Source organism: Quercus robur, chromosome 10 (genome assembly GCF_932294415.1).
Source record: "Quercus robur chromosome 10, dhQueRobu3.1, whole genome shotgun sequence".
Lineage (NCBI taxonomy): Eukaryota > Viridiplantae > Streptophyta > Magnoliopsida > Fagales > Fagaceae > Quercus > Quercus robur.
This window is the reverse complement of record NC_065543.1, coordinates 35,902,031-35,973,144: the sequence shown is the minus strand read 5'-3', so window position 1 is coordinate 35,973,144 and position 71,114 is coordinate 35,902,031. Positions and strand designations below refer to the sequence as shown.

The 71,114-nt window shown below is 36.0% G+C and overlaps 7 protein-coding genes across 9 annotated transcripts; 3 read left to right on the top strand and 4 right to left on the bottom strand.

Moving 5' to 3' along the window:
- The first annotated feature begins 370 nt into the window (after positions 1-370).
- LOC126701557 (protein Dr1 homolog) lies at positions 371-4,483 on the top strand. 2 transcript variants are annotated; one of them, XM_050399728.1, is made up of 6 exons: positions 371-562; positions 653-714; positions 1,091-1,180; positions 2,925-3,019; positions 3,712-3,780; positions 4,064-4,483. In XM_050399728.1, the coding sequence occupies exons 2-6, from the start codon at positions 660-662 to the stop codon at positions 4,220-4,222; spliced, it is 468 nt and encodes a 155-aa protein (XP_050255685.1). In that variant the 5' UTR covers positions 371-562; positions 653-659; the 3' UTR covers positions 4,223-4,483. The 2 variants fall into 2 exon arrangements, with proteins under 2 accessions (XP_050255685.1, XP_050255684.1); XM_050399727.1 differs by having other exon boundaries at positions 4,061-4,483.
- An 839-nt stretch (positions 4,484-5,322) lies between these two features.
- Positions 5,323-6,710, top strand: LOC126701556 (protein MIZU-KUSSEI 1). Its single transcript, XM_050399726.1, has one exon. The coding sequence runs from the start codon at positions 5,565-5,567 to the stop codon at positions 6,363-6,365; it is 801 nt and encodes a 266-aa protein (XP_050255683.1). The 5' UTR covers positions 5,323-5,564; the 3' UTR covers positions 6,366-6,710.
- Positions 6,711-17,642: 10,932 nt separating this feature from the next.
- LOC126702717 (kinesin-like protein KIN-8A) lies at positions 17,643-22,593 on the bottom strand. Of its 2 annotated transcripts, none has more exons than XM_050401537.1 (7): positions 21,413-22,593; positions 20,468-20,741; positions 20,065-20,115; positions 19,882-19,974; positions 19,423-19,788; positions 18,366-19,049; positions 17,643-18,015 (listed from the first exon to the last, which is right to left on the bottom strand). In XM_050401537.1, the coding sequence occupies exons 1-7, from the start codon at positions 22,219-22,221 to the stop codon at positions 17,911-17,913; spliced, it is 2,382 nt and encodes a 793-aa protein (XP_050257494.1). In that variant the 5' UTR covers positions 22,222-22,593; the 3' UTR covers positions 17,643-17,910. The 2 variants fall into 2 exon arrangements, with proteins under 2 accessions (XP_050257494.1, XP_050257495.1); XM_050401538.1 differs by having other exon boundaries at positions 17,643-17,949; positions 21,413-22,589.
- Positions 22,594-30,571: 7,978 nt separating this feature from the next.
- LOC126703329 (mavicyanin-like) lies at positions 30,572-31,426 on the bottom strand. The gene is made up of 2 exons (XM_050402297.1): positions 31,228-31,426; positions 30,572-30,915 (listed from the first exon to the last, which is right to left on the bottom strand). Exons 1-2 carry the CDS (start codon positions 31,424-31,426, stop codon positions 30,572-30,574), a joined length of 543 nt encoding a protein of 180 aa, XP_050258254.1.
- A 1,505-nt stretch (positions 31,427-32,931) lies between these two features.
- Positions 32,932-35,634, bottom strand: LOC126703328 (piriformospora indica-insensitive protein 2-like). The gene is made up of 2 exons (XM_050402296.1): positions 35,030-35,634; positions 32,932-34,231 (listed from the first exon to the last, which is right to left on the bottom strand). Exons 1-2 carry the CDS (start codon positions 35,231-35,233, stop codon positions 33,164-33,166), a joined length of 1,272 nt encoding a protein of 423 aa, XP_050258253.1. The 5' UTR covers positions 35,234-35,634; the 3' UTR covers positions 32,932-33,163.
- Positions 35,635-52,414: 16,780 nt separating this feature from the next.
- On the top strand, positions 52,415-59,827 carry LOC126701380 (uncharacterized). Its single transcript, XM_050399434.1, has 7 exons — positions 52,415-52,666; positions 53,537-53,759; positions 55,448-55,571; positions 55,685-56,025; positions 56,374-57,589; positions 58,771-58,964; positions 59,446-59,827. The coding sequence occupies exons 1-7, from the start codon at positions 52,584-52,586 to the stop codon at positions 59,542-59,544; spliced, it is 2,280 nt and encodes a 759-aa protein (XP_050255391.1). The 5' UTR covers positions 52,415-52,583; the 3' UTR covers positions 59,545-59,827.
- Positions 59,788-61,495, bottom strand: LOC126701381 (peptidyl-prolyl cis-trans isomerase CYP26-2, chloroplastic). Its single transcript, XM_050399435.1, has 2 exons — positions 60,468-61,495; positions 59,788-60,051 (listed from the first exon to the last, which is right to left on the bottom strand). Exons 1-2 carry the CDS (start codon positions 61,352-61,354, stop codon positions 59,949-59,951), a joined length of 990 nt encoding a protein of 329 aa, XP_050255392.1. The 5' UTR covers positions 61,355-61,495; the 3' UTR covers positions 59,788-59,948.
- Between the last annotated feature and the right edge of the window lie 9,619 nt (positions 61,496-71,114).

Sequence of the window (71,114 nt, the reverse complement as noted above, 5' to 3'; positions counted from 1 at the left end):
GAGACATCGGCCCAACCCAGGGTCAGTCTTAATTGAAGAGACACTGATGTCTCTCTGAGCAACTTCTTCGAAGTACTGAATTAGCTTAAGCCCAAAAAAAAAAAAAAAAAAAAAAAAAGTCCGAATCCAAAAATAGAAAAAAAAGCTAGTACGTCAAAAGGCAGAGAGAGCACGCGCCGTTGAATGACGTGCTAAAACAACCTGATCCAAAATTAACAACCCGAGAGTCGCGAGTGAACGCACGCACGCGCTAAAGCGAGTGGTTGGCATCGCGTGAGAGAGAGAGAGAGAGAGTAATCGTGTGCGAGCGAGAACAGGCAGCGTTATGGTGAGAAGCCCCAAAAAGAAAAGAAAGTCGCACCAAGTCCAAATCCCCCTCTCTCTATCTATCTTCCGATAAATCAATATAATCATCAACCAACAACAACAACAACCATCATGCCTCTCCTTCTCCTCCACCTCCTTATTTTCTTGCAACTCGGATCTTCAATCGGCTGACTCGCTCCTCCTCCTCCTCCTCCATATCGCTTCTCTTCTCCCTTCCCCCCAACTCAGTAACTCGGTCAGTCTCTTTCTCATATCTCTACCTCTCTCTCAGATCTATAATTTTTTATGTATTCATGTGTTCTAGGGTTTGATTTTGGTTTTGAAGGTTTAAGATGGAGCCCATGGATATCGTCGGCAAGTCCAAAGAGGACGCTTCGCTTCCTAAAGGTATCAATTTTACTTTTTTTTTTTTCTTCAATTTTTGAAGAATTATTAGGGTTTTGTATGAATTAATAGTTAAATTTTTTTGGGGGAAAATTGCTGAATATGATGTAAGCATTGTTGTTCTTCTAAGTTATTTGTATTCAGTGAAATATATGAAATTCTAACACTGTTGCTATCGGCTGTAATCAAATTTTATATTATTGGATTGTATAGTAAGCCTTTTGAACTTTTAAATGTTCGGTCTTCTGGGGCGTTTAATTGTGCAAAACTTAAGAGATTAGGAGCAGTACTTGTAGAGAGAATAGGCGTTCGCGTATAAATTTGATGTGTACTGATTAGTTAGTTGATGCAAATAATGTTTTACTATTTTTTTTTTCAGCAACTATGACCAAAATTATTAAGGAGATGTTACCCCCGGATGTACGTGTCGCAAGAGATGCTCAAGACCTTTTAATTGAGTGTTGTGTAGGTGAGGAATAATGTTCTTTTTTTCCTGCTTTTATATGGCATTAATCTCTTTTGATAGGTAAATACGGTTTGCGTGCCTTGGCGAATTAAAAATTCTATCCCTTGTTTATGGAAGAGGAGTTTCCATTATTGATATGTGTCGCGGAAAGGTGTTTTATTTTTATTGGGTTGTAAAGTGAGGTTTCTCTCTTAAGAGGGTTGCTAATAAAGAACCGTTGCTTGTCAATGAATAGAGCTTGATATGATTTCTGATTTATTTATTTAAAATTTATTGTTATTCCATTTTCATTTTTTTTAGAGTAGTTGTGGATTTTGGTTGAGATTTGAACTTCAACATCGTTGAGTTCGGGCTTTCGGTTCAATTCTGTTGCAAAAAAAGTAGGGTTTATGAAACTTGCATCTCAGAAACTTTGAACCCTACAGAGAATTGTAAAGTTATGGTTCGATTCTTACTTCCTTGTTCTTCTTGAAGCATTTACCATCTACTTCATGATTTAGAATCGAACTTAAGGCAAAAGTATACCCTGCTTTGATGCATTACCACAAGGTTACCCTATTGGAACCTATTTCTCTAATAATGCATGCAAAATCAGTATAGTGTTCTGCACTTTGAACAAAGCCAAGTTCTTTGTTACTTCCAAGAACCACTAGATGTGTCACTTGTATTTATTACATGATGAATTTTGATGCAGTAATGTGACCTACCACAATTTATTTTTTGGACTAGGTTTATCTTATAAACCTTCTTATTAAGCTGTATTTTACATGATAAAATTATTTGTGTTTTCATTACTTTCACCCTTTTTTTTTGCAATTCTGAGACTTTCTTGTGCATGATGTATAATGTTGATGTAAAATAAAGAACCCTCAACTTTTCACTTACAGTGCAGTATTAGAGAAACAAAAATCTATATCTGATTAACTTCATTTTGAAATCTCTGTGCCTGCCCTCCTTGTTTAAACCAAACCATCTGATAGTCCTACTGAGACTGCCTTTGAGATGAGCCTGCTTTAAGTCTTTGTAATAGGAATATATGGAAAGGGTTGATGTTCATGATGTCTGCCTGCCCATCATTTTGATGCATTGAATAAATTGCCGTTTGTTGTTTGCTCTTCAACAATGACACTTGTTTTCAGGACAAGTTTGTATAGGCTCCAAAGCTGAACAGAAGCTGTTTGTTCAAACTTTAGCTAGGTTAAAACTAGAAGTGACTTAAACTTTTTCAAATTGTTGCCAATGAGCTATAACTTAATTGGCACTTCCTTCAATAATAAATTGGCTAATTCAAACCCTTCAGGTAAATAAGAACAGCCCGATTGGGTCGCAAGTCTCAACTATTGGTAAAGTAGTCATACTTCACCCAAACGAGAATATAATTGGTTGGAGGGTGAGGTTGTGGGTTCAAGACCCATTTGGTGTGTGTAACTTATCAATCCAAAAAATTTATTCAAATTGTATATTGGCGACTTACTAAGATTTACTGGATCAATTAAACATTGTTTGCAAGTGACAGACCTTTTAGTGGAAATTTTGCACTCCTTTTATTGTTGTTCCTATTTGCTGCTGAATCTAATGTATTTCCTGACAGTTTTGATACTATCTGCTGTAAATTAGGTTAGATTTATTATTTCATTCTATGCTATGCTTTTTTACTCTCAATTGCTTTCTAGTTTTTATTGTAGATGTTCAATCAATTTTTTCTTTTACTGAAGGGAGGTTTGTCCTTTATTTTATGCTCTTGCAGAGTTTATAAACCTCATCTCATCAGAGTCTAATGAAGTTTGTGGCAGAGAGGAGAAAAGAACGATTGCACCCGAGCATGTGCTCAAGGCGTTACAGGTTTTTGACCCATACTATATACCTTCTCTTCATATTTGTGTGATATATATTTGCTTACCTGTTTTCTGTCCGTGATGCCTCTCCACCTTCATGTTTTAGTTTCCCAGTACTTTTATGTGTACATTTTGTCTTTCCTACTTGTAGGCATTATTTGAGTTTAGATTCATGCACTTGATTATGTAATTTATTCTTTACATCACTCAGTTTTGGTACCTCCCTGTGCTATCTAAAGCTACATCCTGGCAGGCTATGTATGCTTTGACAGTCAATTTGTGCTTGTCCTATATGCTTTTAGGTTTATTGAGGTTCTTATCACTGTGTTGTCTCCTCATTTCCAGACAGGGCTTTACTAATTTATAGGGAACTATTAGAGCCAAATATTTAGTTGGCTTTTGTTCCAAGATTTACTTGGTAACTTAACATACAATAATATATATTATGTCTTTTACCCCATAATATATTGCTACAAGAAATTGCTCTGGTTAACAACTAGTTGTGCTTGCTTCACATGGAATCAGTCCCAATGTCAAAATTTGCAATATGCTTCTATTCTGCCTGCATGTTATTTATTTATAAAACTGTGAGCAGTTGTTTTATAGTCCTTCTGGTATGAAAGATTATAACTTTGTTTATAATGATTTATATCTATAAAATGTTTGCATGATAACTGATGTATTTAATTTTATTATCAGGTTCTTGGGTTTGGTGAATACATTGATGAAGTTTATGCAGCTTATGAACAACACAAGCTTGAGACCATGGTAATTGTTCATTATTTTTGCTCCTTATGGATTCACTTGTTGCGAGGCTTATCTTTAGAGAACTGGACTGTTAGCCTTTGGTGGAGCTGGTTCAAACATTTTCCTTACCGAATTCCTCATTTTTTTGACAGCACAAAATTCTTTTAAAATGTCCTTTATTTTTATATGTTACACTCAGTTAGTTGAATTGCGCTATAGAACTGGGATCTTGACAGCTTCTGCTACATGGTCTACTCGGTCAAGAGTTATTTTACTGATGATGTTAGGGAATGTTTTCCAGCAGGACTCTCTAAAAGGTGGCAAGTGGAGCAATGGAGCCGAGATGACTGAGGAAGAAGCATTGGCTGAGCAACAGAGAATGTTTGCAGAGGCCCGTGCAAGAATGAATGGCGGGGCTGCTCCCCCCAAGGAACCGGATTCTGACCAAACTTTAGACAGCTAACTCTAGAATATTTGTTTTTGAGCCTTAGGCAAGCACACTTGACACTTCCATCGGTGCTTTTAGTATCTCTTATGTTATGTACAAAAAATTGACAAGTTTGCTGGTCTACTGTATAAGCACACGCTTCAATTTGTATTCTATCTATGGATCCATGTCTATAAGTTAATGTAATTAGTGAGAGTTTGTCGTAGTCATTACCTCTTTCTGAACCATATGTAATTATTTTGTTTTTAGTTATATCTTTGGAAAGGGTGGGTTCAATTTTTGGTGCTATTTTTGTGTAATTGAGAATGCATTAGCATGAAATCATCCAGCAACCCAGGGGGTTGACCATGATGGTACCCCATTACTCTTTAAAAAGCTAAAGAAGAAGTATTTAAAAATGATTTAAGATGCTTAAGAAAAGAGGCCATTTTCACTATTTGTCCATTGTACTTTCCTGAACACCCAGCGAAGCTTTAATCATGACCTGATGGAAAGCTTGTCGTAATAAAATTGAAAGAGTTGGTTTATTTATAAATTTTTTTTCAGAAAAGAAAGACATTATTTTCATTGAGAACACAAAAATTGATGTGTCAAGGCCACATTGACAGAAAAATAAAGAAACCTAACTTATTCCTGGTGTTCATCTAGGCAGCTGCCAATTATGGTTCACCTGGATGACGCATGGTGGGATCGACAGCATGGTGGATCTCACAAAGAGAAAATGATGTTTCAATCTTTTGGTGTACCAATAAAAGAGAGGGTTTTTTTGGTGGGGGTCCTCAGAGGACCCCACAAAGCAATGAGGTGTCAGCTCGCAGGTAGGTAAATTGTATACTCTGCGCCCAACATTGGCCCTGAGAAATGAGAAGCCCTTGGAACCCCAGCAACATCACCTTGGTGTAATTTTCACTACAAGACATTGGATTTGGAAGTCTGCTAAGCCTGAGAAATGTCTAGGTGTGAATAGTGTTGGGTCTGGTTTGTTGCTATTCCTTCACTGTTTTTGGATTCAAGTCAAAAGAGTCAGTCAAGCAAAATAACTCTCTCCCTGCCCCACTAGAAAGTGAAATTACACACATATTGTCTCCTTAGATTCCTTTCTTTTCTATTTCAATGACTCTCTCTCTCTCTCTCATTTCCTAAAATCAGTTGGTGGGACAGCCTATGTTTCTTTTGTCAGGATTCTCTTGCGCCACAACAAAGAACTAGAAACAAAGAATTAATGAAAGCCCCACATATCTTATATCGATAAAAAGAGAAGTGACCATAATCTCTCTCTCTAACACACACTCACACTCACAGTCTCTCTTCACATTATCTTTAAGGAGCTGCTTCTCCCTTTGATTTCCTTTCTCATATGAAGACAGTCATGGCTAATAATTCTCAAGATTTTTCTTCCAAGAGGCACTTCCACTGGACAAAGAAGGTTGGAAATGAAGATGATGAAGTTTCAAGCTTCAAATCCTCCTCAAAATCCCTTGAGGAAAACATAAAAGAAGATGATGAGTTTGCTGCTACACCAGAACCTGTAGCTGAAGCAGCACCACCACCAAAGAGGAAACTGCAAGCTATAGCAATTTCAAGGCTTCGTTCAGTTCTTACAGCGTTTGGTAAGAACCGTTCCAACTTGCCACAGGGTCTTGGTAACCGAGTGGTAGGCACACTCTTTGGGAATAGGCGTGGCCATGTTCACTTTGCTTTCCAAAGAGATCCCAATTCTCAACCTGCCTTCTTGATTGAGCTTGCTACACCTATTAGTGGCTTGGTTAAAGAAATGGCATCTGGGTTGGTTCGAATTGCATTGGAGTGTGATAAAGAGAAAGAAAAAGAAGAAGAAAAGAAAGGGGTGAGGCTACTTGAAGAGCCAGTTTGGAGGACTTATTGCAATGGGAAAAAGTGTGGTTTTGCAACAAGGAGAGAATGTGGGCCTAAAGAGTGGAAGGTGTTGAAGGCTGTAGAGCCAATTTCTATGGGTGCTGGTGTTTTGCCTGCTGCAGGGAATGAAGCTGAAGCTGAATCTGGGTCAGATGGTGAAGTCATGTACATGAGAGCCAAGTTTGAGAGAATTGTGGGGTCTAGAGATTCTGAGGCTTTCTACATGATGAACCCTGATAGCAATGGAGCTCCTGAGCTTAGTGTCTACTTGCTTAGAGTCTAAGCAGCAACTCAAGGTCTTAGTTTTTATTTCCCTTTTGTGCTTTCAGGTTATGAAAGAGTAGCTAATGATACTTTGTTTATCTTCAATCATGAAGATGGAGGTCTGGTCCTCTCTAATTAAGTACTTTTCCTTTTTTTTTTTTTTTTTTTTTTTTTTACTCTGTTTTCTTTGGAGAAGATGAAGAGGTGGGTGGTTTGTATTTTGTTATAGTTTAGGTGGGGGGGGCAATACATTACAAAATGATGGTAGGGTGGGGTCATGAAGGTGTATATGTATAGTTTTTCTTTTTAATCCTTTATTAAGTGATGAGACAAGGAGGCTAATGCAATCATGATGTCTTCGTTATTGGATTAATTTCATTTTCTTTGCCTTAGTACTCAAGCTATTATAGAATTTCTTTTGCAACAAGTTGGAAAAAAAAGTGCTCTAGTAATATCCCACTATGGCTTAGCAGGCAGGCTGAGTATATGTTATGACAACTTTGAAAATTCACTGTAGTAGTGGAATTTCCTTTTTCTCTTCCGGCCATATACCAGCAATTACATGAAAGTAGGGCTATGCCATTCTGTTTGCATAGCAATCATTCTCTTCAGATGATTGGTTACTTTTTGTACACTTTTTTTGTTTGTTAATGAGACTTCAATTTAGGTTAATTGGTATGCAGCAAACAATGATATTTACTCTGACAATTTCATTTATTTGGAGTTTTGGACTGTGTTTTGTTTATTGATTGGTACACCTAATAAAACAGATTTGGATCCTGCAGATTCCTGCAATTGTCTATAAAAAAATAGAGGAACATGATAATGAACATTCTATTCCTTTTTTGGAGAGAAACAGGCTTGGAGATGCCAGTGGATTCGCCACTCCCTCTCTCACAAATAGATAAACAAGGGATTAAGGGATTAAGGAATTAAGAATTAGGATACACTAGATTTGTGGTCTCTTTTGTTTTCTTTTTTAAAGATTACTTCTTTCCCTGTTTAGCTAGGATCCTTTGGCAACCTGTAGTATATACATGTAAAATTTCAGCACTTGGTCTAAAAGTGTAAGATGGTTCCAATCATTGCTTTTGGTGCTCAAGTTAGTGTGTGAAATGATCCCAAGAATTTTTATTAAAGCCTAATCATAGAAGTCATCAAAAGCAAAATACAAAAAGAAAATCTATATCCAATTCCTGACATAGAATTAGCTTTTCCTCTTGTTGACTGCTTTCCACCATGACATTTGATTCTCCGCGGATTTAAAAATCTTTACTGCTACATTCTCCTCATTTTGTGACTTTTTTTTGGTAAACAAAGTATAGCCCACAAATTTTTTTTATTTTTAAATTCATCTGCAAGTTCCCAAATGACATCTTCAACCCCAAGAAAAAATTACAAATGACAACTTTTACATGGGTTGTTTTGTCATATTAAAAAAGAGTAGCTCTAGTTTGTGCCACCATGCTTGTTTTTTTTTCAAAGGTTTTCAAGTTTCAAGTAAGGGTATTCTTTTTCTCTGTCTGCAAAAAAGAAAGAAAAGAATTGAGGAAGATGAGGAGCACTTCAACGGGGTTTGGATTACAGCTGGGACAAAAAATCAACATGTTAAGATTAGCGGCACAAAAACCAATGCATGTTGTTCTGATCATCTACTCATCATTCTTCAATGGATTCAAAAGTTGCTGCAGCTGTAGATAAAGTTAAAACGTTATAGTAGGCAACTTCTTTATACCATTATTACTCCAATAAATGCAACTGAGCTTTCTATAGTCTACAACTCAAAAAATTAAAGATTAAAACACAAACAATCACACACAAAATGTGCACCTTTTATTGTGTTATAAGAACATAGCGCCTAACTTGTACTTTTTATTAAAGGTGCTCCAATAATACATATCTACTGGGGCATGTAGTACTGCTACTTGTCTAAGGCTATATATTCTGTGTATCATGTTTTCTAGATTAAAATATGTGCAGTAGGTAAACTAGTCTGAACATTAAAGCTCTAAAGCTATATGTATTATTACTACTATTTAGGTCTGCTAACTTAGGACTTCTTTGTGTGGAGTACGGAATCAAGAAGTTGGACGAAAGTTGAAAAAGTAAATTTAAAAGAGTAAAAAAGATTCCAGTTAGAATAAGTGTATTGTCCTTGTCTCCACCAATGCATAGAAGTGAATGGAGAAAAGCCGAACCCAACTTGAAAAATGGGAAAAATCTAGTGATGCATTATAGATTGGGTGAAGCTGCGGCTGTGTTTAGTTTGATAAAAATTGAATTTCGGAAAATTTTTCCTGCATTTACGGGTGTTTGGGATGATGGATAATGTTGTTCAATAGGAAATTGTTTTCCAGTTGACCGTAAAATAAAGACACTTATGACGGAAATTGATTTATACTTTCATCTTCTATAAACCATTTTTCACCTCACCAAAAACTTATCAACTGAACTTTTATTTCCCACTTCCCACTGTCTACTACCTAACTACCACCCTACTAACGTCCCTGGTCTTTGGTAATAGGTAACTGTAGTCGCGTCGACACTATCGGTCCCTGATCATGATTTTTATTCTAAAATTTTTATTTTATTTTATTATATATGTGCTTGGAGATGAGAAAATATGAGAAAGTAGTGAAAAATATATTTTCCATAACATTTTCAGGAACGCAACCAAATATTGGAAAATAATTTTTGGAGTATTTTCAAGAATATAGCCAAATATTTGAAAATAATTTTTTTTTTGGGAGAATATTTTTATTTGAAAAATATTTTCCGTTGAACCAAACACAACCTAACTAGTGTTTGTTTGAGAAAGTTAAATTATTTATTTATTTTATCTTAGTTTAAAACTTTTTGTTAAACATTTAGCATAAAAACTACCAAAAATGATATCTTTTGATAAATATTATAGAAATAAGCTCTAGGAAACTACAGATAGAAATTTGCATTAAAGCTGGGTATTCTAGGATAAAAATTTGCAATATAATGTAAGATTATTTTTATTTTGATTGATAACAAAAATCAAGAAAGACGATTACTTATTATAATTATTATGTTCTAAAGTGGGGTTACATGATGCAGTATAACATCAGAATTCAGAACAATAGTAGAAGTATGCCTAGGGGACCACTACTATGGGTATGAAAAACGACGATCAATATTAGGTTTCATGATCGTCATTTTTTCCCACTATTTGGTGGTGTGACTTAACTTTCAAGATTGTTGGCTGTGGTTTTCATGATTGTGGTCCTTAATGGAATTGTAAAATGATACTTATTTTAGCAATTTAAATTATTTAACTATTTTGGCCCCCAAGTAGAACGATGTCACGAACAAGTGAAGTGACATCATGAGGTTCAAGCGTTAGATTAGTGGTACTGACATCTTCTATGATGTTTGATGGGGTTTGAGTGTTAGATTAGTGGTACTGATATCTTCTGTGATATTTGATGTCTGGGCTTGAATCCCTTCTCCTTTCCCTACTATTTACCTAGGAATAAAAAGAAAGTGACAATGCGTTAAGGCCAAGATCCAAAAAGAGATGCTTAAAACATAGGGAGTTACAGATCACTTGCTAAAACTGCACCAAAGAGGAATGTAATCTTGAGAAGTCAATTGAGAGAGAGAGAGAGAGAGAGAGAGAGAGTAGTTGATGAAGTTACAAGTGATTAGCAGCACTGACTTTTGATATGCTATAGAGTAGGCAAAAGAAAAAGGAATCCAGACGTCATGATACAAGAAAGGTAAATGAAAATAAAGAATAGGAAAAACAAAATGAAAAAACAATGCCAAATGTCGAGAAGTCATGACATTTCCAATACGTTTTGTTTCTGAAAAGTAGTATAAGCAGTAAGCAAATTGCTTGCTACTAATGCTAAAGTTGTGTCCACAGATTTTTCTCGTTTATTTTTAATAAATCTAGATGCACACCAAAATTGATAACAAATTTTACACATGTATAAGATGATAATTAAGTTGTCAATTGTGAATAAAAAGATAGTATTGATGGTGAGCCTGAATAGGAATAAATAATAATTTGTAGCTAACTCAACATATGTGTAATTTGTTGCTTTTGAAGCATTGATCTTTTATTTTTAACAAAAGCAGAAAGAAACACGGGTATGATTGTCAGTTAATGTTGGGGAATATTTACATTTTCAAACTGGTTTCAGAGACTCTGGAAAAGTAGTACTATTGCAGTGTTAAAGGGAAAATTAGGTCGGTAAAATGGTTTCCCTAGAACAGTAGAATTGTTACTATATTCCATGACATAGAATGGGCAACAGTACAATCATTTTGAAAATTTTAAAAATTATGCAAATATTGCAGTATTTACAGAGACAAGTGTGTTGCTTCTTTATTGTGAAAAGCTGATTGTTCAGACAAATTATACTAAAATTATTGTAAAATATCATGATAACTTTAACAGTTTCAGAAACTCTGGAACATGCATTATCAATTTGGAGTGATTATGATAGTGATTTCTAAAAAAATTTAATTTTTTTTTTGATTTTGATACCTAACATTTGAGACCATTTGTAATTCTATCATTCTGTCCATTTCCTTGATGACACAGCCGTTAAATGTCAAATAAGCTCAAAACGATATAATTTTATCATAATATAACTACGTTGTTTTAAATTTAAAGCATGACCCAGTTTAGACAGCATTCAAAGCAAACTGAAATACCCACCATGAATAACATCACTGCGAATTCATCATATTCCAAAATTTCCATGACAGACCAAATCTCTGAAGGCCTGAAGCCCCTATCACCATCGACTTGATTCAGACAAATAGGACAGGACACGCTTGGTAGTAATGCATCCTTGTGATACATAATGTGCCTCAGATATTCTATCTGAACCTGTCCAAAAGAACATTTGGATAGTTTGATAAGCAATTCACGTTCATGAAGAGTTTTAAAGATGACCTCCAGATAGGCCAAAATGATCTTCCCATGTATACAAAGATATCATTAAAGAAAAAAAAGGAAATATTGCCACAAAGAATGGTGTAAAAAATAGTGTTAATCAAACTTGATACTTGTCCAACTATTGGTACTTGATAGTCAACCTCTACCGAAGATGGAGCAATGGACAAAGCCAAAAGGCATGACAAGAAATTCATAGTGCCCCTGCCCCTCTTTGAGTACCAAAAGTCATCTTTGGAATGTCATCTTTCATGCAACTGAACTTGATAATAACTTGACTTGGGATTTAACTTTGAAAAATAAGTTAGATTGTCGGAGGTGAAACTAGCATAGACATGGAAAGATTGTCACATATAGCTTGCATTTTTTTGTACTATGATAACCTAGATTAAGTGGATTGGATTGTATGTTGTGTAGGAACATACTGATTCACACATTGAATATTTATTAGGTCGATTTGGATTATATAAACTATTATGCAGAGCCATAATTACAGCTTAATTAGTTCTTTTAAGGTTTCGACTTTAGTTGTGGTTGCGACCTTTCTTTTAAGTTGTTACTCACGTAAGCAAAAAAATAGATAAAAACTATAGAGATAATTAAATTATTCATTTTTTTTTATATAAAAAAAAAAAACCTATTGAATTAGGTATTTTAAAATATGGGATTTAAGTTCTAGTGATAGCCTAAAGATAATTATATTATTTTTTATGATAATCATGTCTGTGGTTCAAATTTTACCTTTCTCTCGCTTATTATCCACTTTTCTTTTGGTATTAGTTGAGTTACAAAATTCTTGATAAAGTCTATCTTATTACTGTTCTTATAACAAAGATGAATTTCGAGACCATTTATGGAACGCTTAGGTTGGAATCTTGGGCCTACCCTGCTATTCAAGTCTTCAAGAGCCATTTATAAACGCTTTCCCATTTTTCTAATGCTAATGTAAATAACTTGGATCTCACAGTTGCATTTAAACCAGTGTCTTTGCAAGAAAATCCAATGCCTCATGGTGATGTTAAGAATAACTCTTTGAAAGGAAAAAAGATGTTACAGTCCTCAGATTACGCGTGTTTTGCATGGATCTCTTATAAACTATTCATGTACAAGCTAAGGAGACATCAACTTGTGTCAATTAACTTTATTCTGAGTATCAAATGACATGATATCACATCTCTGCTTGCTCTCTTAGAACGTATCTTTTTGATCTGCATATGGATGAGAATATCTAATCATGCGTGAAGTGCAAACATATATACTTTTATATCATAAACTAATACGAATAATTCTAAGACTACATAAAATGACATAATTTGTGCCATAATTGTCCATGTGACAAATTATGAGGGTTAGAGAAAAAATGGTGGGTCCATATAAAAGTGACAAGCAGTCAATCATATATAATTTGACATGCATGATAGTTGTGGTAACAATTATGATAATTTATGTGGCACTAAAACTAATTACTTGGTAGATGTGTGTGTTAATAAATATATATTATATAATAGACTGAATGGCATCTTATGCAATAAAATGTCATCCCAAATAGAGACATATCAGATTGGTCAATTGAAAGGGGAGGGGAAAAACCAAAAAGAGAGTCTAAAAAGTCCTATAACCTCTTAACCTAGGCACGAAAAGCATCTAAGTATAGGCTTTGTTTGGAGTCTGTAATCATTTTTTTTTTTTAATTTTTTTATTTAAAATTTTTGAGAAAGGAGTCATCTAATCGTATGAAAGATAAGCAGGTATTTCAGAAGGTAACCATATCTAAAATAAAGTGATGAGAATGCAAAATGTCATATTTTTCTCCCTTAATGTTTAGTCTTCTACACTCATTTGGTGCCTAAATGTACTCATTATTCTTATATTTTAATTTAGGATGCAAATGGAAGCGTTAAGTGCAAAATGAAGCTAATTGGATGATTTTGGACAGTTTTGACATTGCTTTGTAATCTGAGCATAACTCTCTCATCTGAGCTCCGATTGAGTAGATTCAAGATGCTATGGAATGCCAAGAAAAAGCTCTACAACTTTCGTGTTTTGATTTTTGAGAGATACTGGTTGCATCAAGGTAGAAATCAGGCTTGAAATTGCTACACCTGCATTGTTGACGTTCTAGAACGTTCCTTAGCTTGCAATTCTAATACGCGGGTTTGATGCTGTTTATTTTCGGAAGTTTCCAGATCTGGTGCATGAAAACACCACTTTCCTAGTCATATTAGGACTTTATTTTATTTTTAATATTTTCCTTAATTAGTCAGATTTAGATATTATTAGTTAAAATATTTTTAGGAGATTTTGTAGGCTTTTGAAAGGGGGAACTAACGTGTAAAAGGGGGAGGAAAAATCAGACTTCAGACATGCCTCTCTCTCCCCTCTTCTCTAACTTTGTCCTTCGAGTTTTCATCATTGCTTGGCTTGGTTAAACTTTTATATTTAGTCGAAGGAAACGGAAGCCTCAGAATCAATAAAACTGTGAGATCTGATTTGTTTTTTATTGTTCAATTTATGCTTTGAATATCAGATGTTCTTCTGTGCCTATTTTCATGATTGTCTTGCTTAATTTCTAGGAGGCCTACTATTTTATTATTCGTTGTAATCTACTACTAGGTTAGATATCAAATCCGTAATTGTTTGATCTCTCTAATTTGTGAAGCAACCAAGATTTAATGATTTGTTGCATGAAAAATTATTAGATCTTAGGAAGAGCGCTCTACTAAATTAAATACAACCGGTTGTGCTTGTGTTGTTTAACTTCATCAATCTCTCTAATTTTGAAGGCTGCTACTAGATTAAACCTTTAGCGCTTATCTTTGGTTGTTTAGTAGTTAGGGCTTATTAGATTGCTTGTTTTTTAATTAACTGCGACCAAAGAGAAATAGGAAAATAGTTAAAACGGTGAATATTCAAAGTGTGAATTTATATATACTTGCATCAATGATCGGTTGTAAAATCTCAATGGTGGATGTTGACTTAGAACTTCATTATACTCAACCCCCCCCCCCCCCCCCCCCTCTCCCCAACACTTCCTTGTTCACTTAGCATAAAACTAGGCTAGACACTCTCCGTGGGAATGATTCTTACTCACACCACTTCATGTATTTTTAGGAGTATAGGTTTTATTTTTTGGTTGCCTGCGGTAGCACACCATAAAATAATTAAAAAAAAAAAAGTGATACTATAAATTGAAGTATTTTGTTTGGATAAGGGTTAAGTCTATTGAGATCATAATAATTATTTGATATGTGATCAAATCCCAACAGGTCCAGTACACAAAAGCATTAGGCTCAAGTTGGTTCCATTTCATTTTACATTGATACCTAGGTCCTAAGCATATACAAGAATTGTAGCATGTCCTAGTATATGAAGATTCCACAATAACTCTAGATGTTAATAACCTCCTTAATCAAATCTTCTACTTTTTTTTTTTTTTTAGAGACTTTCAACCTATGGTATCCGCTCCTGATGATAGTTATTTATTATCAAACCAAGATATCAATTGGTTTTTAGTGTAGGTGGGGATTTAATCTCAGATCTCTTATTCAACCAATAGAGACTTTATCAATTGAGCTAACTGGAACCCACAACCAAACAACTTCTTGAATATTCGTTGAGTAGGCTAAATACTGTCTCCATGGTTGATAAAATAAAAGATTGTTTCTTGCTAATCTATGCAATAAAGACAAACCTTGATGATAGACTACGTAGCCCTCTGTTCCTCCAAGAGATCTAACTATCCTCTTGATTACTTTTCAATAAGCAATTCTTAGGTAACTCTAGAATATACTAATCAATTAATCAATCAATATCTATATTATTGTAATTAGCCAATGTCCCGCGTGATACACGGTTTATTTTGATATATATTGTAAGAATTGTAAGAAATTGTCTTATAATTCACGTATATTTAAGAAATCAACTACAATTATTTACATATTATTAGAATGCGAGAACACAAATTTTTAACATTAAAATTATTAAAAATTTAAACTCGGTGCTCGGGTGATTAGACAAATAATTAATTATTTTTCTCTAACTTATGTGTAGATTTATTTTTATTTATTATATTCTTCATTGAGTGTTATTAATTTTTTTTCTCCTTTTCATAAAAAAACAAAAATTGATTTTATCTTTTGTTGGACTTTGTTTCAATTATTTCCAATGCAATTAAATTGAGTAAGAAAATCATATTCCAAATAAGTTGTTTCTTATATAAAACTTAGAAAAATAAAAATAGAAATTAATTTTATATAAATAATTAGTGCACCATAAATAAAAATACATGATATCGGTAGCAACTCTAAGATTTTTTTCTAGGGGGTTGGTAAGAGATGAACCTTGCGATCTATGTGATTTTCTTATAACAAATTTGTTCATAGTACGTACTAATAAGAGAATAAAAGATAAATTATAAGTTCATTTGACATATTGTTTCTTAATATAATGAACATACTACTTATTATTGCTAAGATTAAATCTTGGAATTCATTTATTGTTTCTAAATATAATTAACATATTAATTATTATTGTTAAGTAAACTTTAATTATTACTGCTTAAAATACTTTTATCTAGACTATCTATTAGTCTAGGATAGTTATATGTTTACATTGATAGTGTAATCTAAGAATTTTCTATTAATTTATTTCAAATTTGTTAAAATATAAATGAGTTTTTATTTTTATATATATATATTTTTTTATTCCTAAGGTTTGAGATGAACAAATTTTTATTTTTGTTGTTGGGCTTACTATTTCCACCTCCACCCAACATTTTAGATAAAATTAGTTTGTTGTTGGACCCTTTTTTTTTTTTTTTGTGTGTGTGTTTAAAAAGGCCAAGGTATATTTTTTTTATTTTAATACAAGATAGAAATTCTATTATAGTCTAATCTAAGTGTATATATGTGTGAAGTTTCCTTCTAAAAACTTGAACCCCAGCCCTTACCCCCCCCAAAAAATAACTCACAAACACTTATACTTGTGGAGTAACTATCTCGCCAAGGATGTGCGGTAGTAAAGGTTAGGTATTGTTCAGAGGATTATATTAAAGCTTATTTCAGCAAGGCTTAAAAAAAATTTAGAGTCAAATTGTTCAAAATATTTATTTATATTTTACTAATGACAATGATTCCCAAGATTAGGATTGATCATATTTACAAAGAAGCTAATTGGTGTGCCGAAGCATTAGCTAAACTGGGTTCAAGCCTTCACTATACTATTGTTGTTTTTGATAACCAACTATTTGTGGTGGAGAACTTGTTAGCCCTAAATAGAGTGGCAAATGCTTGTAATAGAAGGGTTTCTATCTAATTATATATTATCCTTTCTACCCAAAAAAAAAAAAAAAAATCAATGCAGAGAAGAGTGCCAATGCTACGCTAATCAAACAGGAATAAACAACTTCTGTTCCACACATGATATGTCTAAATGCTCTCCCCCCTGGAAATAATGTTCAGCTGAAAATCATGTTATCCTTAAACAATTAATAATTCCTGAAGAAAATTGTCCACATTTTTCAAGAGCCTAATATGCCTTTTCTTTTTATTAATGCTCAATCTGGACCAAAAAGTATAAAAGTTTCCCATAGCAACAACAGGATGTAAACTTGTTGATATGATATCGGGAGGCAAGGAAAATGTTTTACATTCCTCTTGGTAAATTCAAACAAAATATAAAGCAAATAGAGCCAGGAGGGAAAATAAAAAGGACAATTTAAGAGCATAGTTTAAAGATGAAGATGAAGCTTTTGCATGTATTGCAAAAGAAGGGAAGGATGTGTAAGGAAAATGACTGTGATTTGCTCTACAATACTTTTTTTTTTTTTTGGGGATAAGTTACTCTACAATGCATTGTTAAAAAAGACTTCCAACTATACACCTCCCAAAACACAACCCTCACCTGAATTAAATAGGAAAATCAGAGAAAAAGAACATTTGTTAAGTTTAAATGTTGAAACTCATTCTTATACCAACACACAAACTAAACCTTTAACCAAACATTGATGGAATACTCTATTACAGTGATGATGTCTTATGGAATGGAATCCACATGAAATGAGAAATTATATAATTTAAATTACCATCATTCCTATGCAATTAAATAAGAATTTTTAAATAGAATTGGGTCATTAGATTATCAGAGAAGCATTGGAATAGAATTTTTTAAATACTAAGCCAACCTCATGTAAATTTTTTTAAATTAATAGCAACCTTGTTTCATATGTTGTGTTAGGCAGAAAAACAACTAAAATAAGATTCTTGAAACGAATTAACATGTATACAAATCATTTTTTAGTGTACTCCAAATATGGCTAAGAACTAGGAATAAATAAGGTGGGAGCATTGTTTGATGAAGAGATTGTAAAAAATGAGCTAATGAGATATGTACGTTCTAGTAACCTTAATTGAATATATCGATTTAGAAAAGAATAACACAATGAGCAACACATTTCCCACTGTGGGCTTGGTTGATAACATGATAAGTAGAGGAAAACACAAATACCACCTACCAAGCAATAATTTTCTTCATGTTGAAACTCCAGCTCGAGCAGAACATGGTAGTCTTCCTGCCTTGTAATCACCTTTTAAGTTGTTTCTTCTCTCATCCAACTTCTCTTCTTCATTTGTTACTTCAATGGCTCGGGCTTTTGACGAGCAAAACCTGGCTGCATGATGTAATTGACAATGTGTGGGCCGAACATGAACACAAACCAGAAACATGGGTATGCAAGCTGCATCAGTTGCAGAAGAAAGGAATACATAAAATATAAAAGAAAATGGGAGGCTCATGACTTTTCTGAGGGAAAGAGAGTTGGTTTCACGAGGAAGTCCAATTAGAGGCATCATTCATTATCTTCAATAGGTCACTCACAATTAGGGGGGCTATGCTCCAATCAAAGCCCATTATAGGAAATGGCACAAATTGTGAGTTGGTGGGGGGTGAACTTCAGAGAGTTTTAAGTCAAATTAGAGGCATCATTCATGCATCTACAGGTACTCACATATAGTGCATGTTTGGCACTTCTGAACTGACCTACACTTTTTAAAGAGAAAACAGCAAGAAGGGAGATAATCACAGTACCTGAAGAAGCATGGAGGGAGCTGCAGCAGGTTCAGAGATTACATGGCTCCTTGTTTTTCTTCCATTTAATGTAGCAATTGATGGGCTGTTAGCTGTTGTTATGTCCCAAAAGCTTCTTTTTTTAGCTGTAGGGACTGGTGACCGGAAACGGTGACTAGGGCTCTTTAAGTCACCAGTGCTTGGCTCCTTTGGCCGCAAGCTAGACCTTGTGACTACCCTCTTCACTCCTTCCACTTTCACTTTTGATGGATTTTCACCCTTGCGCGAGAGGTCATGAATGAGATCATCCTTTTGCTTTAGCTGCAAAGTATGATCTTTTTTCATTTTCTCAATTTCTGCCTCTAAAGCTTTCACAATCTGCCGAAGCTCTCTAGCTTCTTCCTCTGCTCCTTTTTTCTTGGATTCTGGTGTGAAACAATTCCCAGATAAGAAAGAAGGTTTAGATTTTCTTTTTACATTTGGTTGGGCTGTAGCAGTGGGAGGAGTCAATAGAGAGGTAACTGAGGAAGGGGTTGGAGAGGCATGTGCAGCCAAGGATTGGGCTTGGAGGGTAATTAGTTTATGTTGCTGGCGGGCCAGCTGCACTCTCAATTCACGGTTCTCTTTCTGCAATTCGAGTAATAGCTTGGCTTGATCAGTTTCGGATTCAGGCACTTGATGCAATTCTTCATTTACCTCACATGCCTGCAGTGTCAGATGACAGGGAAATTGTTGTTACATATTATTTCAAAGATAAATCAAGAATCAGCTAGCCTTGAAAACTCGGCAGAACATCTATAAATGATTAGATATATTGTATAGAGTGCCAATGGAATTTTATCAATTTTTTAAAAATTTCAAATAAAGAAAGAAAAGAAGCATATAGCCATGCCATTAGGACTGTAACCACTAGATAAATATCTGATTGAATTGTAAACAGTCGAGAGATTATTATCACAAAGAATGTAAACGAATGAAGTATTGTATACTCGAAACACTTCTAAATTGACAGAAAACTTTCACAAAATTGTGATATACAATATTGCAGTTGAAAGTATTAGAGGATTAGAGGATGAACCTTAGTCCGAATCTCCTTGGCTCTATCAGCCCAATGAAGTGTGTTTTGGGTTTCACCAAATGAGAGATTGCTTGGGCTAATATTGGCGATCATTACAGTGTTACAAGCTCCTCCTAACGAGTCCTTGAGAAGTTGGGTGAGCTTTGAATTCCGGTATGGTATGTGTTTCTTGCCCTCCACAAGGGCATTGATACAGCTGCTTAGTGCAAGAAGTGAACGATTTATGTTGGCACCCTCGAGAGATCTAAGTGTTCTCTGATCTGTAGCAAGAGCTCTCTCTGAGCCAGCAAGATCAATCAGTGAGAGCTTGCCTATTCGGTTCACTACATTCATGGAAGCATCTTTAACCCGGTATTCAACCACAACCTGGATATTACATAAGATAGCAAAACAAAAGAATGAATCAACATGATCATAAAGCTTTAGAGAATCAAGAAGGCCATATATCCGGGTAACTACCTGCAGAATGGCGTGGGAACGTGAAGAAGTTTCATTGACACGAGTTGGTTCAGTGGTTCGGTTTAGGTTTCCTTGTTGAAGCAATGCCATCACCTGCAATAACCCAAATAAAAGCAATGAGTAATCTTAATCCCCATTTTATCAGCTATCCTAACTTCCAAATTATCATGAAAAGGAGGTTACTTCATCTGTAGAATAAGCTCTGTATTGTGTAAGGCCTGCTGCCACGATCCCCTGAAAAAATTATTGAACAATCTCCTTTATACCAAATACCATTTTTTGAAATATCCAGAAATCAGTAATAAATCTTGATAAGTTTTGGAGATGTCTACAGTTTAGTAGGGAATTAAATGTGACAATTTATATGATAACAAACATGCAGTTGTGTAACACTGGTTTTTCACATAAATATATGCAATGAACTTTGTTAAGTGTATGTAACCATCAAAAGGTAATTTCCAAATTATGTCAAAAGCTAGAATTCATAACACAAATGAGACATGATTCTTACAAAAAAAATGTAAATTCAGTTCATTTTGTTCTAAATAGTAATAGGGCATGTAGTGGAATATTCTAGAGAGCGGACCTGTTTATCTTCTCTAAGTACCAAAGGCCTTCCAGGGGAGAGTAAGTCCCGGACGGTTTCATTATAGACCTCAAGATAAGAGAGATGAACTGCATGGTTTCCATCAGAGCTCCTTTGCCTTATCTTGGTGAAAAGATCCTTAATTGCCAAAACCATCACTCCAGGATTCTCCACTGTACCTAGCATTGTATATGTTTTCCCAGCTCCAGTTGCACCATAGCAGAATACCGACCCATTCCTTCCCTGAAGAACAGCTTCCACTAGCTCTGCTGTCCTGAAAATAAAAATGGGTACCCTTTTTATTAAGTCTCTTTCACTAATTCAAGGAATATGCTATTGACTTCCACATGAAATCATAAAAGGTAGGAAAAAGAAATTTGATTCCATGTAATATTGAAGTATAGGGAAAAATTAGCAGCAATCTTTGATTTCTTAGCATGAAATGCTCCTTCTGTTTGGTTGCTAAGAAAAAAAAGTAGGAATAGGGAATAACTTATATATGATTCAACACCCAACCCCAGAAAACAAAATCCTCAATTTTACTGAAACTAATAGTACCACTAGCTTAGTTGTGTTGAGGTTTCCAATTCTTACAAACCAATACAACAATAATGAATCACTATAAGACTCAGTTCATTTTCCTTTTCTCTCGACTTCTAAGCAAGCAAACTAATGCTTAGGAAAGAATAACAATACTAATATGAACAAACAAATGGCTTGACAAGCTATTGAAACAAACACAATTACTTTGATTACAGTTTGGAGAGATCAAACACTTTGATTGTGTAGAAGTTTAATCCAACAATCAAAGCAAGATCTAATCTTTTATGGATATAATAACCAGCATTCTCAGCAACTATATAAAATGTTCAACGATTCATAAAATCATTGAGATTCAAATATAGAAAACCAATTAACAGATCTCAAATTTTTTTGCACACTCACGTTGTCAAATAAACATCCTGTTGAGTAGCACTGTCTGGAAACGAAGCATCAAAGGTAAAATGCCGTCCACGAAGCCTCTTTAGCCTCAGATAATCGTTCTCATGCGCGAATTCCGTCAGATAAACATCCCTTCGATTCAAAATCCTGACACAACACCGCGAACCCGCCTCCTTTTCCTTCTTAGCCAAAGGCCTGAGCCTCACAAACACAAGAATACGACTCCTGCCCGTGCCAGGATTCTCCGAAACAGTCTCCAATTCTTGCACATTCTTGCTCACACCCACGCCTTTAACCTCCGGTGGCAGCCCTGATGTCCCCATTGAGAGCTTCCGCGCCACTGTGGTCGAGGCTGCAGCCTTTCTTGGGCACGAAAACCCGACAATTCGATCTGAACCAGCCACCAAATTCTCCTTGGCTTCGTGGATTGGCGGCTGAGGGAGCACAAAAGTTCTTGTAACTGTTGAATTAGGAGGCATTGTGGGCATTGTGTTCTCTCTCATCACAAGGTTTGGCCTTGATTGCTTGTCTTCTTTCTTACAAGAGCCACCAAGGAGATCGATACTCGGGTGGGTCCGAAACCGGTGCTCTTCTTGCCTCAAAGACTGGTTCTTGAGAGCTGCAGAAGCTTGCTTTTGCTGCTCATACAAAAGGGTCAGTGCTCTCATCTTCTCTTTGAGGCCATGATGTGGGTTTCTCAAAGGAACACTCAGATAAATGTCTTCTTGACTTGCTCTAGTCCTTGTTCTCTGTTCTGGGCTTGGCTCATTTTGTCCATGGTTGTTGATCTGAGACCTTGTTGACACTGGCATTCTATAAAACTTTTTTTTTTTCCTCACTATCCAAACATGCCCAGAAAATATTTTCACTCACCCAGTTGATGAAACAGCTCAAAATGCCAGAAAGTTGAAAACTTTTTCCTGGAAGCTAACAAAAGAAGAAACTTTGCAGGGAAAATCAATGAGAAATATAGAGGGATGAAGATGAATTAGCAGCACTGAAAATCTGTGGAAATTGAAAGAGAGGAAAGAGCAAGATTCTGTGTATTTTGGGAATTAAATTTGAGGGATCTGAGCCGTTGGTTTGGATGTGGAAATGGACGGTTAGTAATGAAGCGGGGAAATAGTTTTTGAAGAGAGTTGCTATCAGCACTCCACTTTTTTGCTTCTTCCAGTTCAGCCTTTTACAGTTGGAGGTTTGACTAGTCAGTGTGTTGTTTGAAGAGTGGAGTGGAATAAGTGAAAAGTGGAGTGCTGGTAGAGTTTTGATTTTGAAAAATATTTTGAATGGGTTTGTCTGTAACGGTCAAATCGTTGATTGTCAGTCTCAAACGGTTAACTATTGAAAAATGTGGGACCCATTTGGGAAATATTTTTATGATTAGAAATTATTAAAGAGATATAATCTTTTTCAAAGAAAGCAAAGGAAAGTGTGTAATCTACGGTGAAGGTGCACTGTATCCAATGTCACACAATGTAATGGAGAAGTCACATAAATAGTCAACTAAATGGATGGCCTAGATCAATGATCACTTTTTTTTATTAGTTAGTTACAATATGAGTTGGATTCATCACGTGGATGAATGATGACAAACTATGGTCTATAACTTTCCCTCAAAAGAAGCATCACTGTTTAAACTTTTTTTTTGATAATCACATCACTGTTGAAACTAGTAATTCTTTTTGATTTACCCTAAACATAACTTATTTAAGGTTTTTTTTAACCTTTAAAGCCCCAATACGGCAATACTACAAATGAAATGATTGTGTCATTTGTGAAGTATTTATCTTTCCTCCACCATTAGTACCCAACCCAAAAAAAAAAAAAAAAAAAAAAAAAAAACAACAACAACAACAACATTTTCCTCTACCATTAGATCTAATCATCACAATGTGTGATACTGGATGGCTTTACATTTAAGCGAGGATGATTTGCAAAAAAAAATATATACATATACACTTACCAAAAAAAAAAATTATATACTAAACTATCTTATTGTGACTAAGCTAATAAAAAAAAACTTATATAAAATATGATATAAGCTCTCCTTCTTTTTATTTATTTAATTATAATTTCCTCTTAATTATGCATTATCAAGTTTTGTAACTTACCTAAGAGCTTTGTAATTCAGTTGGGTGACACATTTTAATACCTTCAACACCCAAGTTTTAATCTACCATCCCAACTATCAACTTATAATATTTAAAAAAAAAGTTTTGTGGCTTACTTTAAAACCACTCCAAACTTTATTAAGTGGATCAAGCCTGCGTGCGTGTGTGTATAGTTGGTCAAGTCGCCAACCGTAAACATAGTAGATGGCACCTTTCTTTTTAGTTCTTCTGTTTGTTGGTATTTGACTACATATATATTTGTTAGAATGTGATATAATTATCCTTAGCCACATTGGTCGTCATATGTTTGTGAGTAGTTTATATTATGCCTTGCTTAGCAAAAAGGATAACTTTTATCTTATGCCTTCTAAGGCAGGCCAATAGAGAAACCAAATTATGAGAATTCATGCATGCTTTTGGAGTAAAATGCGTTGTCATGATGTTGTTATCTGTGTTTTTTGTGCGTTTCTTTTACTAAATTGTTGCTATAAAGCCTGTAATGTACCCTTCTCATCATTGGAGTTAATCATGGTGTACTGCAACCTATGCAAGAAGCTGATGTTGTTGTATGCTGCCTGGTGTCCACAGCTTTGACGCGTGTCGGCAGACACGAAACTGATGGCTTTGTAATAGGCCATTTTAGGATTTAGGCATCATTACTTGGCGGTATTAAAAGCCTCGCAACTATCTGCATTTCAACTTATTTGCATTGCAGTGTTGCGATGATGATCGAGTTCTATATATTGGCTCCACGTTTGGGCCGAAAGCCATTTTACATGGTTTTATAGTGCAATTCAGACTTGATTCACATCATTTGGGCATCAAATGGTTCATATAAGTATTAGATTAACAATTTTAGAGGAAAAAAAAGTATTTGATTAAAGAGACACAACAAAAAAGCTATCTAGGGATTGTGCATTATGCCTTAAACCGCACCCAAGCTTGAATTATTTACATTGTTTTTACTTTTCAATATTTAAGAGATAAAGTTTATTTTTTATATTAATTTATTTATGAAGTTTATATTAAAAAAATACTTGTAATGTTAGTTTGGGTCTTTGGATATTTTGAGTCAAATGTGCAATAACTAAAATGAATGTAGGTTTAAATAATTTAACGAGGGTCCAAATTAATAAATTTTTAGCCCAAAATTATTCACATTGCCATCAAATTCAAATATGTCTAGCTGTTAGTGTATAAGGTTGATCACACTTTAACATGATGTACCCCCTTATGATTTATTTTACCCACAAAGGGTGACTTGTTTTACACTACGGTGAAGGGTTGTAACCAAAGAAGTCAATACTGTTTTGTATTGATCAGTACAGTTGTATTTGCTTGTGAGAGAATAATTACATCAAGAAACACTCAAAATTTTTCTAATAGGAAGATTTTATTAGGTTTTAACCCCACTTTGTGCACTTATATAAACCACATATTAATTGCACAATTTTTAGAGGCAAGAAATAAGGTTGTAAACTGTGGGTGCAAGAGCCCACACCTAGTGTGCAATGTTTGACTCCCCTTGCTGTTCATGATTGTCGTGCTCTAGGGAATACACCTTAGCTGAATGGACTAGAGCCAGAGGGTTCATGGAGTTGTCACCTAGATTAGGTCTAGGAACCATGTATGTGCTCTATCTAGAATCTATGTCAAGTGTTAAGGTACAGAAATGGGAAGGTGTTAGGTACCCAACTCTGCCTGACCTATGGGTTGGCCTTTACTCAATTCTATCAAAAGATCCTCTAATAGGCTATCACACACACACACACACACACACACACACAAATCCTACCCTACATACATCTAATTAATGATAGGGCTTTTCTCAAGCGATGTGGGATTAGGTCTACATGCATTTTTTGTTAAAAACCTTTCATTACATAACTTTCTGAAACTCTACGTGTGTGAGCGTGCTCGAGGGCACACAAGCATGGTTTGTGCATGCATGTGCATACAAGGTTTTTCTCTTCCAAAACATCTTTCAAGATAACAAGTTCCTTTAGCTAGGCCATAGACCAGTCATGGACCATTCTACTGATATTTCCATTGGGGAATGGGGGTTCGAGTCATAAAAGGGTATAAAATGTGGTGTCTACATATACACAAAAACCCTAAGGTATTCAAAGAGAAAAACCCTAGCCTCCAACTATTGAACCTATGAGTTTAAAATGAGAATAAGGTGATTTTTCTACGACTGTTGTGCACCAAGGGTTTTGTACCAAGCATTGTCTTCGGCATTGTATTGAAGACTTAATTTAGTCAAATGACATAAGTTAAAGACAATAAATCTAAAACTTTTGAATTAGAAATTTAAATATTGCTTCGGAAGGAAATAATGATTACAATAATTTCCAAGAATTGTGGGTCAAATATGCTTGTAATTTTTTTTTTAAAATTTTAATTTTATGAATGCTTGTAATTATATGTGGTGTTTGAATAAAATTTCTTTTGGAGGGATAAAAATCCAAAGATAATTTCAGGTTTAATTTTATAAGTAAATAATCTAAAGTCCAAAAATAAAAAATGAACTCAATTCGACACTAGGTACATTAGCCCACTAAACTGAAATTTCAGGCAAGTTTAGGCTTATCGGGGTGTGGGTCGGGTGGTAATTAGCCCTATCCACAACTATAAAATATTAAAAACTTCAAATCCTAGATGCAAAACTTATAACTTTTTCTTATTTTCTCTCTAAAGTTTCATCCAACCAAACCCTAGATCCTCGAATATGAATTGTATTTGACTGGTATGAGTTTAAGTATTAGCGTTTCCATTTCTATGGTTTAATATATTTCTTATCTTTTTTATTACTCACTTTGCATATTTTTATTTCTTTGCAGTGTTTTTTTTCCCCTTCATTTGATTTGTCAAAACCTAGAACCCTAGAATTTGCGAGTTTGTACCTAAAGTCGTCGATAAGTATTTGTTTATCTATCAAAGATACTTTGATCTTTCTTTATTTCATTGCTTGTCCTTGGGGTATCCATTAATGAGCCATTTTAGAAAACTTTTTATAAAAAATTGAAAAAACTGTTAAAAAATTAGTTTTTTTTTTTTTTTTTTTTTTTTTTTTTTTTCAAAAAAATGCCTATTTCCTAAATTAGGAATCTATTATAATTGATTAGTTTTATATCATATGTAAGGACGCAATTTGAGTCCTAAGCCCAAATGGTAAAATGATTTAGGTTCAAAGAGCCCAATACAATGAATTTGTAGAGAGTGGGTTGGAAAAATAAGTTCTAACGAGTTGGGTAGCAATTATAATGGATCTAGATGACAATAAAGTAAAATTAGGCTGACTTTATCTAAAGAAAATCATCCTCAGCCCAGTCCGAGAAAATCAGTTCTTGTATATATTACTTGAAGTTGGTTATAAATATAGTTCTAATTGCTACTGTGTTTCTTTCTCAATTCTCCGGTCTCCTTTTCTCAGGGTATCTCTTCTATTTTATACTATCTTCCCCTTTCATCTCTACCCTTCACGTGCAGATCAGATTGTTGGTGTTGATCCTTATTCCATCAGCACCTTCTTGAAGTCTTTGGGTTGTAGCTGTAAGAATGAAAACTATTGTTTATGTATCATTTCTTCATTAATGCAGCTAGAGAGTTAGTTGCAGAGCATTCAATGCTGTGGTAGCAGCTTTCCCTTAGATATTTCATAGCTTTTCTCTATCTAGTTCCTTCTTGATACTTATTCTCATCCATGGAATGGTCCGGAACGTTGCTCTTGATGACAGACTACACCTTCTGACCTCGGCTTTGCGCAGCCAAGGTAGCATTCCTCCTCAGACCGCCCTCCTGGGCGATCATGATCAGACCTCACCTCTTTACCTACTGACATGGATCCTTATGATAGCGTCTACCCGTCCTCGGGCTACTTACTTTCCTTGGATTGGGCCCCTGACCCAATATATATGTAGATGTGTACTCCTGGGCCTTCCACCCCTACATCATATATCTGTAATTTTTTTTTTTTTATTTCAATGAAGTTCCAAATTTTAACAAACAATAAATGAATATATATATATATAAATAAAAGCAATCCTTCAAGAGTGCATTTGGGTTTTTTTTTTTTGACCTTTTGTCTCAGTATTTTTTTACAAATAACCTAACTGTTTATTTTTTTTTTAAAATAATCTAGTATTTAGCCTTTTGCCATACATTTAATATAGAAGTTATTAAAAACTATATCTATTATAAATACTGTGTAAATAAACTATAAAAAATATATTGTTCCCAAACACATTCTAAGAAGAGTTAAAAAGTAAGACAATACCTCAATCCTAAAATTTTAAACTTTTTACTGTAGTTCTCAAAGGGAGAGGGTTAGATCCAGTTTTTCCTGTGCACTAGACTAGATGGGATGTTGCCACATGGCAGTTTCCTATCGAGTTCGGTTCACAAGAGAATGGACCCAAGTCGAGCCTATTCTCAAATTAGCAAATTCCAAAATGTCTTGTCAAACATTTGAAACGTATCAAGTGACTATTTTACTTTTTGATGTCTTTAGGGCAACTATCAACCCCCCTTTTTTTATATTACTTATTCTAACAAAAGAAAGATTCTTATTAGGTTTTAACCGGATGTGCACCTATATAAACCACATATTGCACAACTTTGAGAGGCAAGAAATAAGGTTGTAAATGCAGAAACCTTAACATATTTAGAGAGAGCATGATTTGCAGACTTAGACTATTCAATAGACTGTGAAAGGAAGAGGTTCAAGGTTTTTAAGGTTAGACTGAGGTCAAACCGAGGTTGAACTGTGATGACATTATAATTAATTTAATAATTATTTAAAATATAAATAAATATATTAAATTAGTACAAATAGAAAAATTAACTAAAATAGCCCAATTAAATATAGAGATCTATCTTTTAAATATATATATTTTTCATATCATATCTTTCACAAGGCAAATAAGAAATATCAATTCCTAAGCAAAGATAGATATAATACTTCTTTAAATATATTTATAATATACATCATAAATTTAATTATTTGGTAAAAGCCCATATAATTTATTATGTATCATCACAAATACAAATTTCAAATTCATATCTAAGCCAACCAATAACATATTTATATAATATAAGACTAGTTAACTTTATAAAAAAAAAAAAAATCAATGAAATATTTCATATTCAACCTCTTCTAGTTCGAATTCTCTATTTTAGTACAAACTTTCAAACTCAACCTTCTTTAGCAGCATCAAAGAATTTCTATCTAAGTGATGACGGTAACGTGGCTCTCTGTTTTTTTTTTTTTTTCCTTGAAAATTTTTAAAAATTTCCAAAATAATTACTGGCCGATATCTGTTTTCCGACCAAGAGAAGGAACTGTGCAAACTGCAAAACCTGCTACAGTTCTCAGAACCATATGGTCTGATCTCGATTTGAGTGGTTCTATGCTTTTTTCTCATAGAGAAGTTTCTAGAGTTAAAAGAACTGCAATTCTGAGACGTTCATGGTAAACCGAGTCGGACCATATGGTCCAATTCGGGTTGGAGAACCTTGAGAAAGAGAACCTTAGTCTCTAGCTATTGAACCTATAGGTTCAGAAAGCGAATAAGGAGATTTTGTTATGATTATTGTGCACCAAAGATTTTGTACCAAGCATCGTCTTTAATTAGCATTAATGTATTGAAGACTTATGAGGTATTCCAAGTGAAGCTGCTACAAAATTAATCTATCGCAATCAAGTTGTTGAAGTCAAACACAAATTGGATATTTGTGCATCGAAGAGATTCATGAAGTAGAAGAGTCTAATTGGGTTGGAGTTGGGTTCAAATAGCGCTCGTAATTTCTATTGTAGGTTGTAATTTTGAGATAAGTCAATTTTTTTTGTTGCAATAGATTACAAAAATCATTAATATCGAGTTATTGCAATGATTTCTTCATTTTAAGTTATTGTAACAAATTTTCTTAATTTATTAAAGTATTAAGACTTCTATTGTGACTGATAATAACGCAATAGAGGCCAACTGATTGACTGACATATATTTTTATCCACCACTAGATATCTTGATGATAATGATATATTTAATACAAAAAAAAAAAAAAAAAAAAAATCCCTACACAAAATGAAACTCAATCGACCAACATAACTGAATCGATCCTGTGAAAATCAACTAACTTTCATCTAGTCAACCTTTCATACTCAATGCAATGTGGTGTAATTTGAAATTTCTACAAACCGACATAGTTGGCTTGGCGTAAAAAACCAGTTCTATAACTGACCCATCGAGCTGATAAACACCCCTGTACATATTATTTAAATAAATGGTAAAATTATTATAAATTTTACAATAAAAGCCTTAAAAGTTGATGTGGTAATAAATGTGATTGATACCAAATCAACAACATAATAAATAAATATTTGAATTATTCCACATCAATTTATAAAGTTTATGTAGTGTCTAGCTTTTCTACTTTAACCACCGCACTCCCTTAGTGTGATGGTCACTCTACAAGTATGTGGGGGGCAAGGGCCGGGGTTCAAGTCTCCAGGAGGGAGTTTCACACACATATACACTTAGATTAGGCTAGAGTAGAATTCTATTTTGAATAAAAAAAAAAAAAAAAAAAAAGCTTTTCTACTTTAACCATATTTCCCTTTTCTTTCTCAAGGTAAGAATCTTTAGTATTTAACGTAAAATATTAAGACTAAATGTTTATTTATTTATTTATATAGAGAAAAGGCCTAAATGTTCTAATTGAGTCTAGTGAACATAAACTTCTAGATTTTCTTTTCTTTAATAAATTAGACAATTAGAATTCCCTTCCTTAAGAGCCGCTAAACTAAAGAACTCAAGGAGTTACAAAAAAACTTACATTAAAAAAAAAACACTTAAAAATCATCACCAGAATAATATAATTATGGATAATATGCCAAATAAAATCCTCTTCCGAAAATAATCAGACTTTCAGAATAAAAACAATCACATAATGGAAAACAAATTCAATCTCATCTAACGTTCCTTCTCTAATCACTAAATCAAAACGATGAAAAAGAAGAAGAAAGGAATACTAAGAAATAGCATTGCATTCAAATGAAAAGGACCCCAAAGAATGACACCATAAACAACAGCACACTGATTGGAGAAGAAATGGCAGCCATCTCCACTGCACCACTCTTATGTGATGATTCTGTTGTGGTGTTCTTTTTGGAGGACAGAGGCGGTGCGGTTTCCGGCTCCAAAACTTTGATGATCATCTTCTGTCCCCTCTCGCAGTGTCCAGCAACCCCACTGATGAAATAGAACAAGCCAGGTTTATCCAATTTGAAGACAGTGGCACCGTTATTGGAGAAGAATACAGGATGAGCCGAGTGACATTTATCGTACTCTTCCGCAGTCACCACCAAAACTGAGTCTTTCTTGTACTTGAAATCTGAATTCATATTACAAAGTCTCAAAATGACATAATTATAATAATTTTTCTTTGTTTCTTTGTCAAGTAATGGTTAAAAATTTTGGTGGGTTACAATTAAGAGTACAGGTTTGAACCTATGATGGTTTCAACATAAATCATTGAGGAGTTTTTTGGACATTAACAAGTCATGCATTATTAGGTTATATTAATGATTCAGTTTACGTTCCTACTTGTTTTAGACACATATTATTGCATGAAGAAGGAAAAATGTTACAAATGCCACACAAAACAAGATTCAAAAAGAAAAGTTGTTTGAAATGTGATACTTACGAACAGTGTCGTCGACCTTGAACCTGTTTTGAGAAGCCCACTGATTGTACATCTCGTGGTTCCTAGACTTGGGAAGAACCCAGCCACCATCGCCGCCAACTTCGAATTCAGTGGATGTTACAAAGAAGAAATGGTTGAAAGAGGAACAAAGAATCATGAGAAGAAATGCTTTGCAGGAGAGAATGAAGAGAGAAGCCATTTTTGGGAGCTCTAGCTAGCTAAGGGAGGAAAATTGATCGTGCAAGTTTTTAACGACTTTGGATAATACTGACCAGTTGGACTTAAAAAGAGTGTTAAATTTGAAGTTTGTTACTGAAGCAGAGAGGGAGGATTATGAGGAGTGAGAAGTGGAGGTGGTGGTGAGATTGTTGGAGCATGGAGATAAGATTGGCGTTAAGCAAGGGCAGGGCTATCTTTGACTTGGTACACCATTAACAACTGCTTTAGTTTTCGGAGAGCTGATTCTGTTGAGAAAAATCAGCAACATGTAGAGTGTAGAGACTTCAGTCAGGGCAGTGTTATCGGAATTTGGAAGTCAACTAATGTCGTTAAGTTTCGTTGTAAAGAGAAGTGCTACATTTTCACTATATTTTCACAATAAATTATAGGTGGTAACTTGTTATTGGTTCTAATTTGAATTCACAACTTATATTACTTTTTTGTTCATCCATAATAATCAATAACAACCTACTATTTAAAATTTATTATTAAAATATTATGAAAATATTGTGGACATAATATTTCTCTTGTAAATAGATGGAATCTTATTGTTATTATCATCAGCATTTTCATCTTAGTATTTAAAAAAAAAAAAAAAAAAAGTTTAAAGAATAGATTCAGGGGGGCCAAGAGAGGCCAGAGGAACCGGCCCATCTTCATTCTCAAAAAAGGCCCAAAGTGAAATGAATAAGATCGGTTGGAGTCTCTAAGTTGAACAAAGAAGCCCAACGGGCCACGTTGTGGATCAGACCATCAGAGGACTTGGGACAAAAAAGAAAAGTAACACTTGAGAAGTGAGAAAATAGATTACAGATATAACATAAATTGTTTAATTTCCTAGAGAAGTACTCTAGTCCTGGGATGTTGATGGAATCAACTGTTTAAGTTGTTTGCAACCTTTCAAAGAGAGACAATCCTAATAAGAGTTGTCTCTCTCTCAAGATTTACAACCCTACCCAAACAATGCAACCATATTATTATGAAACAAATCATATTTTTTTCATAGGCAGAATAATATATACAAGAGTTTACCATGTTATAATAATATGATGTGATCATCCTTACAAATAGGGAGCGAAATTGCTAAAATATATGCAATTTTTTACTAGAGCCCTTAAAATTTTTGTTTTCCTTTCCCACACAATGTCAGATATACACTTCCAACAAAAGATTTTACAAGTTATATATCACTTTTTTATTTACCAATTATTACTCACTACATCCACAATTTGTAATAAAATTTATAACTAATATTTTCCTAATTTTAATATAGCTGGGTGTCCTACTCCTACTTTGAGTAATGTATATTATGACTTAACTCTTGAACAATAAAAAAAACTTTTTACAAAAGAGATTGTATAGGATATGGAAACGGCTTTAGCCCATATGATATATAGTCATGTATTTTTTTTTTTGGATCTAGATTAATTAATTACTACGAGATTCATATATAATTGTAGTTGTTGTATGGTCTTTGGGGCTACATTTGTCAATTTAAAACCTATTCTGTTATTCAGAAGTCAAGAAGACGCACTACAATTAGACCTAGCTACATCAAAGAAGTACAAATATAATTTCATGCACAATAAAAGATAGCTAACCAAAACCCATTACTCCCACAGCTTGAGCCTCCCAAAGAAGCTGCAAAATGGGAATTTTGATTCCAGTTCCCCTCCATTACTCATCTTGGAAATAGTTTGAAACTCTCTCAAGGATTTTAGTCTCTTTCTTGCTTACATGGTTTTACCCCATAAGGTACGTTGCTTGTTGACAACATTAATTCAGTCTGGTAACATATATTCGGATTGTTCCAAGCTCCAAAGCGCTTTCCCATTTTCCTATAAAACCCTTCCGAGAATTCAAGTTTCCCTGCCAAATCGTTTCCATAAAGGTAAAGCGCACTAATACAAGGCAGAGATGCCAGCCTTGGAGACAGACTTCCCGAGAGATTGTTGTTGTTAAGCCCCAAAAATCTCAGCCTTTTCAATTCTGTCATGGACTCTGGAATGTTCCCTGTCAAATTCATGTTAGAAAGATCTAAAAATTCCAAGTTTTGTAGATTTTGCCACTGGATTCCATTGAGATTACCCCCTAGCAAGGGGTTGTTGGACATCACCATCTCTTTTAAGGAAACCATTTCTTGAAGTGACTGAACTAAACCACCAGAAAAGTTGTTTCTCCCAAGGTCCATTAGTGTGAGATTCTTTAGGTTTCCAATTGCACTTGGCAGCTCTTTCTCCAACATATTGTTGCTTAAGTCTAGCTTTAGGAGTGAAGTCAAATTTCCCAAAGTCCAAGGCAATGATCCGGATAGCTTATTCATGCTTAAGTCAAGTATTAAGAGCTCCTTCAAGCCTCCAAAACTTGCTGGAATCTGACCAAATAGCTTGTTTCCACCAAGGACTAGTCTTCTCAAATTCACTAAACTGCCCATTTCCTGTGGTAATTCACCTGTCAATCCATTTTCTAGTAGCACTAGAGATTCGAGGCTTTTAAGGTAACCAAAACTGGTTGGAATTGTTCCAATGAGACCAGGGTTTGATCGAAACTCTAAGGATTCTAAGCTTTCTGTGAACTTTTCCCAGTTTGAAGTGGGGATTCTTACTGGTTTTTGGTGTGGTGAAAAGAAGCAATTGAAGAATGAGAGTTTTCTGAGGTGCTTGAGCATGAATAGGTGATGAGTGAATTCTGCACTTCTAGTACATTGGAGAGAGTTGTCATAAACTGGTCCAATGTTCAGTGCACTGACATACCAAAATCCATTATAAAGATCACAAGACACTCCCTGCAAAAGGTTATCCAAACCCAAATTTCAGAGAAGGAATACGTAGTAATAGTTCAAACGACAAAATTAAAAACAAACGTTGAAATTTCATTTGCATAAATGAGCTAGCACACCAATATATGATTTGATATATAGAATGTAATGATAGGTGACCAATCAAATACATCAATTACACCAACATTATTTGATACATACCGAAAATAATATCATAGAATATTTGGAGAAAAGGTAGTAATCATTTGTGTCATGACAAAAGGTGAACAATGGATTTTTCTAAATATAGTAAAAATCCAGCCGATTGAAGTGATACAAATCCGGAAAGAAGTAAAAAATAGTATATTTTCCATAGGTAGATTTTGTATTTTTCGAAGGCACCGTACTCATCCTATTTCATAGTTGAATGATCCTTTTTGTCCAATAAATAAATAAATAAAAAAGAGAAAGAAAACTAAAAGAAAGCATAATCCAAGAATTTGTTTTGCTAAGGCTTCATACATGCTACAAGATAAGGCGTTCATACATATCAGAATAATTTTCTACTAGACACTGCTCATCTGAGCTTAAAATGTTATGAAATGAACTGGATGAGGTCCCTTCTTAGCAATAGCATGTAACTTTTATTTTCTAAAATTTTGCCAAGATTATGGTTGTGAATGTCCTTCATTTTGTTGCCAGCATGAAAATGTAAAACTTGAAATTAGTTGTAGAATGATTTTAACATCATTATGTTCGAATAATATCTATCATGACTGTTCCTTTGGAGAGAGAGAGTTAATATGTTTGGGATTAATTTTGCACCTGTATTGGCGTCCACCCACAAGGGTCTGGATAGAGATCTGAGCCATTCCAAGACTTCCCTACAAACCCTTGAATAGCAGCATAGAGGGCTTCTTGCTCATTTTTCTCCATTGGACCTATTGAAGTGTCTTCCTGGCCTTCACAGAAAACAAAAAAGCCAACTAGAAGAACCATAAATGTCAAAATGGAATTATTCATGGCCATTCCAAGATAGATGAATAAGAAGTGGAAAAGAAAAATGACTAAATTATAAGCTGGTCAAGAAGTCTTCTTAGGTGCAACACCATAAAAAGAAAGAACTCGGGGCAGTGTTAGAATCAGGGAAAGTAAGGAAAAGAAGGACCGAGACACTGAAAGAAAACATCAAGGGCTTGGAGGGAAACCTTTCTCCAATATAATGCTAATTACTAGTACTATACTCAACAAAGTAGTTAGTAGAGCACAAGGTGAGAAGCCATAAAATAAACAAAGTATAAGAAACTATTCTTGAGGCTGGAGAAAAAGAAATAATTAAGAGCAGTTACAATATTAAGGCCAGACTGTAGGATGAAAGAAGCTGAAGTTGGGAAAGCTCTTAAATGAGATTTCTTAAAACCATAGCCATCTACTCTCTATAGTGGAGAGTGGTCTCTTGTGAGCTTGCATGTTCCTTTTTTTTTTGGTGAAGGATTATCTAAAGGGTATAATCGTGGCTAAAAGTATTAAATAAAGAATTACAAATCATATCTACAATTAAATGAATAAAATTTAGTTACAGTTTCATATTGTGGTAACTTAAAACTTTCAATTAAATTTAAGAAAAATAATCTAACTTTTGCTCTAATTACAAAAGAGTTTTTATTTTTTTTTTAAATCAAGATTATCTAAAATTTTTAGGAAACTCTACCGTATAGAGTAACTCTTTTAATATAGATCTTATACTTTAAAATAAATGGTTCTGATTACACAAATCTTGATCCTTTTCTTTTTAACAGTAAAGTGGTCTCATAAATAATCCTATGATATATATAAGGTGTCTCAATTTTGCAATGGAGGAACTTTAGGGAACATCATTAAATAAATTGCAAACACATGAACTTATTAGTATTTCTTTCTTAGAAATGGCAGTAATTAAGTATATTAAGGATAAATAAGCTGAGTTTTTACTTCCATTTTTTTAATATATAATTCAACAGTTGACGAAATTTAGAGCTTAGTTATCAAAGACATAGAATGTATTAACATTGAGCTATAAGATCCTTAGTTTTATTTTACTTTTTTGAAACTACAAAATGATGACTTTACAAATAGTGAAAAGTTAATAGATATTTTATGAGCATTAGTTTAAGAAATAACTATAAAATCTTTTTATGGAAAAAGAAAAACCTTTTTTTGATGACATTTTATATTTATCATAAAAGTAATGTTAAAACTTATTAAAAATAGTTCAATAACAAATAATCTGGCTTAAAGACACCCGTTAACCAAACTCTAAACTTAAATTGAGCAGAGTTATTCGCAATTACTAATTATAAATAGTAAACCATCAACGTGATCTATATGTATACTATTGCGCTGAAGAAACTGTGAAAACGGCCAATAAAGCAAACTGTGGTAGATGAATATACTAGATTGTTAGGTTAACAAATTTCTGTAAAGCAATAAACTAGCCAGTAAGACATTGTTATCTCTAATTAAAGTCGGCCGACGAAAAGTGCATGGTAGTTGGGCGTTAGTTATTAAGGTTTTTGAGATTTGGAGTGAGAGGATTATTGGAACTAGGGTTTGTAGGGGACCATCTTTAAGGCAAGCCTGAGCATGCACGTTGAAGTAGAGCCTGCACAGACAAATTAAAACCTAGACTTACTGTAATTTTCTGTTGTTTGTTTTTGTCATCACAGAGAGATCAGCTTTTAAGGAGCTAGCATGGTGGACAATTCAATTATTTCCTATAATATATAGCTTCTCAAAAAAACACATTATTTCCTATAACATCATTCCTCATTTGTCAGTACCAAGTACCAACTTTATTCAGCGGCTAGTTTTAGGTGACTTGGGTTCTTAATTTCTTCTCTCTCCATCTTTTATGGGCATGGATATAACTATAGAAGTCAGTAGAGTATTGCTGTATATTAGGGATTCAATAATGCTATTCTTGATGATGGGCTTTACATTAATAATCTTACGTGCAATTGGTGCAATCTATCTTTGGATAGCTACAGTAGAGATGGGCGTAGTCCCATTGAAACAATGAAACATTAAAGCAAAAACTTACCGTTAAAAGGATAACCTAGCTATGCTCAATGTTAGCACAAAGCTACAATCAAAGGATAACCTCTACTAAATGTTAAGAGAAAATAATAGGATAGAAATTTTCACCTAACTATTTGAATTTGAAAGAAAGTTCTTCCAAGTTTCAACCCACTAAATGACAAGTTAAATAAGTGTATATATATGTGTATTTTTAGTTATGTGACCTATTTAATAATTGTTTGACTTTTTAAAATTAATTATTTAATAAATCATATGATTCAACTAATGTAAAAGATTTCACGAACCATCATATTGGAGGAAATTCCTCACCTGCATATACAAAACTTTATTCAAAGTTATGTAGTAAAGCATCTTGTCTTGAATCAATTGATTGGAGAAATCATGTTCGTATAAATTTACCTTATTTAAATTGATTGAAGGGGTAAAAATTGGGATGACGGACCTTCACCATGATGGGCTTGACGGATCTTAGTCCATGGGCCGAGAATGGGTAAGCCCAGGGCATAGCAGGAACCCTAATTTAAAATACTTGTTACACACGCTTGATTGCGGGAGAATCCCAAAGGAAATCGGAATCCTAGTGCAAGGATAATTTCGAAAGATACGCGCGTTAATAAAAAACCCTCTCTACAAGGAAATGTCTTGTCCATCACGTTTGGGATTGCTCAAGAGGATTCCTATAAGGAAAAGACTTCTACATCAAGGAAGAGAGGCCAACCTTCTACTACTATAAAAAGCCCTATACCCTCACAAATCAAGGTATGCATAATTTACCCCTCTCTAGCACTCTAGAGTTGAGAATAGTTTTAACTTGACATTCGGAGGGTATTTGGCTGGCACCACACCGGTGCCCTCTGTTAGATCACTTCTTTCTTCTTGCAGGTCGCTATTTCAAGCATGCGAGGATCGTGTAGCTCACTGGTGATTTTACGGCATCATCAGTTGGCGCCGTTTGTGGGGAAATCGAAGAGTATAGCCAGACTATCGTTTCCCGGACATAAGAGTTGCATGGTACTCACTCGCTCGATGGCTACCACCAACAACATTCAAGGAGACGAGCTGCCAAGATCTACTACATTAGAGAGGTAGGTCCAGACTCTCATGGCAGCAGTAGAATGACTCACAAAACAGAACCATGATCTGGAGGAGCAGATACGCCAAAGGGACGCAAGACATAACGTTCAGGAGGAAAACCAAGAAGGAACCAGTGCCAAACGAAGGGACCAAGAGAAGCCAGAGGACAGCAATGCCCCAAGCAGACCAGAGTGGCAAAACATGAGTCTTCCATCTCTCATGGATTCGGCCCCTCCACATATTATTGCAGAGATGCAGGCGATGAAAAAGCAGATGGAGGTCATGATGAATGCCCTTAAAGGACGAGTGTCCAATGATCTTGATGACCTAGTAAACAGAACTGACTCACCGTTCACTACCTCCGTCAACTCATTCCCCCTGCCACAGAAATTCCGCATGCCCTAGATTGAAAGCTACGACGGGGTCAAGGATCCCCTCGATCATCTAGAGACTTTCAAGACCCTAATGCACCTTCAAGAGATACCAGACGAGATCATGTGTAGGGCATTCCCGACGACGCTGAAGGGCCCTACGAGGGTTTGGTTCAGTAGATTGACACCGAGCTCCATCAGTACTTTCAAGGAGTTGAGCGCCCAGTTCACCTCGCATTTCATTGGGGGACATAGGTACAAAAGGTCCACCGCATGCTTAATAAGCATCAAGCAGCGATAAGACGAGACGCTGCGGTTCTACATAACTTGTTTCAACAAGGAGGCCCTTTCAATTGACGAAACAGACGATAAGATACTTGTAGCTGCATTCATTAACGGGTTACGGAAGGCTAAGTTTTTGTTTTCTTTATACAAGAATGACCCAAAAACCATGTCGGACGTACTCTACAGAGCTACCAAATATATGAACGCAGAAGATGCATTGCTAGCCCGCGAGGAGAAGCCTAGGAAGAGGGAGAGACAGGAGGACACACGACAGGATAGGGGGCGAAAGGTTGCTAGAACCGGAGATCAATGAGATGAAAGGCACCCTAGACCCCCTACTGGAAAGTTCACCAACTTCACCCCATTAACCACCCCGATAGATCAAGTCTTGATGCAGATCAAAAATGAAGGAGCACTGACATTCCTTGGTAAACTAAAGGGAGATCCCAACAAGAGGCCAAAGGACAAGTATTGTCGCTTTCACCGTGACCACGGGCACGACACAGCTAACTGCTACGATTTGAAACAGCAGATTGAGGCCCTTATTAGACAAGGGAAGTTACAGAGGTTCCTTAGTAAGGAAAGAACCTATCCGCCCTAGGAACAGGCCCCACGACGGGAGAACGAGCGCCCTAGACCACCTATAGGGGACATAAGAATGATTGTAGGGGGCACAACCGCAGCTGGATCTTCCAAAAAAGCCCGCAAAACTTACCTCAGAATGGTCCATAGCGTTCAACTTACAGGATTCGTACCTAAGATGCCACGAATAGATAACCCCGTTATCGGATTTTCAGAGGATGATGCTCAGAGGCTTCACCATCCTCATGACGATGCACTTGTAGTCAGCTTACAAATAGGGGATTATAACATGCATCGGGTCCTCGTCGACAACGGCAGCTCAGTGGACATCCTATACTACCCGGCATTCCAACAAATGAGAATTGACAGGGAACGGTTAACCCCCATGAATGCCCCACTCGTGGGATTTGGGGGAACGAAGGTGTTCCCCTTGGGTGCAATAACACTATCTGTGATGGCAGGTGACTATCTTCAGCAGATCACTAAGGAGGTAACGTTTCTTGTAGTCGATTGCTCGTCCGCCTATAATGTCATTCTTGGACGACCCACTCTCAATTCCTGGAAGGCGGTGATTTCAACATACCACTTGATGATTAAATTCCTGACGGAGTATGGGGTGGGAGAATTGCGAGGAAATCAAATAGCAGCACGGGAATGCTATATTGCCATGTTGGAAATGGAGGATCAACAGCAAACGATGTGTATCGGAGAGCAACGAGCACTAGTAGAGCCTGTTGAAAAGTTGGAAGAGGTGAGACTTGATGACACACGGCCAGAACGGACGACCAAAATTGGCACACTAGCTAGTTGGCCGGTGAGCTAAACGCTCACGACTTTCCTCAGAGATAACCAAGACTTGTTCGCCTGGAGTCATGAAGACATGCCAGGAATCGACCCCTCAGTCATGGTCCACAAGTTAAATGTGTCGCCTTCATTCCCTCCAATCCGACAAAAGAAACGAGTCTTCACCCAAGAGCGAGACAATGCCATAATTGAGGAAGTTCGAAAGTTACTAGAGGCAGGTTTCATTTGGGAAGTATATTACCTTGACTGGTTGGCAAACGTCGTCATGATTAAAAAGGCCAACGGAAATAGGAGGATGTGTGTAGATTTCACGGACCTCAACAAGGTTTGCCCTAAAGACAGCTACCCACTCCCACGGATAGATACCTTGGTAGATTCGACTGCGAGACACCAGCTCCTAAGTTTTATGGACGCTTTCTCGGTCTACAACCAGATCAGGATGGACGAATCTGATCAAGAGAAGACCTCATTCGTTACAAGCCAAAGATTATTCTGTTACAAGGTGATGCCTTTCAGACTCAAAAATGCTAGGGCAACATACCAAAGGCTAATGAACAAGATGTTTGCTCACCAGATTGGCAGAAACGTACAGGTTTATGTTGACGACATGTTGGTAAAAAGCCTGCATGAAGTTGATTATCTAGACGACCTCAGGGAGACATTTGACACACTCCGATCATTCAACATGAAGCTGAATCCAAACAAGTGCGCGTTCGGAGTGACGGCCGGGAAATTCTTGGGCTTCATGGTGTCCCAAAGAGGAATAGAGGTCAACCCAGAGAAGGTGCGGGCCATAATGGAGTTAGAGCCACCAAGGACGGTTAAGGAGGTCCAAGGTTTGAACGGAAAGATTGCAGCCATAAACAGGTTCGTCTCAAGAGCGACGGACAAGTGTTTACCCTTCTTCCGCACTTTAAGGAAATCATTCGAGTGGACAGATGAATGCTAGACGGCATTCAACGACTTAAAGACATGTCTCTCATCTCCACCGTTGCTCAGTCCATCCATACCGGAAAAAGAGCTTTACCTATATTTAGCTGTTTCACAAGCTGCTGTAAGCGCAACTTTGGTATGAGAGAAAGATGGATCCCAGAAATCAGTCTACTTTACTAACCGAGCATTCTGAGGGGCAGAAGAGAGGTACCCTTAGATGGAGAAGTTGGCTTTCGCGTTGATAATCGCGGCGCGAAGACTTATGCCATACTTCCAAGTGCATACCATTATTGTCTTAACGGACAAGCCATTGAGAAAAGCCATGAGTAGCCCAGAAGCAGCAGGAAGAATGGCTTTGTGGGTAGTAGAGCTGAGCGAGTTTGACATCTAATACCGCCCGCGGATGGCCATAAAAGGGCAGGTAGTAGCTGACTTCATCGCCGAATTCACTCTCGGAGACGGCTAGGTGGCAGAGGAGAAAAGACAGTGGAATATCTATACAGACGGATCTTCGAATAGACGAGCTGGAGGAGCCGGCGTAGTGATCCAAACCCCAGAGGGAGATAAGATCCAATGTATGATCCGACTGGATTTCCCCACAACCAACAACGAGGCAGAATATGAAGCCTTGGTGGTAGGGCTAGACCTCGCAAAGGCTGCGAGTGCAGAAAACATAGTCGTACACTGCGATTCATAGGTGGTAACGAGTCAGATCAATGGGGACTACGAGTGTAAGAACGATAGAATGAAGAGGTATCTAGAAGAAGTAAAATACTGAATGAGCGACCTCGAGGTCAAATTCGTTCAGATCCTAAGGGAAGAAAACGAATGTGTTGACCATCTAGCAAAAGCTACATCAGCCGAGTTTATGCTTGTCCTCGAACATGTATTATCATTCGTTCAACTCTCCTCACTTATCGATGACAGAATAAGTACGCAGGAAGTAAACTCTGAATGCAATTGGACTACGACATTGATATCCTACCTAAAAATCGGCGTGTTACCGGACGAGAAAGGCGCCGCAAGAAAGTTGAAGGTTCAGGCATCATGGTTTGTGCTGATGAAAGACGTCTTATATAAAAGAGGTTTCTCTCGACCGTACCTGAGGTGTTTAGGCCACGAGGAAGTAAATTATGTAATGAGAGAAATACACGAGGGTATTTGCAGAAACTACTCAGGCGCGCAATCATTAGTACACAAGTTGATCCGAGCAGGATACTATTGGCCTACAATGCTAAAGGACGCGCAAGCTTATGTCAAGTCCTGCGACAAGTGCCAAAGGTTCAGCAATTTCATCAGACAACCGTCTGAAGAACTAACCCCTATGACAGCACCCTGGCTGTTCGCACAATGGGGACTTGATATCATAGGCCTATTCCCGACGGCGATCAGGCAACTAAAATTCCTGGTAGTTGGCATAGACTACTTCACTAAATAGGTAGAAGCGGAAGCCTTAGCCACCATCATGGAGAAGAACATCCGAAATTTTGTCTGGAGGAATATCATATGCAGGTATGGGATACCTAGAGTACTGGTCTCTGACAACGGTAAGCAATTCGACAACAGCGCGTTTAGAGACTTCTGCTTGGAGTTAGGGATCAAGAATCACTACTTGTCGCCCGCACACCCACAGGCAAACGGGTAAGTCGAAATCACGAACCAGTCCTTGCTCAAGATAATCAAGACCTGGCTCGAGGGGGCAAAGAGTATTTGGCCGGACGAACTACCGAGCGTCCTATGGGCATACCGAACCATGGTAAGAACACCCATTGGAGAGACACCATTTCGACTTGCATATGGAACTGAAGCTGTCATTCTCGCAGAAGTGGGGCTCACGAGCTACCGGGTGGAGAGCTACGACGAAGATAAGAACGAAGAGGCCAGTAGAGATAATATGAAAAACAACGATGATCCCCAATTTCCTAGTTTATTTAATTTTAGCTACAATTACTAGTTTTCCTTTAATAATTTTTGCTACAATGTTTTGTGCCTTTTTAAGCCCAAGGGGGCAAGTACTTTTCTTACAAACGCATTTTCTTTTTAAAAGAGGAATTATTCAGACACAACCGTGTTTTTCTACTTAAACTCTAAAAAAAAAAGGACGGATAACCGTGGGTTGCAGATGACTACCAAAGTCCGCAAAGTGGACGGATCACCCACAGAGTGAGAATATTTACAAAGTCCACAAAGTGGACTGATCACCCACAGGGTGAGAATATTTACAAAGTCCACAAAGTGGACGGATCACTCATAGGGTGAGAGTATTTACAAAGCCCACAAAGTGGACGGATCACCCACATGGTGAGAATATTTACAAAGTCCACAAAGTGGATGGATCACCTATAGGGTGAGTATTTACAAAACCCACAAAGTGGACGGATCACCCACATGGTGAGAATATTTACAAAGTTCACAAAGTGGACGGATCACCCATAGGGTGAGAATATTTACAAAGTCCACAAAGTGGACGGATCACCCACAGGGTGAGAATATTTACAAAGTCCACAAATTGGACGGATCACGCATAGGGTGGAAATATTTGTAGTCCACAAACTGGATGGATCACGCATAGGGTGGAAATATTTGTAGTCCACAAAGTAGACGGACCACCCATAAGGCGGATATAATCGCCAAGTCCAAAAAATGGACGGTTCACGAATAGGTTAAATTTATTACTAACCCCAAAAAATGGACGTATAAAAAAAACCCACAAACTAATACGGGTAGTCCCGGGCGAGTGACGACTAGCCTATAAAACGGACGGGTAACAACTAGTTCTAAATGGACAGATACAAGCCCGTCAACTTCACGGATCATCCTACTAGGTGAAAATTTCAAAATCCACAATGAAAGACGGGATAAACTACAAGGACGGTTTGTCCAAAAATTAAAACTATGCAAGTCCATAAAGATGGCCAGTTCTCCGAACAACTTAAGAGGACGAATATTTATGCAACTTTCAAATGATAAAGATTGATAAAGCAGGCATAAAAATTGTGAAATAAAACATTGACGGATAAAACCCTCAGAGGGTAATTGTTTAATACACAAAATGAAGGACAGATTGTTCTAAAAAAAAAAAAAAAGACAATCTACTTTTTAGGATCGGCATCTTGGGCATTCTTTGCTGGAGCTGACTCTTCATTGCCTTGAGCCGCCTCCTCTGCAAATAGGTCGTCTGTGTTCTCTGAGGCGACAGGCAAAGCAGACGTCTGGCCTTGATCTTCAACAACTATCATGGACACATCCAATTCAGGGTAGGCTTTCTTAACTTGACGGAGGGCGTCATCGAAACCTTGCAGGAATGAGTCCCCCAGTTCGGTCAATAAAGCGTCGGAGTCACGGTATTGACGGACCGCTACCTCCTTAGCCTGACGGAGCTTTTCCTTCAGGTCTTAGATCTCATTTTCTTTGACCTCCAAGGCCTTCCCCGCCTCATCCATCTTCTGCTCATGCTCTTTCCTAACCTGCTCAGAAAGCTCAAACTTCTTCTCCATAGTGGACTTCCACTTGTTGAGTTTACTCAGCTCGTCCTCCGTCTGCTCTACCTTTACTCGCACACGTTCCAGGGCCGCTTCACGGTTAAGGCACCGATCCATTAGGCCCTTCATCATGACAAGGGATTGGAACAAACAAGTTAAGGGTGTTAGACAAAAACTAAGTGTAGTGGACGGGCAAAAATCGACAGACAAAAATTACCTGTGCAACAGCAAAGAAGCCCGTCTCCCCCATTGCTTCCGTCGAGTGATTGCCCAAATCCTCGTAGTCCTCAAACGAAATGATAGATGAAAGCTTCTCTAGGGCATACTTGGAGTCGTCACGAAGGAGAGGAGGAGGCTTCTCTTGGCTTGTAGACGGGGCCTTCATTAAACCTTTGCCCGACCCATGCTTTACGGGGGTGACGGTCTTCACACCTTCAGCCATTAACCCTACGACGGGTTCCAGAGAGACCTTCTGCTGCTTAAGTGGACGGTCAGATTTGGACGGAGGCTTTCTTTTTATCGACGGAGCCGTCCCCTTAGGAACCACCTCGCCGGACTTTTTTCTTTTGGCAGCCTGTGATTTTATTAGCGCCCTCCTCTTAGCATCGTCCATCTCTGCAAAGAAGGACAGGTAAAGTTATTAACTGAGTTGAAGCCATTTATGCAAAATAAAGGTTGACAGACTTACATTTGTGAATTCTTTCGTTATATCTGACGGCTTCAGGAGTGGGTTCGGGACCGTCACAATACCAGTGGATGGTGTTTGGAGTTACCAACTTCGCCCAAGTCCTTTCCTCCGGCTTGGTCTTTTGAAAAATCTTCTCAAGGAAACCAAACTCCTCGACACTAACTTAAGGATGCCATCTACCTGCAAAAACGGACTGTCAAAAGGGAAGTCATAATAATTGAGCGAATACAAAAGAGTTTACATATTAGGACGGATGCATACGAGATGGATCTAACACTCCCCAGGTTGTGTCGACGGGCATATATTCCGTCTCCCCTGGACAACCCATCCACCCGTCGCCCTCTAGGAAGAAGTAACGACTCTTCCAGTCTCTATTTAAGTCGGGTGTTTCAAAAATGACCTTCAACAATGGACTCCTACTGGCAAAACTGTACATTCCCCTTGACCTGTCAATTTCATCTGGACGGTAGCAATGAAGAAATTCACGCACCGTCAGCCTCCTGGCATCGTCTGTCATAGCACCATAGAGAATCTCCATTGTTATGAGGCCCTCCAAGCATTCGGGGAAATCTGGGTGACGGACAGACCTAAATACTTTAGAAGTTCTCTATGCAGGGTACTTAAAGGAAACCTAAGTCCCACCTTCAGCATCTGTTCGTACACTCCAACAACGTCTACCCCCTCGTAATAACATTTCTCTGATACGTAGGGTAGATGGATTGAAATGTAGTCTGGAATTTGAAAAATTGCCCTAAATGTGCTGAAGTGTTTCTCCTTGATGACGGATGTGAATTTATGCACCGTCCACTCTGGTAGCATGATGAACTCCCTAAGTCCATCAACACCAATGACGGATCTCAATGGTTGATCATCGCCGTCATCAGAAATATCCTCTAGCTCAGCCATCTCCATATCCTCATTTGTTGAGGTCGAGGAAGAGGCGGACGGACTCCTCTCTTCGCCCGGACTCTCTTGGTCTTTATGACCAGACGGGTATAATTCCTCGTAATCCGCCCCGTCACGAACTACTGACTGATTACTTGACGTACTAGACATTGCCTACAAGTGACGACAAAACCTAAGACTGACAAATCTAGGAGTGTTAACGGGTGTGTATGAAAGTCTAACAAAATGAAAAGCACAAATGAAAGACTTGTAAAAATGATAATAATACTCTCCAAGTCTGAGTAACTGAAGGTCGACGGTTGTATAGATGACGGGTACAGATATTCGACGGAAAGCTCCTGACAAGGTTGACGATGGCGCTCTGACAATATGTTTTAGCTGAAAAATGGAGAAATGAGGGAGGAGAAGTGTAATATATATATGAGAAATGCACGGAAGACGAAGCGACACTTCGATCCGAGACAAAATCCAATCAAAACGTGACACGTGTCGTACCTCATAAATGCTTAACAATCTGTCAACAAATGATCGCAATTCTTGTCGTCCTCCTGGAAAACCGTCTACTCCAAGAACCCTCAACCGTCAAAGAACTTTCAACTGTCAAAGAGCCCTAAACCGTTAAACCCAAAGAATATTGAATATTGAACCGTCACCCTATTAGTTCGTCCACCCAAGCATGACGAACCATAGGGTGAAGGGGGCAGCTAAAGGGGTAAAAATTGGGATGACGGACCTTCACCACAATGGGCTTGACGGATCTTAGCCCATGGGCTGAGAATGGGTAAGCCTAGGGCATAGCATGAACCCTAATTTAAAATACTTGTTACACACGCTTGACTGCGGGAGAATCCCAAAGGAAATCGGAATCCTAGTGCAAGGAGAATTTCGAAAGATATGCGCGTTAATAAAAAACCCTTTGTACAAGGAAATGTCTTGTTCATCACATTTGGGATTGTTCAAGAGGATTCCTATAAGGAAAAGTCTTCTACATCAAGGAATAGAGGCCAACCTTCTATTACTATAAAAGCCCCAATACCCTCACAAATCAAGGTACGCATAATTTACACATTTCTAGCACTCTAGAGTTGAGAATAGTTCTAACTTGACATTCGGAGGGTATTTGGCCAGCACCACATCGGTGCCCTCTGTTAGATCACTTCTTTCTTCTTGCAGGTCGCTATTTCAAGCGTGCGAGGATCGTGTAGTTCACTGGTGATTTTACGGCATCATCATTGATAATTTAGTAATTTCATGTGATATATTCAGATAGAGTAATGATAGTTACACTCTTTATTACATACTTATTGTACACATGCTACTACGACTAATATGGTGCTTTAAAAACAGGATTCAAAAACCAGTATGTACGGATGTAATAGGAACTAGGAAAAATCTAATAAGATTTTTCAGATTCAAGAAAGTAAAATTCGACTCTCAAAAAAAAAAAAGAAAGTAAAATTCTTTACACATGTTAATCAATGAAAAAAAGTAAAATTCGACTCTCAAAAAAAAAAAAGAAAGTAAAATTCTTTATTCATGTTAATCAATGAAATGTAAACTGAACTCAGTTGAGATTGAGGACACGCAAAATATGGTAAAATGTTCTCTTTGCTGTAGGCATTGCTATCCATGCCTTTATATATATTGTCGTCTTTCCTTTTGTTCCGATCAAAAAATTTAAATATATATAAACACTAGAACCAAACTTAATATAACTTAAAATACACTCAAATCAAATGATAACCCAACTTCAACCTTAAAAATTCCATGCAATGGATGATCGAAATCCTAAACAGATTTATTGTTTCAAACCTTTTCCAACTACTTCAGTAACTTCAGCCGATAAACAAGGTTACTGAAACATTATTAATTCCAGAGAAGCTAGAAAACTTAACGAGCATATGAGGTTACAAGAGGAGCACAATGTGTATTGAGTGTTGTGCCATGATGGGTAAAGAGAGCAATTAACTAGAATTGGACCACCCTAAAATGAAGTCTATATATATACATAGATAGCGTCCCACTCTAGCTAGTAAATAGTCCCTGCAGGCCTACTTACTTGGAAGGTCATTTTCTACTTTCTTCATCTTCCTTTGCCCGAGAATCTGCAATCTCTCTCTCTCTCTCTGGGGACTTATGGTTACGGCTCAACAACATTTGGTTTAGTTTACGTGGAAGAAAACATGTGGCTTGAGATAAGTGATTGGGTGTTAATTAATGGCAAGCCCAACTTAAATGACCATTTGGTTTGGATGATCAACTCCTTAGCCCAGTTATTAGATGGAGTAAACTTGGCTGTGTCATGAGTGATTCAATATCGATGGCAAGCCCAGCCCGATTGTACGCTTGGTTTGGATGACTTTTTTGCTTTCCCTCCTTTTGATGAGTGAAAAGTGTGAAACCATTAACTTTTATTTCACGAGGAGTGATTTCAAAGCAGTACTAGCTAGCTCTGCCTTAGAGAAATGGACTAGGGCTTTCCCCTCCTGATTATGTTCTTATTAAGAAGAGCACCAAGAACACAGTCCCATGTTTGGTAGGGCTCAACTTCCAATCTCAAAAAAAAAAAAATTATAGTGATTTCAACACCATAATAGGCTAATAGCATGCATGCCACCCCCTAGCCCATCACCACATCCTTGTACTTATCAATATAGGCAGACCGATCCCAAATCTGGAAAAGCTTTTCTTTTTGGTATTGATAATTTGATAATTATCAATATAGGCAGTAATAGATTTCAACCTCTTGGTTCTCCTCAATCCTAATAAAGAAGAGTAGTCTATACCACTAAGTTACCAGACAATTTTTTTTTTTTTGCTAACCTTACAAGACACTTGAATATGTGTGTATTGTAAATTTGTAAACATACATTGACAAGTTTAGGTGGTATTTAATGGACGCATCAATATTGAGTATGGACAAAATGATTTTTTTCCCAATGCTTCATAATGTTTGGGCCCTCTAGGGTATAAATCCCAAATTTTAAACTTAAGGGGTTAAATTAAAATGGACGTAAACTTTGACTGTGTCACTTACAATTTTTTAGTTAAAAAGAAAAACAAACACGCACTTAATGACACAAATTAGTAAATCAAGACAACATTCATCACATGCCACCTAAACGACCAAAACCATAAACGACGTGTAGTCAAATAATTGAAAATGAATATGCATTTTAGTTTATTTGTTTACATACAACTTTTTATAACTTTTTTTTTCCTTAGTATAATTGTAATTTTACTACATTAGTAAAATAAGCAAATAAGTTTTCAACAAAAAGTTAATCTAAACCACATATATAAACTACTTAAAAAAAGATGCTAAAGAACAAATTAAACCCTCTAATTATATCCAATTTCAATCCAGTCCTGTAATTTTTGATTTATTCATTTCAATCTTTTAACTTTGATTTTTATTCAATATGGTCCTTCAATCCATCTTATTAAGTAAGTTGCTATTGGTTTCTTAAAAAAAAAAAAAAAAAGTAAGTTGTCATTGAGAATGCTCCTAAAATGATGTTGTTTTTGAAATTTGAAAAACTAGCAAAGAAATGTTGTTTTCAAGAAATTTAACTGTACATTGTAATGAAACAGGATGAAAGGATTAATTAGAACACATAAGAAAGTTTATAGGACTAAAAGAAATAAATCAGAAATCACATGTCTAAATTGAATTTTAGGGATAGTTATATGGTGTAATTTGTAATTTGACAAAGTTTGGCTAAAAACTTGGTTTTAGCCTAAAACTACCATTCTCTCTAATAAAATTAACATGACTACATATTTTGAAAACCTAACTGTTGGATCATGTGTCTTTATGTTCTTAACACATGTCAAATTTCGTGCTAACTGGATGTTATTTACTATACAATCTATAAAACTTATTGTTTATACAGAATTTTAAATTACAAAAACTTAAAATATAAACATTTAATAGATGACATAGTTATTAATTTTTGATATTATGAAAATTTTGCAAGTATGGATGATATAAAGAGAACATGTAATCTAATGGTAGACTTGTTTCACATCCAATAAAAAGATATGGACAAAGTTTGGTTACAAACTTGGTTGTAACATAAGATTACAACTCTACTTAATATCTTTTTATTAGATGCGAATTTTAACAATTTCACTATTAGATTCATTTTCTTATATCCTCCACGCTTACTAAATTTCTAGAAAATAAAAAATTAATAGCTACATTATTAATTAAATGTTTAAATTTCAAGTTTTTGTAGTCTAAAATTATGCATAAAAAGTAAATTTATAAATTAAATAGTAAATAATATTCTATTGACAAGAAATTTAACATGTGTGTTATAAATATAAAGAACATTCAATTTAATGGTTGGATTTCAAAATATGTTGCCATGCTAATCCTTTTAGTGAGTAGTACCTTAAGTTACAACTAAGTTTGTAGCCAAAATTTTTCTAAAAGATATTAAGTGGAGTTGTCCTTATACTATAACCAAGTTTGTTGCCAAAATTTTTCTTTTGGAATTTAACCCACTGCAAAAAAAAGAAAAAAAAAAGTCCAATGTCATGCAGCACTTAACAATACGACATGATGTTCAGAAAAAAGAGCGACGACACGCAGTTTTAAAGGACGTTTTGTAATTGTGCCGTGCTGCTCATCCATCCCATTGGAGAAGCTTCGACTTTTGTTTTGAGTTTTTGAGGCATCGAATTCGAAGCTTTTTAGCACACATACACAATACTGAGAGCTTCGTAACATTCCCAAAATTTTTGTTTCCAAAAAAAAAAAAAAAAAAAAAAAAAAAAAAAAGTTGTGCAAGAATCAGAGTCTGGGAGAAGAGATTCCATATGGTTATGGAATGCTATTATTTGTTTTTGTAAAATGTTTTATGATTTTTTTATGAATGATTTTATAGTTAACAGAAAATATTTTACAAGTTTGACCATATTTTATATGCAAACAAACATATGAAAATGGGAAAACATTTTTCGAAAAATATTTTACTTCAAAACAAAGGGTGTTTTTGAATACCGTTTATTTTGCTGAAAACTAAAAACTAAAAATACTGTAACAAAATAATTTTTAAATGTGTGAATAATACTGTGGGACCCATTTTTAATAAAAGTTTCGTTAACAAAAAGGTTTGTAGGTCCTGTGAACAGTGGCACAGGATCCACTGGAAAAGCAAAAAAGGGCCAGTGCACATTCTAAAAAAAAAAAAAAAAAAAAAAAAAAGTAGCCAAAACGCAAACGCTGGGTCTGTTTCAGCTATACCCAAACAGGTACAAAATGAGCGCCTCATATATAAATCATTTAAAAAAAATGCTAAATAACAAATCTAACTATGTTTGAATTCAATTAAGTCTTGTAATCCTTCCATTTAGGGTTTGTTTGAAATTCGTTTATTTTGCTGAAATTAAAATTTATTTGTTGAAAGTATTATAGATAAAGTTAAAAGGTAACTGAAATAATATAGTGAGACTCATGAATAGTACCAGAAAATGCAATAAGACTCATTAATAATAGCAAAAATAAGTTGAATATTAAAAAAAAATTAATTTTTTAAGCAATCCCAAACACACTTATTCTATTAAGAGGTTGTTTGGGATGTGATAAAAAATTCAGTTTATTTAAGATTTTAGTTTCTTTTTTGTACTATTTATGAGTCTCATTGTACTATTTATTTAAATTTTAACTTTTTTTTTTTTACACTTTTAACAAAAAGTTTTAAATTTAAACTAAATAAACTGTCCATAAATGGACCTTAAGTGGGTTGCCATTAATATCCCTAAATTGGCATTTTAATAAAATTTGAAAAAAAAACTAATAAAAGTACACTGAACACAGAAGAAATTTACTGGAACGAAATTAATAACTCAAAAAAATACTAGAATTAATTGAATTCTAGACAAAATTAGAAGGCACAATTTATAATTTAACCAAAAGAAAAAGAAAAAGAAAAAACAACACGACATGACGCTCAGGAAAAGAATTATCAACGACGTGCAGTTTTAAAAAGACCAATTTGTAATTGTGCCGTGGCTGTCTCATCCCATTGGAGAAGAAGCTTCGACTTTTGTCTCGAGTTTTTGAGGCATCGAATTCGAAGCTCTTAAGCACACAAATACAAAATACTGTGAGACTAGCTTTGTAAAAACATTCCCAAAATTTTTTGTTTCCAAAAACAACCAAAAAAATGGTGCAAGATTCAGAGTCGGAGAAGAGATTCCATACGATTATGGACAAGCTTTTTCACGCTCCCAATCCCAAATCCTCCAGGTACTATTTCCAATTTCTATTTCTTCAAACTTCAATTCGTTTGATTCATAGTATTATTTTTCAACTTTGCTAAGACCAGCGCTAGTGATAGTGATAGCGATAGACTCATTTTATATGTTCACAATATTCAATCCAAATCCAAATTTGCTATCTCATACTGCACAATTATATTTATATATAATTTTTTGTTTTTTTTTTTTTTTTTTTTTTTATAATTTTCAAATCCTTTCAATTTTGTATGTTCTTCTCTGTAAGGGTTTTGTACTGTGTCTAACTTTGAATAATTATTATTATTATTTTTTTTTGGTTTCTCTAATTTTTGGTGGCCATGAGTTTGTTTAAATTTGTTGAAATCCAATTTGAATAGTAATATACTAATATCCCAGTTTTCTTGTTCATTTCTGTTGGAGTTTTGCTCTGTATAAATCAAATTCCTCTGTTGAAATTCAAATTGTCCTATATTTATTTATTGAGAGCCCTTGGGCCACTTGTTAATGAATCACTTTAGAAAATGTTTTAATACCACTTTTATAGGGAATATAAAAAGCTATAAAAAAAAATTGAAAGCTTTTTTTTTTTTATTTCCTATAAAAAATTTTTAAAAATATTTTCAAAACCAATGTCCTTAGGACATCCATTAACTTATCAAAAAAAAATTATTTGTTTGTTTGTAACTTTAATGAAGCTTGAACCATTTTTGTTCTCAATTTCTAGGGTTTATGCAAATTTTGGCAGAGCATTTTTAGTAAAATCTAGTGTTTTTATGTGTGCATATGTGCCTGACTGCCTGTGATTCTTTTTTAATAAATATAATTATGTTGTTTTTGCTGTGATATGTTTGGTTTGATTGTGTTTTTTCCAATTTGGTAGTTCGTCTGGGCCTCAATTATCGAGAGGAAGAAAACGTCCAAACCCATCATCAGCGTTAGCACTAGTGGAACCTAGATCGCGAGGGGATATAATTGAGGGATCGCAACATTCATCAGCTTTAGTGGGAACATCTCAAGCACCAATTTGTCGGCCGTGGGACCGTGGAGATCTTATGAGGAGATTAGCCACATTTAAGTCTATGACGTGGTTTGCCAAACCCAAGGTTTAATAATACCACCCTTCTTATATTATCTTATATTTTTATTTAATACTTATTAATTTATAAAATTAGGTTAAAAGTTTTCTTATTAGATTATGAAGACACATCTCTAATTCCGTAATTTGTTTTTTTTTTTTTTTTAATAACAAACTTGTGCCATGTCACAAAGCTTTCTTGTATGTTGGTGGTTTCTTCAATTTCTTGTTTTTACAATAAATGATTGGGTTCTTTGTAGTCTTATTATTACAAAATAATTGAGGCACATTCAGTTGTCTAATGATAATTGATAAGTGCAATACCTCACTTATCATGTACATGTCTTTCAAAGGTGAAAAGGTAGTTGTTGAAAGGGTGAAATTTTAAGTCTGTTTCGATATCAGCTGATTGTACTTGGTCTTCAAGGAAGCAATTAAATTGAGATCAAATTTAGACTTTCCTTTTAATTTTTGGAGGAGTGAATGTGGTGAGGTCACTTACTTTTGGTATAACAAATATAAACATTTGGGACAATTATGTTTGGAATTTATAGGAAATTGGATTTGCTATGAAGACAGAGTGAGGGCTGTGGTTAGTGATGATGAGTGTAATTGAACATGTTGTCACTTTAGAGCATTTATTATAGTTCCCTCCAACCTTCACGGCTTCACCATTAATGTAAGTTTGGAAAAGAGAGTTTGGATGCCTAACTCCAGACAGGGGTTCATTGTTAAATCTGCATGGCGAGCTTTGCAAGAGCCTCTCCCAAATATTCCCTGGTTCAGATTGGTTTTCTGTTCTACAACATTTCAAAATACTCATTTTTGTGCTGGTTGGAAGTGAGGTTAATTTGCAGCCAAAGGTATATTGTTTGGGAAAGGCATTGTTCTAGAGGCGTTTTTATTTTCTTGTTGAATAGCAGGTGATAATCTTAGTCACTTGCATGGGAAAGATTCTCACTGGTGTTAATTTGAGGAGGAAATGTTTTATAATTGTGGAGTGGTGTTATGTGCTGGCATAGCGGAGAGGATGTCGATCACCTGCTGATTCATTGTGAGGGGGCCTATCGGTTATGGAGCTATGCCTTTAGATCTTTTGGGGTCTCTTGGGTCCTAAGAGGGTGGTTGATGTCTTGGCCGGATGAAGTAATTGGTTGGGGAAGCGTTCATTGGGTATTTGGAACTTAGTATCATCATGTGTGATGTGCTAGTAAAAAATTTAAGTTAGCTGGTATAGTAATGACTGGTGTTTCTGCCAGGATCATATTCTTATCAATGAGGTTTGTGATCTGGTCAGTGGGTGATGTATTTTATGCACCTTTTGTCAACATTATTTTGTATTTCAACTGAGGTGGGTCAATTGGGTCACCTTTTTTTTTTTTTTTTTTTTTTTTTTTTTTGCTTTTGTTTTTTAATGTTTTTGGCAGTTCCTTGCCTTGAAGGATTTGTTCATACTTTAGATCTCATTTTGGTTTCTGAATTTGTAATTTATAATGAACTGAAAATATGGGATATATATCCACTTTCAAATGCTGGGTAGACCAAGGTGGAGATATTTAATTTCCTTCAGACAGTTTAAAGATCTTCTAATGCCTTTATCTTTTGGTCCTATTTGGTTATATTCTAGACTTTAGTTACTTGGTTATATCTGTTCAGATGTGATTAAAGATGTCATTTTCTTTTAAGTTGCAAATGAAACTATTTTTATTTTCGCAGGTAGTCAGTGCTGTGAATTGTGCTAGGAGAGGTTGGGTCAATGTAGAAATGGATATAATAGCCTGTGAAGCATGTGGAGCACGTGTCCTCTTTTCTACTCCATCATCTTGGTCTCAGCAGCAAGGCATGTTACTCATCTATTTTACAATATCAAGAACCATCAAACCTAGCTGTAACTGGTGCAGCAACTTTTTGTTATGTTCATAGCTGAAATGAAATTATTCTTTGTTGTTTCAGTTGAGAAGGCAGCCTTGGTATTTAGCTTAAAGCTGGACAGTGGACACAAATTACTCTGCCCATGGATTGACAATGCCTGCGATGAAACACTGGCGCAGTTTCCACCTACAACACCTCCAGCTTTAGTTGATAAATTTAGAGAACGTTGCTCTGTGCTCTTACAACTTTTAGCTCTTCCTGTAATATCATCTTCAGCCATTGAGCACATGAGAAGCCCTCAGCTGGAACAATTTCTTGAACAATCTTCAATTCTGGAATATGGTGATATATCTAATGACAATTATCAAACAGAATACCTGGCCAATGAATGTGAAGCAGAATCTGCCAATTTGTATCATCAGGTATGAACTTTGTTTGCTAGTGTAGTGTATAAATTCTATATAAGCTTGAATTTTTTCTGGAGTGTGTTTCATTGTATTTATTGTCTTTGCATGACTGATTCAAATCCATCTGCTTACAAGTTTTTAGAATTTAAACAATAGTCGACAATGCTATTTCCATGATTACGTGTTTCTATGCCAAATAATGTGATTAATACTAGTCATACTAGCAGTATTGTGACTCTTTTACTGGCATCTCATGTATTATGTATATTTTTTTGATAAGTAACACCTCATGTAATAATTGCTAGTAATTTTTAGTTTCTTTTCCGTTATTGGTGGAAATTGATTTTTTTAAGGCATTTGCAGGCACAAAAGCTCATAAGTTTGTGTGGTTGGGAACCTCGTTCACTACCTTATGTGGTCAGCTCCAAGGATGGATCTAATCAGTCTGCTAAAAATGGAAATACATCAACTCCCTCTTCTTTATTTGCTAATAGACAGTACCCTAGCATCAATCTTAAGTCTGCTAGCATCGACAAAATTACGGAGGCTGATGAAAATTCCAATATTTCTACTGGAGTACAGTCTGATACCCATTCTGTTGTTTTAGATTGTAAGCTTTGTGGAGCCAGTGTTGGATTATGGGCTTTCTCTACAGTTACACGGCCCATGGAGTTATTCAGATTAGTTGGTTACACAGAAGTCAATAGTGAAAATGGTCCTGGAACCCATGATTTAGGGAACATAAATGAGGTTGTTGATGATGGTGGAGGTGTTATCAGTACTACTGCAAGCGGTGCAACATCATTGAAGGAGGGCCCAAAAAATTTAAACTTGACTATTGCAGGGGGTCCTCCACCAACAAAACAGAATTTTAAAGCAACCATTTCTTTGCCTGTTATTGGCCAGAATTTAAGGTCTCGGTTTTCTTATGATTCTGAATTTAGAGATCGTATATATGTTAACGAAGCAGAGATTCGATCTGATTTTCAGAATAAGAATTTATTTCAGGAGAAAAATGACCGCACAAAGAACACTGATATTGAACACTTGGGGCTGTTAAATAGCAATAGACGTGATCATGGATGGTGTAGTTCTACATGCAATGATCAGTCACATTGTTTGAACCATGGCATTACTGAAAAAGATGATGCTCTTAGAAAAGAGAATGACAATGAGATGTTGGAAGGAACAAGTTTCGGTGGGCAAGGAACTTCACCTGAAGTTGGTAGGCACAATTCTATTGAAGAAGGTATGATTGAGGGCACGCAAAATGTGGCACAGAGTTCCAGTCAGAATGGCATTTTGCCTGAAAATGATGAGATTATTATTTCAGATTCTTTACCAGCAGAGGATTCGGGTACTTCTCAGGTTAGAGACCCTTCTATTGTAGCACCAGATTCTGATGTCACAACTAGAAATGGTGAGAGTAGCAAAGATGACTCCCTGGTGGTGGTTGCACCTGCAAACTGCAATTTGCAACAGATTTCAGGAACAGATAAAGTACAATATAAAGAAATTTCTTTAGCTACCAATAGAATGCAGATTCCTGAAAACAATGAATCCATGATCTGCAGTACAGGTAAGACATATTTTCTTAATATTCTCTCTCTCTAACCATGATTGTTAAATCGAATTTGACACCTATTAGTGTCTTTGCTTGTACTCATCTACTGATGTGAATATTTTACGCAACAAGTAGAATATTCACATCAGTAGATGAGTATTCTACGCAACAAGTAGAGAAGTGTTTTGATCAACTGAATCAATCCCAATCAATCTTTTACGCAACTTGATTTCACATTAGGTCAATACTAGATGCACTCATTTGAAACAGCACCCCTGGTAGAATTCTTCTCTTGATGCTTTCATTCCATTGAGGCATAAACTTCACATAAGGTGTTGCTATTATATGCCTTAATAACTGATCTGCGTACATAGGGTAATGATGCATCGCCAACTCTTTCCCATGCCCAAGGTTCTTTACCTGGCAACAATATAAACCTAGGATACTATTTTCTTCAATAATTAATGACTGGGCTAGATCTGATTGAACAGAGAGTTCAAGGATATCACCTGTATATCTGGATGATTGTCTAAAAAGTAAAAACAAGTGAAGGTATTGGCACTCGGTTGCTTATGATACATATGAGGGATGGAAGGTGACATGAATTTGGTGGTGGCAGTTCATAGAGGCTCAAAGCTGAAGTTGCCTCTACATGGAAAGCATGGAACAAAAGTCTGTATTGGAGGACATACAACTAGAAGCATATGAATTATGAAGTTCTCATGTGGACAGCAAAGAACAGAAGTCTGTAATAGGGACTGCATTTTGTACGCCTAACCATTCTTGCATGTTGATGGTATCTTTTCATCATTATCCCTCTTTAGAAAAACAACACAAAGCTACAGTGATGCTTTTTATGCCCAAAACTCTTGCTGAAAATACAATGCTAAGTCAGCTATAGTCATCAAAATTTTTTCTACAAGTTAAATACCTGCATAAATTGCCAGAGTAGTTCATTAAATCTTCCTTTGATACAAACCATCCTTCTCTCTAAATCATGTGTCAAGTTCTCTGGTGAACTTTGAGGGTATTGCCTTTTTGGGTCAGTCCATATATGGATATGCTTTATGCATTTTTCACATTTGCAGTTAACTTTGACATGCTCTTTCTTTTTTTTATTCTTATATTGATGTTTATTGTGTCATTGGATTATAAAAGCAGGTTTTAACAACGTTCCTCTCCCTCATTCCTTTCAGGAAAAGATCTGATGCGGGTAGTTTCAGACAAAGCAATGGAGTTTGACCCAATCAGGCAGCACAGACATTTTTGCCCTTGGATTGCATCAACAGGCAATGGAGCACCTGGGTGGAAACAAACACTCTCTGCTTTACTACGTCAAAAAGGGGTTTCTACTTCACCTGAGAACTCTTCAGCTGCCTCCATAATTAAGGTACTTCTGATACATTCTCAGATGTGGGTGCTCACAATATAATTTTTCTTTGCAAGTAAGACATGGAGGGCCACATGGTGGATTGTGATTGCCTGTGCCACTGATATATCTGTTGCAATTTATTCCATCTTGTTTTTGTGTACTACTAGACTGTGACTATACGATGTAAAAAGCAGCACCCTTATCCTAAGCTGGGTTTGGAACTCCTGACAGTAAAACTATGGTGTAGCAGACCATTCATTATCTGTAAACAGCAACAAAAATGATGTTGCTAATGCTGAGTGCTGACAAAACCCATATGGGTTTCGTAACCTATCTTGTCCCAACTTTACAATTTACAATATGAAAGACAAAAAAAAAATAAATAAATAATAATATGAAAGCTGTGCCAACATGATTAATATTGTGGTTGGGGTTGATTTATATCTGTGAAATTGCCATCCTCAGAGATTAAACATCTTTCTGTTTAACATTTGTACAGGTAGATGATCCCATCACTTCAGTCAGGAGGCTTTTCATGTCTCCATCTGCAAAAAGAATGAAGACAACTCCTCTATCAAGCCACAGCACCAAGCATTAGCCAACTGATTTTGCTGTGCATCCTTGGGTTATCTGAAATTTATGACAGTTGATTTTCTACCATTGATTTGGCAGAAATCGTATGAGCTTGAGGTGATGCATTTGTCTTGGCATGCAATCCATTTTGAATAACTCCTGGAAATGTTGTGTTTATTGTTACTGAGTTCTTGTCACAAATGTGGTTTGCTGCCAAACTACCGGTTGAGAATCAAAACTGTAACTTTTACCTTATTGGAGAGGCAACTTACAATACTAAAAGAATGTATTGAGGCTTTTTTTTTTTTTTTTTTCCGGACAACACTGAATTATACTGTTTTACAAAGAAATGTTCTCTCTTCCAGCTATAATAATAAAAAAAGAAAAAAAAGAAAAGAAGAAACAGGTTGTGGGGTACATCAATTGATGCTACTCTATTAAGCCGCAATTTGTGACAGCCACCTTTGAGTAAGGACGGTTGAAGCCTCTTTCTGCCACGACAGCCCTCTTATCGCCTATCAGCTTGGCCACCCTGTTTACCAGACAGAAGTTGATGGTCAATTACCTCTATGTAACAATGGCTTGTTAATGAAGAGAATGGATACGATTATATAAGAGCAAAATTTACAAAACCATAAACTTTAAGAAATTTCACTAGGCTCTGCAATAAAGTCCTCTCTATGGCATCATGTTAGGTTATGTTTAGATTCACTATTGTAAATTCAAAAAAGTCCCCCATTGGAGGCCAAAGTTTGGATAGCCTCAAATCTAGTAATTTTGCAGTTCAAATCGTTAAAGGCAAGAATGGAACTGATAATATACATATTCAGCATTGCAGTTCTGCAGGGTATAGTGGGTTTTATTCTATCAACAAAATTCTTAAGCATGCTGTTTGTTTGCCTGCTAAGAAAAATTAAGAAACACAAACAGCCAGAGTGGTGAACTCACCTAAAATACGGGGAACTAGTGTTCTCACTCACAGTCTTCACCTGTCCAATCCTCTCCACAACTTCCATTCCTCCCAAAACTTTTCCAACAACTAAAGCTGATGCATCCAGCTCCGGAGAATCCTTGGTGGTAATCGCAAATTCTGTCCCATTCGGGTCTATTCCAACCTCCTCTTGATCAATCTCCAGCTTCCCTTTCCGTGCTACCACCTTCAATTTTGGAGGCGGTTTTAAAGGATTCCTCACAATGATGCTCACAGTTCCAGCCAGGTTCTTTGTCCCTGGACACTTCTCATATGATCTCTGCCATTCATCAATGAGACTTTCAGCTGCCAAATCACTTCCGGTGCTCTTTGCAAGTTCAACATCCACACCATAGGATCTAACTCCACCATGTTGAACATAATTCGGCATGATTTTAATGAACTCTTTTCTTCTGTAGCTTATACCAGCAGCTCCACTGACAAGTTTGCTGAATCTAGCAGCTCCAGCCGGGGCATCATCCCCATATAGCCCGATGATGATGCGACCAACAGGTTCTCCATCAATGGATATATCAAGGAATGCTTTCCTTGTTGGGTTTTTATTAGTGCAATTGGGAGTGGCGTTTGAGTTTTCCTCTTGTCCTTCATTTATGTTGGTGTCTGCTATGTTTTCTTCAGCTTGTGCCCTGGACTGGAGGAATGGCTCAAGATTTTGAGAGCCCAAGAGGAGAAGCAACGAAGAACTGCTTCCAATTGCAAGCTCTCTCCGTGAGAATTTGCAGCATTGTTTGATGATGGGAAAAGGTGTGAGAGTGGGTATGTTTTGAAGTTGTGGAGGATGTGATGGTGGTATTGGCGGATGAAGAAATTGAGAGGATTGCAAGAATTTAGGACTGCGTAACATTTTCTCCTTGGAGAATTTCTCCTGGATTTGTATCTTCACTACAGAGACTGTTTTGTTGGTGTACAAAGTCTGTTTCTCTATTTTTATTCAATGGAGAGATTTCGTGGATAGGAAAAGGTAGAAAGCCAATCCATATGCTTAGGAATGTGTATATGTTTATGGTAGTGAATGCACATCATCGGTTTCAATAGCCCTTATGTGGGCCATTCTTCGATTTGAAAAGAATGCCCAGTGTGCTACTAATGCTAGAGAAACAAAGCAATTTACAAGTATCTTCGCAACTTATTGAAGTGATAAATTTTGATTAATGTAAAGACATTCTCACATGGATTCATTATTTTCACAACTTACTGAACTGATAAATTGTGACTAATGTAAAAATACTATCATATGGATACATCATTAACTACACTTTTATTGTACATCAATCCTATATTCATATCATATTTGTCTCAACTCTCAACGATGGTGAAAAAATTATTGAAGATTTTTGTGTCATTAGACTTTTTACTAAGACGCAACTCAAGGTTTGTGTGATTAAGAAAATATGTCGATGAGCAGTTCGTAACCCAAGATCAGATGAGCAACTCGCAGTTGTCCGTCCTCCCTTACAAAGATCTCCAACCTCAGAAGGTAATTAAGGGCCTGAACGTTGGTATGGCTGAGCTGTGGAGCAACATGGGCTTTATCTGCAAAACAACTGAGAAGGGAATTATGGTTAGGTTGCTAATAGGATATTTTCTACAAAAAGAAGATGAAGTGCCAAGCAAAAGGAATAAAGCTAAAAGGTTAGGTCCCCTTCAGAGGGGATTGATCCTAAAGGTACCACACCTGGATCTGCTGCCTGAGTTGGACAATGAAGACCGTCGCTCCATTCCCTCGAGGCATTCAGGTAGTCATCCTTCATACTCTTATTGGACTTGGGGAGACAGGATATTAGCCTAACGTCCTCGGACCGGGATTTAAGATAGTAACCCGTACTGGCAAGCTTGTGGCACTTGTACATGTGAATCACATCATCCCACGTGAGCCCTAAGCCCATCTGCTTGTTCAGGACATCTATGCAGCCCAAGACCTTAAATAGGTTGGGGGCGCACTAGTAGGGGGTTAACCTATGGTTAATTAAGTAGTCTTAGGTTATCCTACACATGGGGAGCGTCATTCCTCCCTCAATGAAAGCGATCATGGGAATGACAACTTGACCCATATCTCTATCGGTTAGTACTTGGTCTGGGGGGTAATATTCTAAAACCACCCCCTGTGGAATGCAGTACCTAGCTCTAAAACCCTCCATGCTGGATGGTGTGTCTACTAAATGCTTAAATCTACCCATCTAGATGAACTGAGATGCCGAGGAGAAAGGCCGAGAGGAAAAAAGGGTAATATAAAGAAATGAAAACTTACAGGTACTCGTACGACAATCTCTGAAACTTTCAGAGATTTTTCAAAGGAAAACTTCTTACAGGAAGTAACTACAGGAACTCAAGAGTTTGGTGCGTTTATGAAGACAGGACGCTGGAGTTCTCTGGAGTTCTTGAAGATTTGTAAAAAAGAAAGGTAAAAGGGGTTCCTTCAAGGCTTTATATAGAAGCAGAAGATGAAAAGAAGTACTCCCACTCAAAATATTAGGAGAAATGACAACCATTGGATCAGCACTTCACTGTTGGATTCGGGGGACATAAAGCTGCCTGGAGTAATTAATAGCGCCTCATAAATCACGAAGTGTCAGAAGTAATCACTCCCACACGTGTGAATCAAAAATCAGTTGTCCTTATCTCTTAAAAATCAAAACCCCGTTGTTTCTCCTCGGATGGGAGGGAAAAATCAGAATTTTGAGGGGCTATTGTAGGGACTAGGGCCCAAAATAATGTATTGGGCCTTGGGCTTTATCCGAGGACACTAACAAGTCTGAGGAGGAGAAGATAACTATTAAATGACACCCATTAAAAATCTCATTAGTGGGGGATGAAGGGAAGGAGGTTCGAGGAGGAATTCCTCCTCGAACACGACAAATGCGAACCAAGTGTATACTCTAGCAATAAAAAGGCATCCCATGAGCATGTGAGAGGGAAGGAAACTTGAAATATCTAAGGAAAAGTTACTATCACCACATTAAGTGCACTGCATCTACTTTTCTGGCCGCATTAATGTGGAGAGGACCTCTGAATAGTGCCGCCTTGGCTACCACAACTCACAAAATGTTGAAAGGGTGTTTGATGGGATGGGTACTTAAGTGGGGATCCAGATGATCAACAAATGTAAGGTTTGGATGATCAGAAAGGAGTTATATAATGTGAAAGAACCCCCATGAGCTGGGGGTGAAAAAGAGAGAGAAAGAACACTGTAGCACACTAAACTATTTTAATATCCCACTATGATGAATATACGATGAATGTGGCATTCTCGGACTGAAAGTTCATTGAGGTCAATGTTTATTATTTGTGCTTGATTGTCATTCTGGTCCAATACTAGTCGTTGTTCAATTCACTAGGATCTAGTTCTTTGACTCATACTCTACAAATTCATTGTATTGGGCTCATTGGACCAAGACTCATACACTCTTGGGCTTGGGCCTCAAACTGTGACCCTACAATTATTATTATCATTATTATTTTTAATTATGTTTATGTTCATGTTTTTATTTTATGGCCATGTTATGTGCAAAATTAGCGTGTATATATATATATATATATATATTTGATTTATTCTGTTTAGGCTGTTTTGGAGAAAACTGTAGCAGCTTTACAAGATAATCATGAACTCACTATTATTGCTAAATAAATTTAGCAACACGTGTTGGAAACTATTAGGATTGCATTCTTCTTAACTTCATTAATGGTCAATTTCTTATTTATCTTTGTATATTTCTCAGCAAGTTTTCAATAGTTATTTTTGAAAAATCAAGATGAAATGAAAAAAATGACCAAAATATTTAAAAGATATGCTAAAAATAACCAGAGAGAGAGAGAGAGAGAGAGAGAGAGAGAGTTGTAAATGAGATTAGTTTAGGGAATTGAAATGAGGGCTCATAATCTAGTCTAGTGTAAAGGTTTGTGTGCCTTCTATTTCAAAGGTACACATTTTACCATTTAGTAAAATAGTTAAGGATATTCCATTAGTAATGAAAAAAGGAGTTGAAGGGATCTGTATATGTTGTTCAGGATGATCAGAAGGTGTAAAAATAACTAGAATCTATTTTTTTCTTTAATTTCTACGCAATAAATTGGGGGAGGGGGAGCCAATTTAAATCCGTCAGAAAAAGTAAGAATTGCCCTCACATTCAAAGAATATTAATCATTACATTCTTGAACATAACGATTAATTAATATTCGAAATGAAATCTAATTAGATTAGAATCTTATTCTACACATTCTAATCTTCTTACTTCTTATAGGAGTTTTTCATGTTACATTATTTGTCCAAGTCACCACATAAATTCACTGTATGTGATATGTGTCATCATAGCATGTTTTGAGAAAGTAACACGTGTTACCGCTTCATTCATCTTCCAATTTGAGAGTCCAACTTTTATAATATACTAATTGCGGATCCTACAAGTTGTTTTTAGGGTGGTCTCATTAATCAATTAATTTATTTCAATTTGAACTAATTTAATAAATTGTAATGTAATTCATAATCATATTTTCTTTTATTATAAGGACAATCACAAATGCAATATAGTTGTTGTCTACCAAAATCAAAACAAATACAATTTTTCTCAAGAATTCAAAAGATAAGGTAGAAAAAATATAAAATTTTTAATAAAATTTAGAGTGTTTATCTCAAATTTGACATTACATTACTTAAACTTAGTGGTATGCTTAACAATTATAAGATTAAAAATGACACACCCACATGGTCAAGGCACATTACTCCAACAATTATTTTTGTTATGTTTATGTTGCTGTTTATGTTTGTGCTCATTTTTATCTTTTGTGGACTTTTGCAAAAATTTATAAGTTGACTATAAAAATTATGTTAAAATGTTCAATTCTTTTTTTTTTATTGTGCATAAAAATTATAGGAAATTTTCTTTCTAATTTTTTAATTTATTATTTATTAAGTAACATTTTTTTGAGAATCTATTAAATAACACTATTAAAAGTTCATAAAGCATACAAAATCAAAATCAATTTACTAATTTTTAAAAATATTTTTTCCAACAAATTGAAAGAAAAAAAAAATTATTTACTTGCAAAGAGGCAAATTGCTAGGCACACTACTAAGCTTCGAATGTTTGGGGACTAGGGAGAGGCACACTACTAAGTTCTAAATGTTTTGGGTATTTTGATTTCTATATTAATTTGGGACCATTGAATGTATTTGTGCACCCCTCTTGAAAAATAACTGGAGCAATGTTGTTCGCTCAATTTTAAATATACCTCTTCCTATGATTATTATCCGTAAATTTGGTGCTACTAAAATAGTAAGGCACCACAAATTTGGATAGAAGAATATCTTATTTATTGTAATACCCAGGAAAAAAAAAAAAGACTTAAAAGGTGAGGTATTTAAGTAAATATTTTGTGGTGTCAATTTTATAATTAATATTATTAAGGGAGTTCTTAGAAAATAAGGTTGAAACCTTATTTGAAAGCTCCAAAATGTGTGAAAACACAAGAGCTGTATAGACCCCCAAATTAAAGTTATGGCTCGATTGATTTTACTCTAACTTAAACTAAGTGCGGAATAGAGTAAATGCGAGTGGATAAACAAATAAACTACTCTAACCCATATTCATTAATACACAGCAGTAAAATGAAAGTTAAAAGAGTAGGGAAGAAGAATGCAAACACAAGATAACACACCGATGTGTTATCAAAAAGGAAACCGAAGAACTTGACGAAAAACCTCTCCGCCACCCTCCAAGTGGTAAATCGATCCATTAGACAATTAATTGGGATACACGAACAGCAAGAGACCCTCCAGGTCTAATCTACCCAATGCACCTAGGCCCTTCAAGCTCCTACTCCAACAAGGCTTCTCGGAACTGTGCCTTGTCTAACTTTTCGAATCCCGCAATATGTCCGATTGCATCCGCTAATTCTTGGCTTCTTCCAATGCTTCCCAGCAACATCAAAACCTCACTTGACACTCTGAAATGGTGTGGTAAGTGTTTGAGCTATCAACCTCTCAAGGATTTGGAAATTGAGAGGTAGGAGTTGAAGAAAAACCACAATGGATTGTGTAGAGAAATGTGAGAATAACAATCTTTAAATCTCAAGGGTTATGGCTAGGGTTTTCTCTCAGAAGCACTCCTCAACATATATGGGTAATGGGGGTATATATAGTGTGGGTAGAGATAGTGTGTATCAGATATGACAGATTGGTAAAACAGAATGTTTCGCGGGTATCTCGCGGGAAGGCCTTACCCGCGAGACATTCGTGAAAACTAGCTATCACCATCCTGTCCTGACTCTTCGCATTCCAATCATGTGCAAGACACATGCTTCATTTCTCGGGAAGGCTTCTCGCGAGCTACCCCCGAAAACTTCTTGCTCTTCACTTTGCCTTGAGTCTTCACACTCTCTCTTACACATAACTCTTACAAGAAATCCCACATAAAATACATGGCACATAAAATTGAACATAATTACAATCAAATTTGGCACAGAATTAAAGCCAACACAAAATAATTGTAAATCATAACTTTAGAAGCTGTGATGCACTTGCATGTATATACCTATAACCTGAAACACTCGCACACAAACAAAACTTTCATTAAATTTATGACAAGTTAAATACATGGTATGTATATGAGCAAGTAAAGTGCGATCAAGTTAATAAACACTATAAAACAGTTAAGCATATCTTGATCAAACATGGTCAGTCATTAAAGAATGACGACAATGATCATTTAGCAAGCAAACGATCATTCGGACATGCACTGCAATTAAGACCAATACAGGGATCAATTGCATGTCCAACACACAACCAATGCAAAATACAAGAAGTATTTGCATCAAGGATACAAGATCCTACAAGGGTACAAGTGTGTAGTTGTGAGAGACCGCCCCCTCGGCCCTTTTTTTTTTAATATTGGGCCAAACCCACGTGAATGAGTGGAGTCATGTTATTGCCTCTCAAAATGGAGGTTCGACTAGTTATATTTTCCTCTTTAGATTAAGGGTTTTATAATGGAGTCGCCACTTATTTAATTATTGAGATAAATAAGAAAACCAAAATTGAAAAATTCCTCATTTTATTAATTTTCAATTGAATTTACATTGATCATAGAAAAATTACATGGCTTTGGTTCTAGATATAATCTAAGATAAAGCACATGGCTTTTTTTCCTAGTTACAATCTAGAAATTGAAAATTACAAGGATAAACATTGATCTATCAACCCTTGATCTAAGTTCGGAGGCTATGTTATAAGGTGGGAAGTTGTAAGGCACCCACCTTGCCTGGTGAAACCGATCTTATAGACTATGGTGGCCAACATTCATATCACATCATCTAATATGTTATCAATCAATTTGCACGTTGAATTTAAAGTGTGTGCATGTGATAAACCCTAATTCCATTTATTAAGAATTTCATTTGGATTGAAAAATAAATTCTAGTGAATGTGTGTGGATGGTGATATCCTAGATTCAAGAATTTAAAAAAATTATTAAACAAACATTATTTTCATGTTTTTGATGTGGATTTAAGATTAAAACTAGTATCATGCATGAACATATGATGAACAACTAAGAACATGTAAATAACATATAAGAACAATTAAGAATATTCATACATATTCAAATGAATTTAAATGACTATTATCATACTTTAATCCTAAATTCTCATCATGATAACACAAAAAACAAGTTAGGGAAATAGATTATACTTTCATGCAAAATCCATATAGTGGAGGAGGAGGAGACTCTTGGTAGAGGTTCTAAGGGTGGAGGAAAAGAAGAATTAGGAGAGAAAGAGTGAGTCTCACTCAATATATTGAGTCTCAGGAAGACCAAGATATGACAAGACTATTCAACTTCACTAGAACTCAAGAGGGGGGAAGAGAGAGGGTTTTTGTGTCTTAGAATGGAGAAGATGGGAGGTTTATATAGTAGTGGTTAAGGAAATATGAATGAAAGGTCATTTAATGAGGGTTGACAAAGAATCATGAACTTAGACCTCATTTTAGCCTTTGGGGAAATCTGGTGTATTAATGGAAAGATTAGTGGGAGTGAGGAGCAAGCCAAAATTTCGATTTTCCCGTAGTTGCTGTAACAGCTTATAGAGCCAACTCTGAAAAATCATATCTGACTTAATTCTGATCGGAATTATCTCGTTCTTGTGCTCAAATTGAAGTCCCAGATGTCTAGTTTCTGGAAAAATTAACCGCATTTACAAATTCAAAATAGTATGAGAGATCAACGAAATGGTGAGCAGAGGTCGTTAGAAAACAATTTCAGCACAATTAGCATTAATAGGTCCCAAATTAGTTTCCAATTAACACTAATAGGCTCCAATCACTCCCATTTCAAACCTAATTAGTTCCAAATTTACCTTAATTAAAAGATAATTGCACAAATTACTCATTGAATGATTAATGTTTAACTATCTAGTTAATTAGGTGTGTGCTGCCCTACTATAAAATGTATTTCTAATAAATCAAATTATGACACATCATTGATCTCAAATTGATTATACTTATAACCAATTGAAATCAATTATTTATAATCGCATATAGTTGAACTCAATCTGTGATAGTGCATCTCAGCCATTAAAATTTGATTTGATGATAACTTTCGATCTAGTGGTCCGATTAGGGCTTATGACCAGTCAATTTGATCGTTACAACATCAAGATCATTTTGGTGAAGTGAGATTAAGGATCTAATGGCTAGAATCAAGATGCATATTTTCAAGGAAAAATTACCCTTTTACCCTCCAAGTGAAGTTAAATGCGGATTGCAAAATGGGGTGTCAACAGTAGTACTCAAGATAGTTTAACAACATATAAAAGTAAAAAAAAAAAAAAAATGCTACAAAGTAATGAAATATTCATAAGTATTGAATATTAAACTAAAAATAAAAACAATGTACTTAAGCTTTAAAAGAAAGCAATAAAACTATCCAAGAGTTGTAGACATAAACCACCAACAATAAACCAATAACTATGTTCTGCTCCCCCTCAACTGTGCATACTCCCCCTCAAAATTTACTCCCCCCTTTTTGACTGGAATGGCCAAAGAGGCTAGAACTGATCTAACTCTGAATCGGATCCTTGTGCCATCTACATGTCCTCAATTTGTGAAGATAGTGCAACAATCTGCCCTTGGATGTAAGCAAATTGATCAAAGGTATGCTACACATGGGATTCGAGCAAGCCATACATTTGCTCTATCCGGGCCATTAGACAATCCAGACGATCGGGTCCTCGTGCTTGTGCTTGGGAGGATGGTTGAGCAGAAATTTTTGGTGCTAAGGTGAATCTATCGTTCTCTTCTTCGGTATCTCCACCCTCTTCCTCAACATTATCCCTTGGTATTTGAGAGATGTCGGTTTTGGGTCCGATGATGTGGGCTCTGCTTCTAGTCACAGTGTTAGCACCTATGGGATAATCTCTTGGCACAATGGTGAGACCGCTTGGAATCTTGAGCCTTGTCTTTGCAATGAGGCCCATGATGAGAGTGGGGAATGACATGATTTTCCTTGTGCTCCTTTTGGTGAGGCTCTTGGTCAGGAGGTGGAATATGTGTCCACAAATGTCGATCTCTTTATGTGTGTAGAGATCGTATAGGAAAATGGTCCTCGAAGCGGACAATGTTGTCAAGTTGGTGACCGAATACAAGTTGTGGATCATGACATATGCTAATGTCCTCATCTCCACGTTGAATGGAATGGTGTTCATTGACTTCTTGTTTAGTGATCCCCCAAGAAGCTCCACCATTGGCTTAAGAGATTCCAATCGATCATCATATTGCACGGAAATCGGCTGAGAAGGTGGAAAAACTTTGAGGAATTCTTGGATTGAGTCCCTAGTAATCACAAATTCCTTGTGACGCACCCAACAATTAATGTGGTCTCCATCCACATTAGCATTCGAAAAGAACTCTTTGATGATTTCCGCGTACACATTGCCACTTGGATTTAGCAACTTTGTCCACATCCTCTCCATGAACACTTCAGGGATGGAAGTGTCCTCAAGGGTTTCCAAATGAACAACCCTTTCCATAATGATTGTTGCTCGTTTGTAGCAATCGTTATAAGCCATGTCTGCCTCAATGGACTTGAAGTTGTCGGAGTCTATGCGAGGACGCTTGGAGGATTTCTTGGAAGTAGAATGCTTGGTGGGAGACATCTGCACAACTTAACACAAAAAAAAAAAAAAAAAAAAAAAAAAAAAAAAAAAAAATAGAACACAAACTTGATTAGTGTCAAGTTAGTCCAAAAACATAAGCACAGAGACTTAAAACATAACACAACCGTGTCAAATGAACATGCTTTAAGTGTTAAAACATGTAAATATCACCAAAATGAGTAAAAATAGCAACTGTCCATGTGTGTGCATCTAGGGTGCATATGGTTTGCATGAGGTGTGCCTAGGTGATGCATGACAAGGCATGGTGAGGCACAGTTGGGCAAAGTGTGTAAACCACACACTCAATGATCAAAACATGTTATACAAGATCAATCATGGGTAATCCCAAATTTTGGAACTCATCGGAGTCCAAAACAACTCAAAAATGCCACTTGAGCATTTTATCAAACACTTGATATGCAATACTACACTTAATGGGCAATGCATGAACATGTGAAATA

Bases quoted from the DNA above. Each gene is read 5' to 3' on its own strand.
- LOC126701557 (XM_050399727.1), top strand. From the start codon at position 660: ATGGAGCCCATGGATATCGTCGGCAAGTCCAAAGAGGACGCTTCGCTT. The intron at 1,181-2,924 runs GTGAGGAATAAT...ATGCTCTTGCAG, and splicing joins TTTAATTGAGTGTTGTGTAG to AGTTTATAAACCTCATCTCA. The intron at 3,020-3,711 runs GTTTTTGACCCA...TTTTATTATCAG, and splicing joins ATGTGCTCAAGGCGTTACAG to GTTCTTGGGTTTGGTGAATA.
- LOC126701556 (XM_050399726.1), top strand. From the start codon at position 5,565: ATGAAGACAGTCATGGCTAATAATTCTCAAGATTTTTCTTCCAAGAGG.
- LOC126702717 (XM_050401537.1), bottom strand. From the start codon at position 22,221: ATGCCAGTGTCAACAAGGTCTCAGATCAACAACCATGGACAAAATGAG. The intron at 19,789-19,881 runs GTAGTTACCCGG...TGTAATATCCAG, and splicing joins GTTCCCACGCCATTCTGCAG to GTTGTGGTTGAATACCGGGT. The intron at 18,016-18,365 runs GTACTGTGATTA...CAACTGATGCAG, and splicing joins CTCCCTCCATGCTTCTTCAG to CTTGCATACCCATGTTTCTG.
- LOC126703329 (XM_050402297.1), bottom strand. From the start codon at position 31,426: ATGGCTTCTCTCTTCATTCTCTCCTGCAAAGCATTTCTTCTCATGATT. The intron at 30,916-31,227 runs GTAAGTATCACA...ATATGAATTCAG, and splicing joins CAAGGTCGACGACACTGTTC to ATTTCAAGTACAAGAAAGAC.
- LOC126703328 (XM_050402296.1), bottom strand. From the start codon at position 35,233: ATGGCCATGAATAATTCCATTTTGACATTTATGGTTCTTCTAGTTGGC. The intron at 34,232-35,029 runs GTGCAAAATTAA...AACCTTTTGCAG, and splicing joins GTGGGTGGACGCCAATACAG to GGAGTGTCTTGTGATCTTTA.
- LOC126701380 (XM_050399434.1), top strand. From the start codon at position 52,584: ATGGTGCAAGATTCAGAGTCGGAGAAGAGATTCCATACGATTATGGAC. The intron at 53,760-55,447 runs GTTTAATAATAC...TTATTTTCGCAG, and splicing joins CGTGGTTTGCCAAACCCAAG to GTAGTCAGTGCTGTGAATTG. The intron at 58,965-59,445 runs GTACTTCTGATA...ACATTTGTACAG, and splicing joins CAGCTGCCTCCATAATTAAG to GTAGATGATCCCATCACTTC.
- LOC126701381 (XM_050399435.1), bottom strand. From the start codon at position 61,354: ATGTTACGCAGTCCTAAATTCTTGCAATCCTCTCAATTTCTTCATCCG. The intron at 60,052-60,467 runs GTGAGTTCACCA...TCTGGTAAACAG, and splicing joins ACTAGTTCCCCGTATTTTAG to GGTGGCCAAGCTGATAGGCG.